The sequence below is a fragment of the Setaria viridis genome, chromosome 5, assembly GCF_005286985.2.
Source record: "Setaria viridis chromosome 5, Setaria_viridis_v4.0, whole genome shotgun sequence".
Classification (NCBI taxonomy): Eukaryota; Viridiplantae; Streptophyta; class Magnoliopsida; order Poales; family Poaceae; genus Setaria; species Setaria viridis.
In genome coordinates, this window is record NC_048267.2 from 14672656 (window position 1) to 14744744 (window position 72089).

At 47.5% G+C, this 72089-nt stretch overlaps 2 protein-coding genes and 1 pseudogene across 2 annotated transcripts; 2 read left to right on the plus strand and 1 right to left on the minus strand.

The window, feature by feature from the left end:
* Nucleotides 1-13631: 13631 nt before the first annotated feature.
* Nucleotides 13632-18535, minus strand: LOC140222802 (uncharacterized; annotated as a pseudogene).
* Nucleotides 18536-29204: 10669 nt separating this feature from the next.
* On the plus strand, nt 29205-33398 carry LOC117854999 (importin subunit alpha-1b). Its single transcript, XM_034737268.2, has 11 exons — nt 29205-29573; nt 29702-29801; nt 30072-30160; nt 30465-30578; nt 30683-30868; nt 30948-31111; nt 31197-31275; nt 31884-32012; nt 32246-32373; nt 32465-32852; nt 32946-33398. The coding sequence occupies exons 1-10, from the start codon at nt 29355-29357 to the stop codon at nt 32841-32843; spliced, it is 1587 nt and encodes a 528-aa protein (XP_034593159.1). The 5' UTR covers nt 29205-29354; the 3' UTR covers nt 32844-32852; nt 32946-33398.
* Nucleotides 33399-52140: 18742 nt separating this feature from the next.
* Nucleotides 52141-54625, plus strand: LOC117858960 (uncharacterized). Its single transcript, XM_034742121.2, has 3 exons — nt 52141-52387; nt 52478-52576; nt 53900-54625. Exons 1-3 carry the CDS (start codon nt 52364-52366, stop codon nt 54176-54178), a joined length of 402 nt encoding a protein of 133 aa, XP_034598012.1. The 5' UTR covers nt 52141-52363; the 3' UTR covers nt 54179-54625.
* Nucleotides 54626-72089: the final 17464 nt, after the last annotated feature.

A 72089-nucleotide genomic window follows, 5' to 3' on the forward strand; every position in this document is an offset into this window, starting at 1 on the left:
CAATTTTCATATAAAATTCGCCCCGATCCGAGATCGTACCGAAAAGTTACGGCTGATTTACCGAAGCATACGCATACGGCAAAAATCCCGACCCCGGTAGTAGATCTCATCTACTATTGCACATCTAATGTGCCTGGCGTATGACCCTGGATTTCGATTCGACCAATCATATTGATCTTCGCTCACTGCAACTGGATTTACGTGTATCACTTAACTCCGATGGCGGAAACCGACCGGTAGGAGTATGTTGTTACACTACCATTGCAGCAAGGGCACGAAACAAGGACATAGATCAAACGGAAAACTCGCATATCTCCATATGCACACATCCCGAATCCAAAACTAAGCAGCTACAGCTCTTGATACCACTGTTGGGATACGAGGTAGGCTACACTAGCGCAAATCAAAATTTCTACCACATAAAACCAGGAAGAACTGCCGTATAAGGATCACGGGATTACCACTCGACGCACTACTGGTGCGGAAGATGTAGATATGCGTTGATGCAGTGAAGACGATCACGTAGTCATACGTAGTCGATCAACGTAGTCATACGTAGTCGATCACGTCAACGTCCAGCAGCTCCTCAGCAGCTCGTCCACGTGCAGCACGATCGCCTCCGGTGCCGCGGCTCGTCGTTGGCTCGTCGTGGCTCGTCGGCGGCTCGTCGGCGGTTCGTCCAAGTGCTGCAGGCGCAACACCTCCAAGGTATCCACACGTGCAGGGAGGAAGCGTCGCAAGCCGGACTGCTAGATCCGCGAGTTGCAATAGGCGAGGGCGTGGGAGGCGCGGCAGGTGTGTTTCGCCAAAAAGGTGTAGAACCCTAGGGTGCCCCCACCCCTCTATTTATAGAGGTTCCTGACAGGCCTCTGGATCCGAGGCCCATTAGTACTTCTAAACCTAATCCAACTCGGATCTGATCCGAATTGGGCTTCCAGCCCCTTAAGTGTGTGACCCTATGGGTTCGGATACGTATAGACATGGCCCGAGTACTCCTACTCGGCCCAATAGTCGGTAGCGGCCTCTAGCAAGACGTGCCAACTCCTATATGCACACAAAGATCATATCAGACAAACCATCACAACATAATATACATGCTATTCCCTTTGCCTCACGATATTTGGTCTAGCTTCAAGCCGACCGCTCTTTCTTGATCCTGTGATTCGGAATTCCTTTGTAGGTTAACTCTTAACCGTACGTAGCATGGCCATGCATTTTCGGATTCGATCACTTGAGGGGCCCAGAGATATCACTCTTAATCAGAGAGGGGCAAATCCCATCTTGATTGACCATGTCTCATAGCATGCTTCTTGACAAACCCGAAAGCTACCTTTATAACTACCCTGTTACGGCGTAGCGTTTGATAGCCCCTAAGTAGGTCGATCCACATCTAGAATACATGCGACAATCTCAGGTCTAAGGACAAAGCGTATATGTTGTTTAAAGAGAGAACTACTTCTCGTGTTGGGTCAGTCCTAGCACATGTCTCCACATGTGTCCACATTATTAGTTCAACATCTCCATGTCCATGACTTGTGAAACATAGTCATCAACTAATACATGTGCTAGTCTAATATTCATGTGTGTCCTCACATGAACTCCGACTAGGGATAACTTTAGAATAACCATACAAGTAAAGAGTTTCACATACAATTCACATAATTGCAAATCAATTCAAGTAGCCTTCAAAGGATATTCAATGAACACAACATACAAATCATGGATACAAATGGAATATCATCATCTCTATGATTGCCTCTAGGGCATACCTCCAACACACGACATGGTGCTGCTCGCAGAGGAGAAGCTAGAGGTTGAGATGGAGCTCGCTGTTGCTAATGCGCACTTGGATGAGGACCACGCCGAGCTCAATGCCATCCATGCGCAGGAGCAGCAGGGGGAGAATGACCCCATGGAGGAGGAGGAGGAGGAGGAAGACCCCGAGGAGATAGAGGGAGTCTCGAGCATGGACTTTGAGGTGGTTCAGTCTCTACCCCGAGTTGGTGACGCCCCTTCTCCGACGCACAGTGTTTCCTCTATTGGCAACCTAGATGACTTTTAGATTGTGGATGTAGTGAGTTGGTCTTTTGTTGTACTCCTCGGCAACCTATATTTTGGATGGTGATGTAATTGGTTAGCCTCGAGTTGAGTACTCCTCTTGTGTTAAGAAACTTGTCATGAAATGAGTGTGGTGGCGATAATCCTAGCAGATTCAATTCCTGTTTTCATCTCACTGTTACACCCACTTCTGTCCACTTTTGAGATGCGCTTCGAATACCAAAGTTGTGCAAAAATTTGCGTCTAAACCGCCCGTAAAATTTCAACTCTTTTGGATCTGTCAAACTCGAGTTACAACCAGTCTTCCACTGACCAGTTGCTGAAAAACAGCCACTTAGCAACACGCTCATCTTGCGTTCGATCACAATCTCCTTCCTTTCGGTTAGCAAGACTAAAACGAAAGTTGGTGAGCACAGGAACAAGCTAAGTGCTGACTAAGATGGCAAAGAAGAGATGTGCATCTACCCGATGAAGGATAATACTGCTATCTTTCTCACTATTGGCAAGATAGATGCTTATAATTCTGCACATAACCTTGTCCTTATGACTGAGCAAGCTTTGGATTATGTGGCTAATGGAAAAGTATACTCTTGCAGATGGTGCGCCTTACCTGCTCCGGATCGGCCCCGAGTGGTAGTGGGGATAACCAGGCACCCCCACCACCACCGCCCCTTCCACCATCGCTCGTGGACATCCTGACTGCCCAAGCCGAACTTCTGCGACACTTGGTCTAGGGGCAGCAGTAGCAGCAGCAGCCATCACAGGGAGGATGAGGTCCCCCGCAGCCCTAGGTTGCTCAATATGAGGATTTCCTAGGCACGCAGCCCCCGATCTTCCACAAGTCGAATGATCCGCGGGATGCTGATGCGTGGATTCATACGATTGAATCCAAGTTTGAGCTCCTCACCGCCTCGTGCCCTGACCAGAATAAGGCCCGGTTCACAGCACAACAGCTGCATGGTTCCGCCCATCTTTGGTGGGACCACTATCACGCTATGCTGCTGGCCGATCACATCGTCGGCTTGGATGAGTTTAAGACTGCCTTCAGGGGCCATCATATCCCGGAAGGCCTACTGGAGTGTAAGCTCAATGAGTTCCTGGCTCTCACCCAGGGAAGCCGCGATGTCCTGCATTATGCGCAGGCCTTCAACTATCTGTGCCGCTATGCCGGCTATCATGCGGACACGGATGAGAAGAAGCAAGATAGGTTCCGCAGGGGCTTGAGTCTTGAGCTCAAGGAAAGGTTGAACCCTATCAAGGTAGATACCTACAATGAGCTGGTAAATCTGGCCATCTCCCAAGAAGATTGCATGAAGGCCCTCAAGGCCGACCTGAAGCAAAAAATTCCCATGGCACCACCGAGCCAGCCAGCTCGGAAGTTCAGAATGGTTCCCCCTCCAGCACCTCGCAGGCCCGCGCAGCCTGGAAGATGGGTTGCTCGCCCTCCACCACCGACAGCACCTCGTTTCCCTAGTTTCCAGCCGCAGGCGCCCCGGCCCATCCCACCGCCGCCGCGTCCTGCAAATGGAAACCGCTGCTTCACCTGCGGCAATGTAGGGCACTTCGCCAAGGACTGCCCCAGAAACAGAAATCAGCGCCCCGGTCAGAGTAATGCCATGGCCAACAAGGGAAAGAAGCCCAAGGTGCAGGTCCGACAAGGGAGACTAAACTTCACTAGTCTGACAGAACTCCCAGAAGGTGCGCCAGTGATGACGGGTACATTCCTTGTCCATAATCAACCTGTTCTTATTTTGTTTGATTCGGGAGCCTCCCATAGTTTCATTGGGAATAAGACTGGTGAGAGATGTGGGTTGAGCATTGGTCACACAAAAGGGTCATATATGATCTCAACCCCAGGAGGGAAAATAGCTTCAGACAAAATAATTAATCTTGTACCCATCCAATTAGACAAAAGCCTTCTTAAGGAAAACCTCATCATCCTTGACTTAGAAGGGATCGACATCATTTTGGGTATAGACTGGATGACCTAACATCAGGTGATTCTAGACATCTCAGCTCGAGCTGTCCACCTAAACTCACCCCTACACGACGACTCTATCATACACTTGTCCCACCCCGAGTACGTAAATCCTTGTGCGTATCCTGTGACAGAAACCCGGCTAGAAGAAATTCCTGTTGTCTGTGAGTACTCCGATGTATTTTCGGATGATCTGCCCGGCATACCACCAGATAGGGATATTGAATTTGCTATTGAGCTACAGCCAGGCACAACACCCATATCAAAAAGGCCCTATCGGATGCCACCCGCCGAGCTAGCAGAACTAAAAACCCAACTGCATGAACTCTTGGAAAAGGGATTTATTCATCCCAGTACTTCACCATGGGGTTGCCCAGCATTGTTCGTAAAGAAGAAGGATGAGAGTCTACGCATGTGTGTGGACTACCGACCTCTCAATGCGGTTACTATGAAAAATAAGTACCCTCTTCCCCGCATCGATGTGTTGTTTGATCAACTGATTGGAGCCAGAGTGTTTTCAAAAATAGACCTTCGCTCTGGTTATCATCAAATCAAGATCCGACCATGCGATATTCCCAAAATTGCCTTCTCCACACGATATGGACTCTATGAGTACCTAGTTATGTCTTTTGGGCTCACTAATGCACCCGCTTATTTCATGTACCTCATGAATTCGGTGTTCATGCCTGAGTTGGACAAGTTCGCCGTGGTATTCATTGATGATATCTTGGTGTACTCGAAGAATGAAGAAGAACATGCCGAGCATCTTCATGTGGTTCTTCAGCGTTTGAGGGATCATCAGCTTTATGCCAAATTCTCCAAGTGTGAGTTCTGGTTAGAAAGTGTTAAATTCTTGGGACACACGATCTCTCGAGATGGAATAGCAGTTCACCCTAGCAAAGTGCAAAGGGTCATGGACTGGAAGCCACCCACTTCGGTTCATCAGATCCGAAGTTTTCTTGGTCTAGCAGGCTATTATCGGCGATTCATCCTGGATTTCTCAAAAATAGCCAAGCCTATGACTGAACTGTTAAAGAAAGGAGCCAAGTTCATGTGGAGTGATAAATGTGAAGAAGCCTTCCACACCCTAAGAAGACTCTAGACTTCTGCCCCAGTTTTAGCTCAACCTGATACTACTAAGCCGTTTGACGTGTACTATAACGCCTCCGGCACCGAATTTGGATGTGTTCTTATGCAGGACAACCGAGTCATTGCCTATGCCTCACGAGTGTTACGGCCTCATGAACTGAACTACCCTACACATGATCTTGAATTAGCAGCAGTGATCCACGCTCTAAAGATATGGAGACACTATCTGATGGGCACTCACTGCAATGTCTACACCGATCACAAGAGCCTCAAGTACATCTTTACTCAAGCAGACCTTAATATGCACCAAAGAAGATGGTTAGAGCTGATCAAAGATTATGATTTGAAAGTGCATTATCACCCCAGTAAAGCCAACGTAGTAGCAGATGCTCTCAGCCGCAAGGTCCGTTGTAATTGTTTATCGACAACTAATTTCGCAGAAACCATATGTCATGAGATGGGAAAATGTAGTTTGAAAATTATTTCCCATGGCACCTTAGGTCATGTTTCCATTGAATCTACCTTAGAGGACCAAATTGGGCTGGCACAATTACAGGATGAGGAAATAAAGCTAATCAAAGAGAAAGTGGCATAGGGAAATGAGGGGTATAAGCATTTCTGACAAGATGAAAATGGGAGAGTGTACTATGAGAACCGACTCGTTGTTCCATCTAACCCCGATCTTAAGAAGAAAATCCTAGATGAAGCATATCTCTCCAAGTTCTGGATTCATCCTAGCAGCAATAAGATGTATCATGACCTCTGGCAAACATTTTGGTGGAGTGGAATGAAGCCGGAAATCATGCGCTATGTCTCGGAGTGCGACACATGTCAACGTGTCAAGGCAAGCCATTTGAAGGTAGCAGGTACCTTGCAACCGCTAACTATTCCATCTTGGAAATGGGAAGATATTAGCATGGATTTCATTGTGGGATTACCCATTACTTCTCAGCGCCATGCTTCTATTTGGGTTATAGTGGATCGCCTCACTAAGACAGCACACTTCCTTCCCGTTCACACTACCTATACAGCCCGGAAATATGCAGAGTTGTATCTTGACCGTATTGTCTCCTTACATGGTGTTCTGAAGATGATCATCTCCGATCGAGGTGCTCAGTTTGTGGCATGCTTTTGGGAACAACTGCAATCGTCACTTGGCACCAAGCTAATTCGTAGCTCAACTTACCACCCTCAGACTGATGGCCAAATAGAAAGGATAAATCAAATCCTAGAAGACATGCTATGCGCTTGCATCATACACTTTGACAAGAATTGGGATAAATGCTTACCCTTAGCAGAGTTTTGTTACAACAATAGCTACCAGTCTAGCTTAAAAATGGCACCATTTGAGGCCTTGTATGGCCGAAGGTGTCGAACACCATTGAGTTGGTCACAAGCAGGAGATAGAAGAGCCTACGGACCCGATCTGGTGATTGAAGCTGAAGAACAAGTAAAAGTGATTCAGGCACATCTCAAGGCCGCTTAATCATGGCAGAAAAGTTATACCGACAAAAGGAGGAGACCCTTGCAGTTTGACATTGGTGATCATGTATACCTCCGAGTCTCCCCAACTAAAGGTGTACAACGGTTTGGGGTAAAGGGGAAGTTGGCTCCCCGTTACATTGGCCCTTATGAGATTATGGAGATATACGGACCCGTTGCATACCGGATCCGACTACCTAAACAGCTCTCAGTTATTCACGACGTCTTCCATGTCTCCCAACTGAAGAAATGTGTCTGAGTCCTGACCGAAATCTTGGAGCAAGAGCAACTCGAAATTGAACCTGATTTATCCTATGTGGAGTACCCAGCCAGAGTCCTCGATTGTTAGGAGAGGTACACCCGACGGCAAGTTGTGAAGATGTATAAGATTCAATGGAGTAACCACACAGAAGATGAAGTAATATGGGAAACAGAGGAATCTCTGAATAAACATTTCCGCGGTTTTCTTTTCAGCCAAGGAGGTAAGACCCACAAACCACACTAGTTGTCCTTGCACTCAAATCTCGAGACGAGATTCTTTTTAAGGGGGGTAGGCTGTAACAACTGAGCTTAATTAAACGGTGTTTTAATCTTAAGACAAGTCCTTCATGCTTAAAGAAGAGCTTTGGCAACTTTCAGGCAAGTGGAAGTACCCTTTTTCCCCTCATAAGAAGCCCATCAAAAACCCGGTATACCAATCTGTGTTGTTTTGTCCAAAATCCAGGTCAAAGTCCTCTAGTTTGGTTAACTCAGCCTCCTTTAGCAATTCCGGCTAAGTCTAGAAATCAGCCCAACCTGGTGCCTTAGGGCGGGTTTATCTTTTAAAAGTTGAGCAGAACATCCGAAAATCCCTTCCTAAAAGTTGGAGAACTAAGATCCTACAACAACTTTTTTAATTCGACCTTGGTCCAATTCACCTCTGAAGCTTCCCAAATCTGCAACTCAAGTCAGCCTAGAACCCTGAAAACCAGTCAAAACCGCCGCTTTTTCTCTAATTCCTGAGAACCGGCGTTCCTCCAAACTTTGGAGCTTTGCATCTCCAAATCCACCATGTTTTTGAACTCGGTCAAATTACAAAAGTTGGACCTTGATCGTGTACTACAACTCTTGTAAAGGGAGTCAACGTGGCGCGGCCTGAAAACCGGGAGATCAAGAGGCTTGAAGATGGGCCCGGCAAAGGATCTCGCAGATTCGTCGGCCAGACAGCGCTAGAGTGCGTATGTGCCACGCTCCAGAGCACCGCCGCCGCGTAGCGTGACCTCGCTAGCGAAGCACCGCCTCACCCAGTCACCGGTCGCGACAAGATGGCTCCACACGCCTCACTCCCATGTCGTGCGCGATGACGACCCGCGGTCCTCCGCTCTGTCCCGTCTCGTCCCGCCCGAGGCCTCGCCGGCCGCGCCAGGCGCACTACCCGTGACCTCGCCGCCGCCCCGGCCACTCCGCGACTGAAGGCCAGCCGCTGCCGCGCCGGTACCGCCTCGCCTCCCACGCGCATCTGCCCCACCCGGATACCCGGCCGCGCGCCCCAACGCCTTCCGGCCCTCCCGTCACACCTAGACCGCGCTGCCCACGCACACGCCCCGCAACGCTGCCGTCTCCGCCAACCGTCGTGCAGGCAGTGACAGCTCCTTCCCCCGCCTCGCTAGTAGCGTGCCCCGGCAGAGCCGCTAGTCCCGCGCATGCTCGCGTCATACTGCTCGCCCTGTCACCTCGCCTGCAGTGCCCTCGCCTGCAGTGCCCTTCCGTCCCTCCTATTCGCCAATGGTGCCGCCGCCATTAATGGCCGCGACCACACACGCGCGCAGACCTAGCAGATCCGCATGCCCAGCAAACCCGCTTTGCCCCCAGCCCCAAATCCTTGGTACCCAACCAAGGCAAGATTGCGTCTGAGCTCACCAATGGAGGCGCCGACCAATCGCCGCCGCGACAGAGCACTTCCTTCTCCCTCGATCTTATCCTCTCGCCCGCTCGAGCTCCTTTTCCTTCCTCCGAACACTTCCTCGCATATATAAAAGGGTACCAAAGCCTCTTACCGGAGTTCCCTTTGCCACCACCGCCATTGCCACACTACCTGCTCTGTTTTTCTCCGCCGCACTTGGAGCTGCCACTCCGGCCAGCCCCACGCAACGACTCCTTCACCGTCAGCTTTGCCTTGGTCGCCTGGAGCTCGCCTACCCGTTCGAAGAGCTCGCCGACCTGCTCAAGGAGCCTCCGAGGGCCCTGCCCCGCCGGATCGCTGCCGCCCGAAGCTTACCGCCTTCCGCCGTTCCACCTCAGGTTGTTTCTTCTCGACCCCGAGACCCCGTCAGTAGGACCGGAGGTGAGCTGCCGACCCCTCTCCAGCTCTTCCCGACCCTGAATCATCCGCGAAAGCGACCAGACCCTGTCCACCTCGCCCAAGTGCTGTCCGCTCCGCCTGAGTGCTGTCCGCACCGTTGGAGTGCTGTCCGCCTTGCCCGAGTGTTGTCCGCCTTGCCTGAGGGCTCGGTTGTGTCTTTTTCTTTTGATCGAGGGTATCCGTGTTAAATTTTGAGGACTTCTCTGTGTTAAATCTGACAATCTCGATAAAGTTATTCCTTAAGTCTAAGGGTCAGATCGTAAGTTTTCCCCGATCCAACTCTTTTAACTCGAATAAAATTGACAGAAATTTGGAAATTACATCTTAAATCGAGGAAAAATTAGAAAAATATGAAATCACTTTGGTTGGAATCCTCATTCTGAGTAGAATCCAATAAAGTGGGTTTTGCACCTTTTCTTGTAGTTTTGCTATAGTTTTGGGTTTAAATCTTTGCAAATACTGTTGAAATCACCATCTAAGTGTCTTACCCTTGCATTGCATCTCGTGTAGAGTTGAACATCGTTGATGGCACGTGCGAGCTGTGCCCGGTGCCCGAAGAAGGAGCCGTAGCTGAGCCGCCGCCTGCAGGAGTCAAACCCATGCACGCCGAAGACCAGTTCGCTACTGCCCCGCTTGAAGGCAAACCCTAGGCGCAAGGGGTCGGGCGCGCCCAACCCCTCGAAGCAAGATTTCGCCTCGCTCAACCCTGCGCACAAGGGGTCGGACGCACCCGACCCCTCAAAGCAAGTTTCCGCCCCGCCTGAAGGCATGTGCAGGCCATCAAACGGAGGTACAGGTCTTGTGGGTCCCCCCGATCTCGCCAAAACATAACCGATGGGATGCGCATGCTCCAGGATATGTTTCTGACACATGGAGAGGCGCCCGCATTCTTCAACGTGACCTGTTGGAATGATGGGCTGCACATTGCTACCACGACAGCACGGGACTACGACTACACCGCCTTATCCCTCTGCGACACCTGTCAGAGGGCACTCATCGTCCATACCATCTAAACAAAGGAGGGCAAACCGCCTGGTTTCCTGCGCAGCCTGGCAAGAAGTGCACATCAACCGCACTCCCCTGTCAGAACATATGGCTACAGTGGTCGGTCGCCTCCTGCCACTTACACGGCTACAGTGGCCAGTCATCACACCAACTTGCGCGGCTATAGTGGTCAGCCGCCATATGCGACTCGCGTGCTTGGCTACAATGCCTGACCACCGAATCATTGATGGGACCCAACGGCGACCGCCCTTTCCCAGTAGCAGTACCAACAAGACACAGAGACAAGAAAGGAAGACGACCACCCTTTCCTAGTAGCAGTACCAACAAGACGCAGAGACAAGAAAGGAAGACGGCGTCTCCAGTAGCTACTCCCCCTCTCTTGTTTTACCTTTTTACCTTTCTTACTCTCGACTCATTTTGTAACCCCTGTGTCCTCCTTACATTATAAAAGGGGGACAAGGGAGCCCGAGGCAAGCCCCGGACAACAAAACAACACTGAGTGCACACAGCAGCTCTGGTAGAACCCTAGCACTCTAGACACTTTGAGCATCGGCAAACATCCACAGAGACCTAGGAACCAGCTTCCCTCTCTCGCCCGTTTGTAGCCCCTACTGCAAACTTGGTGTGAGTAACACGAGAAGCCACCCACACTGGACGTAGGGCTATTCCTGCTCGAACCAGTCTAATCCTCGTGTCCTCCCGTACAACCATCCGAACCTAACGCGCGGAGAAAACAAATTTACTAAGCCGGTAGTCTCGACCCATGATTCTTGACACCAACAAGGCTATTGCCGCCGGCTGGGCCGATGATAAGGCTTTAACACTGTCTCAGCCGGCAGTAAGGCGCTGACACCGCGGGCACGTGTCCTTACCATCGCCTGGGCTGGCGATTAATCCCTACTGCCACCGGGGCCGACGGTAAGGACCTGGCCTCCTGCACCACCGTGGTACGACCAGCGCGCGGGCGGTAAGGGTCCTTACCGCCGCCTGGGCCGGCGATAAGGCCCCTAACCACTGCTTGGGCCGGCGGGGGTTCCCCCTATAAAACACCCCCGCAGCCAGGCCTGAAGCCTCCCAACTCTTGAGCCAGACCTGTTGTTTTTGAGAGGAGAAACAGAGAGGGAGAGAAGGAAGGGAAGGAAGAAAGAAAGAGAGGAAAGAAGGGGAAGAAGCCTCCTAATCATCAGGTAAGTTTTTCAATCTAGCTTAGTTTGTACAGTAGATACGGTATTTAGTAGATCTAAAAATATCTTGTGCTTTTAGATGCTAAAAATCTAGCTTAGTTCGTATAATAGATTCGATATTTAGTTCATAGTTTAGTATTTAGATCTACAGATATGTTGTGCGCTTTTAGACCTTAAAAATGTAGCTTAGTTAGTATAGTAGATTCGGTTTTTAGTTCATAGTTTAGTATTTAGATCTAGAAGTATTTAGTAGTATAGTTTCATAAAATTTTAATATTTTTATTATACAACCGTAGGATGCCAAGGCGTGGAAAAGCTAGGAAACCAAGGTAATCTCAGTGCACGTTATTACGTTAACTGCTAGTCGTATGATTTAATCTTAGTTGCTTCCGGTTCTTACAACGAAAATGGTAAAGGTGGAGTGGTGTTTCGTTGACCGAAAATGCCTTCGACCCTTTGCCTCTGCCTAGTGGTGTTCTAGTGCCCATGTGCTTTTGCGGCGATCTTTGCAAGGTAGCCAAGTCCGATGAAGAGGACACGTATAGGCAGAGGTATTGGATGTGTTCCAACTTTCAATTTGAGCCTATGCTTCATCAGTGCTGGATCAACAAGCTGGTGAGTAATCGATGCTGTTTGTTAATTTTTTTACTGTCCTATGACATCCTGCATGTTTTTTTTGTTTTGTAACTATTCCATTTGTTGCAGACCCCTCCACCACTCTGTGATTTTGAGCAGTGGATTGACACTGAGATCAAGCCTGAGGACAAGGAGGAGATGCAGTACATGTTGCGTTGGGAGGCAGAGAACAAGGAGAGGATGGAGAAGAGGCTCAGAGAGGAGGCTGCAGAGAAGGAGCACAAGGAAGAGGAGGAAAGGAGGCGTCTTGCTGTGGAGAGGGAGAGGAAGTTTGAGCGTGCACGCCGAGCAAAAGCAGCGATCGAGGAGAACCCTGATGCCCTGAGGAAGGGAAAGTGGCCTCGTTGTACTCAGTATGCTCTGTTATTGGCTAGTACTCCATTGTGTGCGGTTGGACCTTTCGTTGTGTGTCCATGGTTTATTTATGGATAATGTTGTGTACCGTTGGACCTTTCATTGTGTTGTGCTTAGGTCATGTACTCCGTTATTTGCCGCACAATTTTCATTCGTAGTGATCGATTATTTTAATTGTGTGCTTTTTTTTCTTAATTGGGAAATGTTTAGACTTGTATAGTGAACGCACACGAACAATGAAAAGCATTTAACTTCTTATCTAGATAGAGCAGTCCTCGCACATAAAGATAATCGTACACATCATAATCCTACAAATGATAAAAAATAACAAGTCATCCTACGCACTAAATGCGTCCTTGCTTGAAACGAGGCTCGCTGGCACCACGACCACGCCTCGCTGCCCGCTGCGCTGCTCTGGTCTGCTACCGGTCGTACGTCCAAGACTCCGGCGGGTGAACGTCGCGAGTCGGATGTCCTCCCGCTCCCTCCGCAGGTGGTGTCGTGAGGTACTGGGTCGCACCCTGTGTAGGACCCTGTGGTGTCCCGAGGTACTGGGTCGCACCCTATGTACGACCCTGCGGGGCGTCTGCCAGCTGGGAGGGACCAAGCAGGTCGGGAACCACTCTCACAAGGTCATCGAAGCAAGCCTGGCCGCTGGACCTCACTGCCTCGTCGTGTGAGTCCTCCGAAAGCCATCCCTGGTCTGCGTAGCCTGTTATAATCACAAAGGAAATGGTTCTGTTAGTTTCGTTGCGTACTTAAAATGGAGTATAAAAAATGTATGCATCACGCACCTACTGGTCATATCTCTGGTGTAGCTAAAGATGGACAAGAGGATCATGCGGATTGCATCTGCGGCGCTGCTGTGGCGTGCCAAGACGGTGGTGGTGGTGGTGTGGCGTAGGACGTCCCAGCTGCTGGCGGATGCACGGGTGGGTGAGAGGATGTACCAGCCTCCTGAGTAGGAGCTGGAGAGGACACACGGGGGTAGGGAGCTTGTGGTGGAAGGAAGACGTCCCCGTGCCCGCCACGGCAGCTGACGGCACTGATGAACCTCCTGCAAACATCTCTGGCCCTCGTAAGCAATGAACGTTGCTGAACGAAATTCATCACGTGGAAGTGCACGATGTCGTACGTCAGCTGTCTGTCCAAATCCCCAATGATGTCGATCTGTTGGGGAGTGAAAAAATTTGAAGTTAGTCACACCAAATGATGCAAGTTTAGTAAAAACAAAAATTACAGTAGCTTACCGCGCAGTTGTAGTTGACGTCTCTTGCGCGAGGGTACATCTGCATGACTGGAGCGGTCTCTGTCAGTGGCTCAGCGGGAACAAACAGCACCCGTGTCCTGGTCCTCGGTAAGAACTAGCGAAGGTACGCTGCGAAAGCATCAGCATCGTGTGCCCGGGCCTCCTGGACCACCTCGTCTAGTGCGGTCGCCCACAGGGCGACCCAGGGAACCATCCTCGGAGCGCATAGCACTCCAAGCCCAGCACCACCACCACCCTGACGGCTAGCCCTAATGGAACCATCGTTACACAAGTTACATAAACAAAAAATTCTTAATGCCAGGAGAATGAAAATGCTGGATTGTACCTATGAACGGAAGCTGGAACGGCTGACGTTGTCGGAAGTGGGGAGTAGGCCGAACTACCTCATCACACGGTGAACCGCGTAGTCCTCGACGTGGATGTCGTAGACTACTGGTCTCCTCGTCCTCCAGTATGCCATGTCCCGATGGCATAGCAAAGACAGGCCATGCAGGGCACGAGCCTCCACCTCCTCGAAGTTGTAGGGTCTCCACCTCACGTCGGTGTCCACCAGAGCGTCGAACATACCGACGAAGTCCGGGTATGACTTCTTTGTTTGCACCCCCGTCCAAACCGCCTGCAACAAATATAATCACAATTTCTCAGTTAGGACCTCGAAAATTCCAAAGTGTAATATGAATCAAAAAATAGTAGTAGAAGAACTGTACCCTCCTTAGGCACCACAACGACCCCATCGTGGGCTTGTCGACGTCGTCCTCGTCAAAACCCCCAGGGTAGGGTGACATGTCGACACGAGGTCGCCCTATGGGGAACCACTCGTAGGCCCAAAGCTGAAGCAGTAACGGACAGCCAAGGAAGATTGGATCCACCGAAGTCACCTTCACACAACCCGCGCAGAGACCCATGTACGTGGCCGCCAACACAGCTGAACCCCAGCTGTACTGTGGAACCTCGGTGAGCGAGGCCTCCGCAATAGCCCTCGCGTAAGGAAGAAGGTGCTTAAGCACCGAGTTCCCCTGCGATGTATAGAAGAGGGTCTAGCCGAAGAGCCACAGCAGGTACGCCTCCAAGTGACGCGCTATTGTGGCCTCGTCTGCATCCTCTCTCATTTACTCGGCCTGCAAAACAATTTCAGACTTGTGTCAACAATAAGAAAAATTGACAAAAATTATTTAGACTTGCTGCTAATTAAATACTTACACTGAATTGCTGGAGCCATGCCTTCGTTGGGCCGTGGGAGCTGCTGAAAGTGTGGTACTACGGGGCACCGTCAACATGGGGAACATCCGCAAACCGACCCAGCAGCTCGTCGCGCCAGGCAGGTGGGACATCCATCGCGGCTACGGCGGCCCCTGCACAGGGAAGGCCCAGTAGCATCGAGACGTCCTCTAGTGTGGGGGTCAACTCACCGATCGGGAGGTGGAAGGTGTGCGTCTCCGGCCGCCACCGGTCCAGCAGAGCTGCTAGCAATGACATGTCGAACTGCAACCGTGTAGGTCTCTCGCGGCCACGTCGCACTGAATGGTCGACCATGTCGCCCTCCACAAGCCTAGCCACATGGAGAAGGCCCGCCGCACTCAACCTGTACCATGAAAAAATTAATTAGTTTACACAAATTAATCGTTGAACTTAACACACAAGTATTACTAAGTATGATGTACCTCGGGATCCAACATCGGTCGATCGCCATGGTCGCAAGCGGGATACGAGCCCGAAATGTGCCTAGGGTGGTACCAACTACGGCTGACTGGAATGACTTGTGCTGGCCGTCCAAGGCAGGGTCGAGCAACTTAGGAGTCTGCTACCCTTGTGGACCTAGGTGTGCCGCCATACCTGCAACACAAGTATTGAAAGAAATAAGGAACTGAACATGTGAAGGAAATATAACATTGAATTACATTACATTGCAAATAAACAGCATAACTTTACGGCACATACGAGTCATTACAAATAGAAGGGTCCACGATAAATATTAAAATACGTTATGTCCTTGTCCACAACGACAAATAAACATTACATTACATTACCTAAGGACGATAGCTCAAGTTACAATAACACAACTCAAGATAGACAGTACATTACATTACTAGTTATTAGATGCAGCTTGGGTGCTCGCACTTCCATACGTCATTGCCAGGTAGTTCTTGTAGGTGTGACCAGCTTCGTGGCACTTGGAGCATAGAAGGACATCAGGACTTGCTTCAGATTGATCCATGTTGTTACGGATACGTTTGTTCCCATGTCGCCCCACTCCTTGGCACATTTCTGGATCAGGATCAGGAATGTAGCGGGCGGCGTTCCCAGGATTATTGACAAAGTCTCCCAATATACGATATCCATAAACCTCGTTCCTCCAAGTTTGCCATATGGTTTCTTTGAGAAAATAGTCCGGCACGAAACGATGGGGTTGGAGGCCCCCTACCTCGAAGCATGCAGCAATGACATGGGTGCAATGCCTGTGAAGCAACCTGCCTTGTGGCAAGAGCAAACACACTCCTTCATTCCTGAGGATGCATTCATGTGTGTGTCTCTCGCGCCTCCCGCCCATTCGAACTTTGTCCCTGCAAACAACTTCAAACCGGCGTTCCACGGCTCCCACTTCTTTCACACGATGCAAATGAGCTTTCTTAATTGCTTCCTCCATGTACTCTGTCATCTTGTACCCAAATATTATGTGGTTGTCGCGCATTGAGTTATCAGCCAATTGGTACCTTTCCCTGAAATACTTCATGGTGCGATAAAGGTAAAATTCCACAAATACCAACAAGGGGTAGGCCACGAACACCGCGCAGGACCCAGTTGTAAACCTCAGCCAGGTTTGTCGTCATTATACCCCACCGTGCACCTCCGTCATCAAAAATTAATACCCACTTTTCCTTCGGTTCATTCTCAATCCACTGTGAGAAGGTCTTGATGGATCTTCCCCGTCTTCGCCTGACATTTGGACCGTCGAGCCCGATGTCCTCCAGAGATACAGGTTGGTCGGCCTCACCATTGACTGCCCTCTTCTCTAGTTCCTCGCATTGCTTCTTTATGAGGTCCTCAAGTTTCTTCCATAGCAGGTTGAACTTTGTCTCCTGATTCTGGCTACACAGGTGCTTGAACAATTTCGTAAGGGTCTTGTTCTTGAATTGGCTGTGAAAGTTCGCACCCATATGCCTCATGCACCACCTACTCTTCAAGTCCGGCCATATCGGTGCCCTGAAACACTCTTGACTTCCATTCTGTAGGTCGTCAATTGCTTGTATAATGCCTTTGTGCCGATCATGAATGAGACAGACCCCTTGGACGTCCAACACAATCATGTTTTTCACCCTCTCGAGGAACCAGTACCAGCTATCTCCAGACTCCTTCTCCACAAAAACAATCACAAGTGGCAACACCTGATTGTTACCATCGGTCCCAATAGCTGTCAATATTGTCCCTTTGTACCTTCCAGTCAGAAATGTGCCATCAATGCAAATGGCTGGTCAACAAAGTCGGAAAGCCTCAATGCAAGGACCCAACACAAGGAATGACCGCTATAGGACCTGTTTGCCTAGAAACTGAAGAACTGGATATGCTTTCAAGTCATAGAAGCTTCCAGGATTTCCCTGGCAAATGGTGTGCAACAAGGCAGGGAGGTTGTCGTAGGATGCTTCGAATGTACCCCACTTCATCTCAAGCGCCTTTTGCTTAGTACGGTAAGCTTTGTTGTAGCTGATCTTGTACTTGAACTTCTCCTCTATGGCACAGATAATGGACTTGGGCTCAAAGCTTGGATTCTCCACAATCTGAGGGTACATGTATAGAGCAGCAAATTCAGCAGTGAGGTTGCGGTGTGTTCCTTCCAATTCAGCTAGCAAGCATTGGTGCTCAACCACTTTAGTGACCTCCCAGTAATCCTTCCATTTGCCCTTGTATGCATACACCCTGAATGGGCAATCATTTCGCACACACCGGACATCGTACACCTTCAGACTACTCTTTTCCACCCTGAACTGACGCTGCAAACACAAAGTGGACCATCTCTTAATAGCCAACTTCATTTCATCCCCACTTTGGTACACAGCCCCCACGCGTACCTCATTCTCCCCGTACTTCCAAGGAACATTTTCCTCAGTATTCACCCATAGGGCGGAATGGTCATAATTTGACCAATTTCGCGGTACAGGATAACCATCTTCCTCATCAGAGGAGTCATTATCCACGGCACCATTGACCGTCTCTCCTTCCATCTCCATCTACTCTACTAACTCAGGAATTTCTTCCCCTCATCAGCCTCTCCATTTGGTTCCCAAGATGCTACATCATGTTCTGCATCTCCACCTTCTTGTTCTTCGTAATCGAGTTCTTCATTTCCACCCGCATTACTCTACACATTTTCTTCCGCTTCAACTTCATCACCTCCGACTTGTTCTTCAATATGAGTGCTACATCCACCCTTCATGAAAAATTGGACATACCATATGATAGGTAAACCTCTTCTCGTGAAACCATTTATGTCAGCCCGATAACTCGAAGTTCCTTCAAGCGGAACCAACTCCCAAAAGTTTATGTCCGGCCGTCTTTTCACTACAACCCTCACAGATGGCTGATACCATATGATTGGCTTCTTTGTTCATAATTTTTCACGTGATGGCTGATGTTACTTTTGAGCACATTATTTTGTATTATACACAAATGATCTGGATGGTAGCATACCAAATTTGCATGTAACGCAGTAATCAAGCACATCAAAATATCGTTTTGTTAACTTGAAAGTTCAAATCAGTACTTGTAAGTTCAAATCAATATATACGTGCCCACCTGTTATTTTCCCCTTCTTAATAGAGCTACTCCAAAAGCTCCTTAAAATTGCCCGAAAACCTTATTTAGGGGAAAATAAAAAAAATTACCTCCAACAGCTTCCTATCCTTCCTGTAAAAATGCGTGGTGCCAAAACCACCTCTGTCGCCCTACGTATTTGCGCGAGTCCGGTCCTTCCCTAATCCTCCCCTCCCTCCACCCCCCGAACTGAACCAGCGCATTGGTAGGCTCTCGTGAAGCTCGAAGCTCTACAGGCAGGTGGCCTCCGCCTCCTACACCATCGTGGCAAACACCGCCGCCATGGCCGCCCCCGCCAGATCACCCGCTCGCGCCACCTCAGGCCTCGCCATTGTCGGATCTGTTGGGATACGAGGTAGGCTACGCTAGCGCAAATCAAAATTTCTACCGCGTATAACCAGGAAGAACTGCCGTATAAGGATCACGGGATTACCACTCGACGCACTACTGGTGCGGAAGATGTAGATATGTGTCGGTGCAGTGAAGATGATCACGTAGTCGTACGTAGTCGATCAACGTAGTTGTACGTAGTCGATCACGTCCAGCAGCTCCTCAGCAGCTCGTCCACGTGCACAACAAGATCGCCTCCGATGCCGCGGCTCGTCGTCGGCTCGTCGTGGCTCGTCGGCGGCTCGTCGATGGCTCGTCCAAGTGCTGCAGGCGCAACACCTCCAAGGTATCCACACGTGCAGGGAGGAAGCGTCGCAAGCCGGACTGCTAGATCCGCGAGTTGCAACAGGCGAGGGCGTGGGAGGCGCGGCAAGTGTGTTTAGCCAAAAGGTGTAAACCCTAGGGCGCCCCCACCCCTCTATTTATAGAGGTTCCTGATGGGCCTCTGGATCCGAGGCCCATTAGCACTCCTAAACCTAATCCAACTCGGATCAAATCCGAATTGGGCTTCCAGCCCCTTAAGTGTGCGACCCTATGGGTTCGGATACGTATAGACATGGCCCGAGTACTCCTACTCGGCCCAATAGTCGGTAGCGGCCTCTAGCAAGACGTGCCAACTCCTATACGCATACGAAGATCATATCAGACGAACCATCACAACATAATATACATGCTATTCCCTTTGCCTCACGATATTTGGTCTAGCTTCAAGCTGACCGCTCTTTCTCGATCCTGTGATTCGGAATCCCTTTGTAGGTTAACTCTTAACCGTACGTAGCATGGCCATGCATTTTCGGATCCGATCACTCGAGGGGCCCAGAGATATCACTCTCAATCAGAGAGGGGGAAATCCCATCTTGATTGACCATGTCTCATAGCATGCTTCTTGACAAACCCGAAAGCTACCTTTATAACTACCCTGTTACGGTGTAGCGTTTGATAGCCCCTAAGTAGGTCAATCCACATCTAGAATACATGCGACAATCTCAGGTCTAAGGACAAAGCGTATATGTTGTTTAAAGAGAGAACTACTTCTCGTGTTGGGTCAGTCCTAACACATGTCTCAACATGTGTCCACATTATTAGTTCAACATCTCCATGTCCATGACTTGTGAAACATAGTCATCAACTAATACATGTGCTAGTCTAATATTCATGTGTGTCCTCACATAAACTCCGACTAGGGACAACTTTAGAATAACCATACAAGTAAAGAGTTTCACATACAATTCACATAATTGCAAATCAATTCAAGTAGCCTTTAATGGATTATTCAATGAACACAATATACAAATCATGGATACAAATGGAATATCATCATCTCTATGATTGCCTCTAGGGCATACCTCCAACAGTCTCCCACTTGCACTAGAGTCAATCTAGAAGGTACCTAATACCCATAGCTCTTACATGCGCATCATGCTTAGCCTGCGGGAGTGGTTTTGTCAACGGATCAGAAATGTTCAGATCCGTGTGTATTTTGCATATCTTGATCTCACCCCGGTTAACGAAGTCTCGAATGAGATGAAATCGCCGCATTACGTGTTTGTTCTTCTGGTGGTTCCTTGGCTCCTTTGCTTGCGCAATTGCCCCATTGTTATCACAGTAGAGATTCAATGGGCTGGACGCATTCGGGAACACACCAAGCTCAATCAGGAAATTCCTTATCCAAACACCTTCCTTCGCGGCTTCCGAAGCCGCGATGTACTCGGCTTCTGTCGTAGAATCGGCCACCGTCTCCTGCTTGGAACTCTTCCAACTAACAGCACCACCATTTAGCGTGAACACAAATCCTGATTGTGACTTTGAATCATCTCTGTCGGTTTGGAAGCTAGCATCGGTGTAACCTGTTACAACGAGCTCCTCCTGACCTCCATAGACGAGGAACATATCTTTAGTCCTTCTCAAGTACTTAAGAATGTTTTTCACCGCTGTCCAGTGACTCTCACCTGGATCAGATTGGTGTCTGTTTGTCATACTTAGCGCATATGAAACATCTGGGCGAGTACTTATCATTGCATACATGATAGATCCAATAGCCGAGGCATATGGCACTCTACTCATGCGATCCCGCTCATCAGCAGTCGAAGGACACTGAGTCTTGCTGAGATGTATGCCATGTGACATAGGCAAGAACCCTTTCTTTGCCTCTTCCATGCTGAACCGCTTCAACACTTTGTCAATGTAAGTATCTTGGCTTAAACCTATAAGCCTTCTCGATCTATCTCTATAGATCTTAATACCCAGAATATATGCCGCTTCTCCTAAGTCCTTCATCGAAAAACTATTTTTCAGTGAAGTCTTTACGGACTCAAGCATAGGAATGTTATTTCCAATCAGTAATATGTCATCCACATATAAGATTAGAAATACTACAGAGCTCCCACTAACCTTCTTGTAAACACAAGACTCTTCTTCGTTCTTGGTGAAGTCAAACCCTTTGACCACTTCATCAAAATGAATGTTCCAACTCCTAGATGCTTGCTTCAATCCATAAATGGATCTCTGAAGCTTGCATACCTTTCCAGCATTTTTCGGATCGACAAAACCCTCGGGCTGTATCATATACACGTCCTCAGCTAGGTTTCCATTCAGGAAAGCTGTCTTGACATCCATCTGCCATATCTCATAATCGAAATATGCAGCTATAGCTAGAATAATCCGAATGGACTTAAGCATCACTACGGGCGAGAAGGTCTCGTCGTAGTCAACTCCTTGAACTTGTCGAAAACCTTTTGCGACAAGTCGTGCTTTGTAGATGTGAACATTTCCATCCATGTCCTTTTTCTTCTTATAGATCCACTTGCACTCTATGGCTTTAACACCATCAGGCGGGTCAACCAAGTTCCAAACTTGATTGTCTCCCATGGACTCTATTTCGGATTGCATGGCACTCTGCCATTTTTCGGAGTCTGGGTCCATCATTGCTTCTGCATATGTCGCAGGCTCATCATTGTCCAACAATAATATTTCCCGCATTTCGCGGAGCCTTGCCGACCTTCGTGGTTGTGGCGGTGCTTCTCTTGCCATGGGTATCTCAACTTGTTCTGCTACGTTAGCATCACTCATTGATTCTTGCCCGATTGGCTCATCTTGAACTTCTTCAAGATGCACTGTCTTTCCACTCTTTTCTCCTTTGAGAAACTCTTTCTCTAGGAAAACCCCGTTCCGAGCGACAAACACTTTGCCTTCTGATCGGTTGTAGAAATAATATCCCAAAGTTTCCTTTGGATATCCCACGAAAATGCACTTATCCGACTTGGGTGTGATCTTGTCTGACTGAAGTCGCTTGACAAACACTTCACATCCCCAAATCTTTAGAAAAGACAAACTAGGAACCTTTCCAGTCCACATCTCATATGGTGTCTTAACTACGGATTTAGATGGTACCCTATTAAGTGTGAAAGCTGCTGTTTCTAGAGCGTATCCCCAAAATGACAACGGTAGGTCCGACTGGCTCATCATTGATCGAACCATGTCTAACAAAGTTCGATTACGTCGCTCGGACACACCATTTCTCTGAGGTGTTCCAGGCGGCGTAAGTTGTGGAACAATTCCGCAACTCTTTAGATGATTGCTAAACTCGTGGCTCAAATACTCGCCTCCACGATCAGATCGTAAGGCCTTAATTTTCTTGCCACGCTGATTTTCAACTTCATTCTGAAATTCTTTGAACTTTTCAAAGGTTTCAGACTTGTGCCTCATCAAGTAGACATAGCCGTATCTACTAAAATCATCAGTGAAAGTTATGAAGTATTGGAATCCTCCTCTAGCCGTTGTGCTCATTGGTCCGCATACATCACTATGTACGAGTTCCAACAAGTCTACTGCTCTCTCAGGAAATCCTGTGAAAGGCGTCTTGGTCATCTTGCCTAGCAAGCAAGCCTCGCATGTCTCGTATGATTCAAAATCAAACGAAGTTAGAAGTCCATCAGAATGGAGCTTCTTCATGCGCTTATCACTTATATGACCCAAACGACAATGCCACAAGTAGGTAGGACTCAAATCATTAGGCCGAGGCCTTTTAGCACTTACATTACAGACAGGTGAACCATCAAGATTTAAAACAAACAATCCATTCACAATGGGTGCAAAAGCCATAAACATATTATTCTTAGAGATCACACAACCATTGTTTTCACTCGCAAATGAATAACCATCCTTCATCAAACATGAAGGAGATAAAATGTTTCGACTTAAACTAGGAACAAAATAACAATTATTCAACTCCATAATAAATCCTGACGGGAGGTGGAGTTGCATCGTCCCGACGGTCAAAGCAGCAACTCTTGCATTATTGCCCACGCGGAAATCAACTTCTCTTCTTTCCACGCTTCTACTTCTTATCATTCCCTGCATCGAATTGCAAATATGAGCAACCGATCCGGTATCAAATACCCAAGAATTAATAACTGTATCAGCGAGAAATATGTTGTCTATAACATAAACAACAAGCGTACCTGAGGTAGAAGTACTCTTACTTCCGCCGTTCTTCAAGGAAGCTAGGTACTGCTTGCAGTTTCTCTTCCAGTGACCAAGTTCATGACAGTAAAAGCACTCTTTATCTGGAGCAGGTCCAGGTCCAGCTTTAACCTTGGGCGGTGGGTTTGGCTTGGACGTTCCAGCCTTGCCCTTCTTCTTCCAAGAATTGCCCTTCTTCTTAAAGCTGGGCTTGTTCTGTATCGCCATCACATGGCTGGTACTAGCGCTTTTCTTTATGTCAGCCTCTGCTGTCTTGAGCATACCACACAGCTCATTTAGACCCTTCTCCGTCCCATGCATATGGTAGTTCGAGATGAAGTTCCCATAGCTAGCCGGAAGAGATGAAAGAATGAAATCAGTGGCCAACTCTTGGCCCAGTGGGAAGCCTAGCTTCTCCAACCGTTGAGTGTAACCAACCATCTTGATTACGTGTGGTCCTACTGCTGCGCCTTCTGCTAGCTTGCTCTCAACAAAGGCCTTAGACACATTGAACCTTTCAGTCCTGGCCTGTGTTTGGAACATGTCTCTAAGCGCCACGATCATATCGTGCGCCTCATGGTTTGTTTCGAACTGCATCTGCAGCTCGGGTTCCATGCAAGCAAGCATAAGGCAGCTTACTTCGAGGTTAGCATCACATGCTTTCTTGTAAGCATTCTTAGCAGCAGCGGGTGCATCCTCAGCAGGTTCTTCTGGTAGTGGGTTGTCTAGAACATCTTCCTTTTTCTCAGCCCTGAGAACAATTCTCAGGTTGCGGATCCAATCCGAGTAGTTTGTTCCATTCAACTTGTCCTTCTCAAGGACCGAACGCAAAGCAAACGATGTGGTGGTGTTGCTAGGTGCCATTTAATCTACAACAAAAGTAATGCAAAATACACTAAGACAAACGTATCCATGATAGAGCAAATTACATTAAACTATTTTAACAGAATCTACTCCCACTAAAATCAATATCCCTCTATTGAAACTTAGTGATTCAGGATCCACAACTAACAAGTCTACTAGTGAGCTTTAGCATCACCGCTAGCAAACGAGGTAGATCGGTAAGCAACTTTTGCTAATCATATCACATATGACTCCTGTTGTTGGGTGACATCTCCATGTCTCGGCGCCCAACCTTTATGCCCCAAGGTCCTTAACCGTTAAGATGACCTTGTTAAGCAAACCAACCCTTATGCATGTAAGTGTCCGACACAAACCCGTCTAGTCAAGGAAAACTAGTGGCACCCTAATTTCATAGACCCACCACTAATTGTACAACACATGGGACGGTGCAAGTTCTAGTTGGGAGGGCATACTAACTTAAACTTTGTGAGGGATCGTTCTACTTCTAACATCACAGCATGCAGAAAGTAAAACATAAATCAGAATAGCATTCACACAGTTGTGACACAGTATGGCCCATTTTCATATGGTGATCTCCATCTCCATAGAAGCTGTTCACCATGGTGATCTCCATCTCCATGTTCCATGTGCGCCATCCTCCTGGTGATGAGTCCTCCAAGAACTAGAACATGCTATTACGCCTAATAGCTAGTAAAGAATCTAGTAATGAAGATTACATAGTTGCTTGGATCATCACAGATTGGTACGCAGACCATTAAATACAATAAAGTGACAACACATATGGCTCCTGCCGTGTTGCCGTACGCGCGACACGCAAGTCACGAATTAGTTACACACATGCATCACATACACAAGGGGGCCATACTGATCACAAGATACATACATACATCCTGCAAAACAGAGTTAGGCGTCCTAACGTTCCAAACTTGGGAGGCCCGAAACTCCATCTTCCAAGCCGAATTTGGGAAATCTAATCTCGCCGAAAACGGCGAAGCGGTTGAAATTCATGTGTAACTTTTTCTGTAGATCAATTTTCGTATAGAAATCGCCTCGATCCGAGATCGTACCGAAAAGTTACGGCTGATTTACCGAAGCATGCGCATACGGCAAAATCCCGACCCCGGCAGTAGATCCCATCTACCATTGCACATCTAATGCGCCTGGCGTATGACCCTGGATCTCGATTAGACCAATCATATTGATCTTCCCTCACTGCAACTGGGTTTACGTGTATCACTTAACTCCGATGGCGGAAACCGACCGGTAGGAGTATGTCGTTACACTACCATTACAGCAAGGGCACGAAATCAGGACATAGATCAAACAGAGAACTCGCATATCTCCATATGCACACATCCCGAATCCAAAACTAAGCAGCTACGGCTCTGATACCACTGTTGGGATACGAGGTAGGCTACGCTAGCGCAAATCAAAATTTCTACCGCGTATAACCAGGAAGAACTGCCGTATAAGGATCACGGGATTACCACTCGACGCACTACTGGTGCGGAAGATGTAGATATGCGTCGGTGCAGTGAAGACGATCACGTAGTCGTACGTAGTCGATCAACGTAGTTGTACGTAGTCGATCACGTCCAGCAGCTCCTCAGCAGCTCGTCCACGTGCACAATAAGATCGCCTCCGATGCCGCGGCTCGTCGTCGGCTCGTCGTGGCTCGTCGGCGGCTCGTCGATGGCTCGTCCAAGTGCTGCAGGCGCAACACCTCCAAGGTATCCACACGTGCAGGGAGGAAGCGTCGCAAGCCGGACTGCTAGATCCGCGAGTTGCAACAGGCGAGGGCGTGGGAGGCGCGGCAAGTGTGTTTAGCCAAAAGGTGTAAACCCTAGGGCGCCCCCACCCCTCTATTTATAGAGGTTCCTGATGGGCCTCTGGATCCGAGGCCCATTAGCACTCCTAAACCTAATCCAACTCGGATCAAATCCAAATTGGGCTTCCAGCCCCTTAAGTGTGCGACCCTATGGGTTCGGATACGTATAGACATGGCCCGAGTACTCCTACTCGGCCCAATAGTCGGTAGCGGCCTCTAGCAAGACGTGCCAACTCCTATACGCATACGAAGATCATATCAGACGAACCATCACAACATAATATACATGCTATTCCCTTTGCCTCACGATATTTGGTCTAGCTTCAAGCTGACCGCTCTTTCTCGATCCTGTGATTCGGAATCCCTTTGTAGGTTAACTCTTAACCGTACGTAGCATGGCCATGCATTTTCGGATCCGATCACTCGAGGGGCCCAGAGATATCACTCTCAATCAGAGAGGGGAAAATCCCATCTTGATTGACCATGTCTCATAGCATGCTTCTTGACAAACCTGAAAGCTACCTTTATAACTACCCTGTTACGGTGTAGCGTTTGATAGCCCCTAAGTAGGTCAATCCACATCTAGAATACATGCGACAATCTCAGGTCTAAGGACAAAGCGTATATGTTGTTTAAAGAGAGAACTACTTCTCGTGTTGGGTCAGTCCTAACACATGTCTCAACATGTGTCCACATTATTAGTTCAACATCTCCATGTCCATGACTTGTGAAACATAGTCATCAACTAATACATGTGCTAGTCTAATATTCATGTGTGTCCTCACATAAACTCCGACTAGGGACAACTTTAGAATAACCATACAAGTAAAGAGTTTCACATACAATTCACATAATTGCAAATCAATTCAAGTAGCCTTTAATGGATTATTCAATGAACACAATATACAAATCATGGATACAAATGGAATATCATCATCTCTATGATTGCCTCTAGGGCATACCTCCAACAGGATCCCTGCCGCATTGCCCCTAGACGGAACACTAAATCCCCCGACGACAGCTTGAGGTAGAGCATTCCCCGCAGCGCCCCTGGTGAATCACAGCAGCTCCTGTGCCAGCTCTGAACCCCCACGCATCCGCAACAATGCCTTGAGGCCAAAGATCCAGGCCTCGAACCGACGGTGGAGGAGGGGGTGGCACCGGCGTGGCAAGGAGGCAAGCATCAGCAGCAAACTGGGCGAGTGAGGCGGCGGAGGATGACAACAGTGAGAAGGGGGAAGGAGATACGGCGGGCGCCGAAGATGGGCTGCGCGTCAGCGTCGGCCTCGTCGGGCGCGGGCGTAGATGAGCGCCCCAAGGAGGACGGCAAGTAGAGGAAACTAGTGGTGCCCGCGGGGGCGCAGGGGTAGCCGGCGGTGGCAGGGAAGAATCACGGGCTTAATGTGGGGGACAAGGAGCAGAAACCGGTTGAAATGCCTGTTGCAGAACCGTGTGTTGGAGGTATGCCCTAGAGGCAATCATAGAGATGATGATATTCCATTTGTATCCATGATTTGTATGTTGTGTTCATTGAATATCCATTGAAGGCTACTTGAATTGATTTGCAATTATGTGAATTGTATGTGAAACTCTTTACTTGTATGGTTATTCTAAAGTTGTCCCTAGTCGGAGTTCATGTGAGGACACACATGAATATTAGACTAGCACATGTATTAGTTGATGACTATGTTTCACAAGTCATGGACATGGAGATGTTGAACTAATAATGTGGACACATGTGGAGACATGTGCTAGGACTGACCCAACACGAGAAGTAGTTCTCTCTTTAAACAACATATACGCTTTGTCCTTAGACCTGAGACTGTCGCATGTATTCTAGATGTGGATCGACCTACTTAGGGGCTATCAAACGCTACGCCGTAACAGGGTAGTTATAAAGGTAGCTTTCGGGTTTGTCAAGAAGCATGCTATGAGACATGGTCAGTCAAGATGGGATTTGCCCCTCTCTGATTGAGAGTGATATCTCTGGGCCCCTCGAGTGATCGGATCCGAAAATGCATGGCCATGCTACGTACGGTTAAGAGTTAACCTACAAAGGGATTCCGAATCACAGGATCGAGAAAGAGCGGTCAGCTTGAAGCTAGACCAAATATCGTGAGGCAAAGGGAATAGCATGTATATTATGTTGTGATGGTTCGTCTGATATGATCTTCGTATGCGTATAGGAGTTGGCACGTCTTGCTAGAGGCCGCTACCGACTATTGGGCCGAGTAGGAGTACTCGGGCCATGTCTATACGTATCCGAACCCATAGGGTCACACACTTAAGGGGCTGGAAGCCCAATTCGGATTTGATCCGAGTTGGATTAGGTTTAGGAGTACTAATGGGCCTCGGATCCAGAGGCCCATCAGGAACCTCTATAAATAGACGGGTAGGGGCGCCCTAGGGTTTACACCTTTTTGGCGAAACACACCTGCCGCGCCTCCCACGCCCTCGCCTGTTGCAACTCGCGGATCTAGCAGTCCGGCTTGCGACGCTTCCTCCCTGCACGTGTGGATACCTTGGAGGTGTTGCGCCTGCAGCACTTGGACGAACCGCCGACGAGCTGCCGACGAGCCACGACGAGCCGACGACGAGCCGCGGTACCGGAGGCGATCTTGCTGCACGTGGACGAGCTGTTGAGGAGCTGCTGGACGTGATCGACTACGTGATCGTCTTCACTGCATCGACGCATATCTACATCTTCCGCACCAGTAGTGCGTCGAGTGGTAATCCCGTGATCCTTATACGGCAGTTCTTCCTGGTTATACGCGGTAGAAATTTTGAATTGCGCTAGTGTAGCCTACCTCGTATCCCAACACCGTGTCTAGGCGCAGCAGGCGCGCGAGCGGAAGAAGGTGTACCTGACGGAGCTGCGGCCGGCGGCTATTGAACGGGGATGGCCGAAGTCTGGCGAATTTGGCCGGCTGCTGGACCTTGTTTCGGTGGAAATGGAGGGGAGCGGTGTGGGGAAGAAGAGGAGGCATGGAACGTGGTTAACCAGGAGGCCGCCCAACTGAGGGTCCATCGTGCTGACGTGGCTTGATTTAAAATATGGGGAAGTTAGTATTGGTGAACTCCTGTGGGATGATATGATTTTGAGGAAAAAAAATTTTAGAAGAACCCTTAATAGTTTGGGGAAGAATTTTTGGAGAGATGCTCCAAAACATGCCCCGCAAAAAAGTCAATTTGGAAGCCACCAACATTGCGTGCCACGAATAAAAAGTCAGAAAAGCCAAGCTGTAACGGAATAGGAAATTTCGCGGCGCCAGGATATTATTTTGTCTTCGCGTGGGCGCGGCATGATTTCTCCTTGGGCTTTTGCCGAGCGTTATTGGGCTTTGAAGTTCAATACATTCCGGTAGCTGAGCCCCCAAGCAGTATGCGGTGACCGGTGAAAATGTGAAATATAAAAGTCTCCGCGGGCCCACCATGTCAACGGCAGAAGCACCGGCGCCCGCCTGCCTCTCTCCTGGCTCGCTTCTCCTCCTTCCTTCTTGCGTCCGTTTCGGGAATCAAAACGGCGCGCTTCTGCTCCCCTCCTCATTTCGCCGGGTTGCGCAGTTCGCGCCCACCGGTTTCTTCCGCTAGGGTTCCGGCGAGAGGCAATGTCGCTGCGACCGAGCGAGCGGGCGGAGCTGCGCCGGAGCAGCTTCAAGCCGTCGGCGGACTTGGACGAGAGGCGGCGGCGGCGCGTGGGCTTCACGGTCGACATCCGCAAGAGAAGCCGCGACAGCGCGCTCCAGAAGACCCGCCGCGCCGCCGCGGGCGGGGAGGCGGCCCCGCTCGCGCGGTCTCAGCAGCCGTCGCCGGTCCCCGAGACGAGGGTGAGTGGGTTTCTCGTTGGGGGCTGTTCCTGTCTTCCTGATCCTGTGATCTGGCGGTTCTGCAATTTGGATTTTCCCCTTTCTGTCTCATGATTGTTCCTCATTCCGTGTTCGTTTCCTTGGTGTAGTTGGGGAGTATCCCGGCGCAGTTGGCAGAAGGGTTGCTCTCGGGAGACATCAGCGTGCAGGTGGAGGCCGTCAGGGAGTTCAGGAAGCTGCTCTCGATCGGTTCGTTGCTATTTTCCCATTCGGTTTTCCTGCCCCTGCCGTTTGCTCTCTTGAAATGAAATTTTTGGGCGTCCTTGCGATGCTATAACATTATTGATCATCTGGTTCTAATGAATTTGCTTCCTATTTTTGTTGCTTCGTGTAACTGTCCAAATCCAAATTGCATCGTAACAACCCACCCCCAATAAAAAATGCATATGTACATTTTGCAATTGATGTATATGCTTAGCTGCTCTGATCGTTAGCAATGTATTCATGTAACACTAACAGAGAACCCCCCGACCGAAGAGGTGGTCAGCTCTGGACTGGTGCCTGTCTTTATACAGTTGCTTTCTAGGGAGGGCTGCCCTGAGCTCCAGGTCAGAATAACATGATGTGGCTTCGATTGGCACCATGTTTTAAGATTTCTTTACTGGCCTTTTAAAATTGCATTTGCACATTCCAGAAAATGGGAGTTACTCTGTGTTCAACTGAGAATTATGTTTGAAACTTCCAATAGGTTGTACTGTTGTTGCTTTGCAAGCCTAAGAATGTGGATTTACTTACTTGTTGATCACAATGTTATCTGGTCTATTTCACATTAAATTCTGTTTTGTGGTGTTAATTGGAAACCACTTTGAGACAATTTTTTAACCTTTTATTTTGGTTTTCTTGTGGCTGCAGTTTGAGGTAGAGCAGGTTCTCACCACTATTGCTTTGCGCACAGCAGATGATACTATTGCCATGCTTATCTTTGTGAAGCTTCTCAGCTCACCAAGTGAGGATGTCCGTGAACAGGCACGTAAAGAATCAAACTATTGAAGTTTGTAATGTGCATACTTTTCATATTATTAGTAGCAGTTGGAATTCTTATAAATGGATTATTTCTTTTGATTTTGCAGGTGGTGTGGGCCCTGGGAAAAATGGCTAGTAACACCACAATATGCCGTGGCCTGATACTTGCACATGGTGCACTCTTCCCTGTGCTTCAGCAGTTCTGCGGACATGCCAAACTCTCAATGCTGCACAAGGCCAGCTGGGCCCTCTTAAACATCTGCCATGGCTTGTCACAGGCCGACTTTGAGCATGTATGGTGGTTCTCTGATATCACAGTGGCCATATATGCTATTTTATTCTACTTTGGTTGATTGGTTTGTGATTGAGCAGGTGAAGCCAGCACTCCCAGTATTGCGACAACTCATTCACTCTCAAGATGTTGAGGTCCTAAGTAATGCATGCAGGGCCCTTTCTTACTTGTCTGATGGTGGTAATGACAATATCCAAGCTGTGATTGAAGCTGGAGCATGCCCTCAGCTTGTTGAGCTCCTTAAGTAAGTTTTTCCCTTTTTTCTTTTTTTGCTTTGAGCATTAACAAAAAGAAAAACTGTTTCTCAAGCTACTAATTTTTTTTATTAGCCATTCTTCACCTTCGGTGCTCATTCCTGTGCTGCATGTGATTGGTAACATTGTCAGTAGGGATGATGCCCAGATTCAGGTATTCATTATTTTCTAACAGATATTTTCCTGTTGTATGTGCCAGTAACATTGAATTGCTAACTTATATATTCTGATATTATTGATATAATGGTATTACATGCATTCAAAAACGTCTAGAAACCGGTCATTCCTGTGTTATTACTATCTGCAACTTATTAGTAATGTTCACCATCGTTTACTGTTATGACATTAATATTTTGTGTTGTATATGTTATGGTAACAGTTCAAATTTAAAGTTTAAATAATCACCTCTACTTGATTTATTCACTGTTATGTACTTATCTTAACCTCCTTCACGTTAAAGAAGTAGGGTTCTGATCATTATGAGAACTTTCCCATATTTTCTTGTGCTAGAACAAAATTGTTTTAGCAATCACATGTGCATCTGTTTCCATTTGACCATTTCCTCCTAATGTTCATATTATGTTCATCCAACTTCTATCTGTAATTCTAAAATTGGAAGATTACTTATGTGTACGTATACCTCCCGAATATAATGATAGTGTTGCTATTTGTAATCTGCTGATTTGTTTTTTCCTTTTGTTTTCCCTTGATTAACCTAGGTTGTGTTTTTTCCCCGCTTATTAATGGTTCACCTTGCTGCAGTGTATCATTGATCTTCAAGCACTTCCCTATCTTTTGAATCTTCTGACAACAAATAGAAATAAAGGCATAAAACCTGAAGTTTGTCGAATCATCTCCAATATCATGGCTGGAAACAAGGAGCAGATTCAGGTTGTAAACTTTGAGCCAACATATTGCTATACTGCGAATGGATAGGGGCGGGGGTAGATCATATAGATTCAAACGCTGATATCCTTTTTGTTGTGTAGTATAACTTCCTAGTGGGAATAAACCTTTTATATTAGTTCTTATTTTGTTGGATGTGAACATGTTATTTTTGAAGTGATCTCCTGTTCGCTGCTTATATTATTCCTGAGGTTTAATACATATTCTTTTGCTTGTAGAGTGTGATCAATGGGAACATGGTTGGTCCTTTGGTACATCTGATGCATACCGCTGAGTTTGGTGTCAGGTATGAAGCTGCTTGGGCAATCGCTAATGCAGCATCTGGTGGGACACATGATCAGAAAAGGTATGCTAGTTGTTCTCCATCATATTTTGTGCTTCTGTGCGTTAATGCAAGCAATTACCATTCCTTTACTAACACTTTCTTTGTTTGCTAGGTATCTTGTGAGCCAGGGTTGCATCAAGGCATTTTGTGATTTGCTTAGCTATTCTGACACTAGTATATTAATGGTTTGTTTGGAGGGCCTTGATGATATCTTGAAGGCTGGGGAGGCCGACAAGTCCCCATGGGGTTGCAATGTCAACATGTATGTGCAAATGATTGAAGATAATGAATGGCTGGACAAGATTGAGAATCTCCAGAACCATGACAACAGCAGGATAGTTGAGATGGCGGCTTGTTTGCTCGAGTCGTACTGGTCAAATGAAGATAAAGCCATGCCCATGCCCTGGGATGATCCCGCGTCATGGTTAGCGGAAGATAACACTCCTAATTTCAGTTTCTTTGATGGACCAGGGGATTGCGACTTTGGCTGAAACCTGAAGGTATGCTCCTAATCACTAGTAGTTTGAACTGAAGGTATGCCTATCTTGCTATGTTTTCACTAAAGTGATGTTTTTTACTGTTCTTGTACACAGATGGTCACATGATTACTCGGAAAATGTGCCCTAGATATCTGGATTGGAGCTTCAGGTTGGGGAAGAATCATGTTACTCAGTCACGTTTGGGTCCTGTCAGCCTGAATTCAGTCAGTCTGTAATGGTTGGCCGGTGGTCACAATGAAAGTAGAGCCAAAATTTTCCTGAATTAGCTGCACCTCTATTTTGCGCCTTGGTGTCTATGTCCTGCAGTTGACTCATCTGGCTTTTATGGCTCTCTAGATGAGGAGCTGGAGAGAACTGTGTGTTGTTGATGTTAAAACTCCTTGTGACCTCTAGCCTGTAGCATGAGCTATGGTTATACATTCCATGTTGTGAAGACAAGAGGAAGGTTGGTTTGCTTCTGTAAAAGATTATGTTCACTAGCTGAAGTCATTGATCGAAAAAATGCCAGTGGGTTTTGTGAGCCCGATCACCTATGGCAGTCTATTATTTTCCTTAGCACATGTGATTCCAGTTCCAGGCAGTTTCTGGCTCTCGTCTGGCGATCTACCGTGGCTGCAGGCTGGAGCAAAACAGTTCATGTCGAAGTGTAACCTGGTTGTATGGTAAACATGTTCTAATCTTCATATGAGTGTCGGACTTGGGTCACAGACACAGAGTGACCGCTTTCTCGGTTGCTTCAACGATACCTGTTAAAGTACTGATGGTGATGGTGATAGAATAATGTATTAGTAGTACCCGTGTGCGCTTAGTGCCTGTGAGCACTAGTATCCATGGGTGGTTCATGCATACATGTACCTTATCACCAATTACTGCTTTAGATGCTCTTGAGATGATTTGCTTAGCTTCTAAGCCACCTACCCATGGTTGGCCTATATGTACCCCAAAGCTGCCTTTTATGGGTGTGTGGAATGGAAAGTGATCTATTGGGCCAATAATTGATATTCAGAGCCTAATTCCTTCCCATCTACCCCTCTCCTCTCTCCCCGTACCTGAGCTCCCTTCTCTCCTATGCTCCCCATTACGCGCTCGGCGTGGGCCCACCCTGGCGGCGGCGGCGCGTGGGTGTAGGCGGCGCGTGGCGGCCAGGAGCAGCAGCGCGCGCGGGCGGCAGGCGGCAGCGCGCGGGTGCCCGCGGCGGGTCCCTCCCCTTCTTCTCTTGGCTGTTTCCTTCACCTCTCCTTCACCTTCCCCATGGCTAGCTCCAGGAGAGCATCGGCTGCGGGTGGCGCGGGCGGTGCCGGCATGTAGGGCGCAGGCAGTGCGAGGCCCGCGGATGCCGCGGCTTTGGTGGTCGGTGCGCCACTGCCGGCCGGCGTGGTGCTGGCACTCCCGGCTAGCTCTAGGGGCTCCTTCCGTACCTCCTCCTACCGCTCGGCCACGAGCGGTGCGCGGCCGCAGGGCGGCGGCCGAGGAGGAGGAGCGGCGTGAGGAGGAGGAGAAGGTGGCGCGGCGCATTGCGGCTGAGGAGGCAGCAGCAGAGCGGCGCCCAGCACGACGTGCGACTGTAGCGCGCAAAGAGGAGGAGGAGTCGCGGGCGGAGGCCGCGAGGCGAGAGGACCAGTGGCGTGCGATGACGTTGTGCGACGCCGAGTGGCGGGAGGTGGCTTCAACTCGAAGTCGATTCCCGTGCGGACTCCACAACGCAGCCGAGGTCCACCAAGGTTTCCTCACTCGAACCCAACCCGAACTCGGGGCAGTCAAGGACTGCGACTACGACTCGAACTACATCCAAGAAATTCCTTTATTAGGCCAAGCTCAAAGTTTGGTAGTTACTTCAACCCCGCAAGGCAGATTCGTTTATTGGCCTGGGATGAAGCCATCCTTCCTCGCTCAAGATTATGAGTCACGCCTTGTCGCTCACATAGACAACCTTCCCTATCAAGAAGGCGTCCCACTTACTTCAAACCACGAAAAAAGCACTACAGAATTTGCAACATCAAGCTCTGGAAGCTACTACCTAGACAGGGATTTTTTGTCATCACGACACCAAACGATAACGTGGGTACCAGTTTTTAGAGAACCCCTAGACAAATTATACAACCCGATAATATTTCGGACGGCGAGTCATCAGCTAACGCCCCGCAAGATGAAACCTCTAAACAAAGGAATCGACGAAGAGCACGTAATGCTGTCCGAGTGGATCGTCGCCGACTACTAGCTATAAACATCCCTATCATGAACCTCGAAAGAGCATTCGACACAGTGCAAGCTAGAGAACACAACACTCCACTCGCAGCAATTGCCTCAATCAATCTTATATCAACTCTCATACCTCATGACAGAGACAACGAATTAACAGCTCAACTCGCGCAGCGAGGCAACGGGTTAATTGCGCAACTCGCAGAGCAAGCTTACAACCTACTCGATAAAGAATCCTCAATCCCATCTATTCCTCGCAACTCAGCCCATCAAGACGGCAGCAGAGACGTCGCGGTCCATGGTGGCCATCGTGAAGCTCAAAGAAAAAGCAACGAAGTAGTCAACCAGCCAAGGCAAGATGAACGCGAGGCCCCAAGACGAAATAAGGACGCTGGAGACGCTAGCTGCACCAATTCCACGAAAAGCCCTCGCTATCGCAGAAACGATCACGAAGCGTCAATTTTCAGTGATCTAAGGGAAGTAATCAATAGTCGCCGCGAACGCGAATGTGAAGTCGACAAGTATAACCATTTTCCTGCTTTCACCGCACGGGTAATGAAGACTAGATTACCCAAGAAGTTCAAGCCAACAGGGATCACCAAGTACGATGGCAAGCAAGACTCAGTTCAATGGTTACGGTGCTACTTACTGGCAGTTCAAGCAGTCGGAGGAAACGACGACACAAAGGTCATTCATTTTCCTATATGCATGGAACCCGCACCATTAACATGGCTTGAGTCACTCAAGCGCAGAACCATTGACTCTTGGGAGGATTTGACAAAAGCTTTTACCAATAACTACGCGGGCTCCATGTCTCGACCACGCTCCATGTCTCGACCAGGCAATAAAATCGATCTAAGCCAAGTTAAATAGAAAGAAGGTGAGACACTCCATGACTATGTGCACCATTTCTTCGAAAAGAAGGCTACAATAGTCGACATCTCAGAAACAGACGTCATTGAGTGCTTTCAAAATGGCCTCTACGATCGTCGAAAATACCAAGACTTTGGCAGATGTCGTCCAGCCACCGTCAAAGATCTCAAAGTCATGGTACAACAATGGGTAGATGAAGAAGATAAAGAGCGTGAGTGATTCGGCTCCCATCGCAACCGCGGTCGCGACAACAATAACAATAGTCATGAACAAGATAGGAACCGAAATACTGATATTCAAAATAACTACTCGGGTAATCCAAACCGCAAGCGCAAACCCGACAACACTGTTGCTACTATGACAAACTCAGGGAACAAAGGGTCCCGCAAACGCGATAAAGGGCCCACGTTCACCGAGTTACTCAAGAAACAATGCCCATGGCATCCAAACAGCAAACACTCAGCGATAGATTGCTACAGCATGCACCGAGTAATGCAAGACCTACCCGCACGACCACCTCCCGAAGAATTTGGTCAGAGAAAAGACAAGGGTAAAGGCAAAATCAATAAGGATGAAGAAGGCGAAGGAGAATTCCAGACGGCCTCTAAGATAGTTAATGACATTTTTGGTTGCATCCAAGCGGTCCAACAAGCTAGTACTCAGAGAAATCATGGCTATCAAGCCAGTTGCTCCCACACCGCTTAGATGGTCTGAGGTACCCATAACTTTTGGCAGAAAGGATCAATGGACAAGTTTTTCAGAACCAGGTTGATTCCCTCTGGTACTCAACCCTGTTGTTGCAGGCTCAAGATTGACCAAAGTACTCGTTGACGACGGAAGCGGACTCAACATTATTTTCACCAAAAAAATTAAGGAAAATGTGCCTCGACATCATAGACATGCTCACCCCAACGGTCTCACCATTTTACGGGATTGTCCTAGGAAATGCAGCCATACTGCTAGGTCAAGTTGTCCTACCAGTAACTTTCGGCACCATGGAACATTACTGAACCGAGTATATCAGATTTGAAGTCGCCGACTTCGAAACCTCTTACCATGCCATACTCGGGAGGCCAGCCCTGGCCAAGTTTATGGCAATACCACACTACGTTTACCTGGTACTCAAGGTGCTAGGACCCAAAGGCGAGTTAACGCTACGGGGAGACTTAAGGCGATCATACAAGTGCGACACCAAAGCTGTGAAAATCGCAGCAACTTCTCAAGCACCCAGCCCCATGCAACAAGTCTTCTCGGCTTCAAAGAAACTCAATCCCATAGAACTCGAAATCCCAGAAAACAAGTCGGGATCAACAAAAGTCAAACCAGCAAGTGAGAAAGACTTCAAAACCGTTGATCTCAAGACTGGTGACCCATCCAAGACAGCTCTAATTGGAACAGGGTTAGACCCCAAATAGAAAAGCGCACTCATCCGTTTTCTTCGGGCTAACCAAGATATCTTTGCTTGGAAGCCAGCTGACATGCCTAGTGTGCCCAAGGAACTGATTGGGCATTCATTAAATGTTGATCCCAAAGCCACCCTAAAAAGATAACGCCTACAAAGGTTTGCCCAAGACAGAAGAGATGCTATAAAAAAAGAGCTAGCCAAGCTACTCGCAGCAGGGTTCATCAAAGAAGTTTTTCACCTTGATTGGTTAGCCAACCTTGTACTCATTCACAAGAAAAACAACAAATGGAGGATGTGCGTTGACTACATAGATCTCAACAAACATTGCCCAAAGGATCCCTTTGGAGTACCCAGGATCGACCAAGTAGTCGACTCCACAGCTGGGTGTGAGTTGCTTTGTTTCCTCAACTGCAACTCAAGCTATCATCAAATAAACCTCAAAGAAGAAGATCAAACCAAAACAGCTTTCATCACCCCGTTTGGAGCATTTTGCTACAAAACAATGTCATTTGGGCTAAAAAATGCGGGTGCGACCTATCAGCGTGCCATCTAGATGTGTTTCGAGAAGCAACTACACCGTAACATAGAAGCTTATGTAGACGACGTAGTCGTCAAAACAAGAGACCGAGATGATCTAATCACCGATTTAGAAGAAACTTTCTCGACTCTACGAGCATTTCGGTGGAAACTTAACCCTACCAAATGCGTTTTCGGTGTACCTTCCGGAAAACTACTCGGGTTCATCATTAGCCACCGTGGCATCGAGGCCAACCCGGAGAAAATATCTGCCATCACAAATATGCAAGCTCCAGCTGATATCAAGGATGTGGAGAAGCTCACAGGCTGCATGGCAGCCCTCAATCGATTCATCTCAAGACTTGGAGAGCGCGGACTACCCTTCTTCAAGCTACTCAAACGCCAGGACAAGTTTCAATGGACAAAGGAGGCAGACAAAGCCCTGACACAACTCAAGGACTTCCTGTGAAAACCACCAATCCTCACCGCTCCATCTCCAAACGAAGACTTGCTCCTATACATAGCTGCTACCACTCATGTTGTCAGCACCGCATTAGTAGTCGAACGGTCTGAACCAGGCCACGTTTACAAAGTCCAGAGACCTGTGTACTTTATCAGTGAAGTACTCTCGGACTCCAAAACTCGGTACCCATCAGTATAAAAGCTACTCTACGCAATCCTACTTACTTCACAGAAGCTGCGATACTACTTTCAAGAACACAGCATATCCGTCATCACTGACTTCTCGCTCGGCGAAATCCTTCACAACAGAGATGCAATGGGTAGAATCTCCAAGTGGGCAGTAGAACTCGGAGCTCTATCTCTAGACTTCAAACCAAGAACAGCTATCAAATCTCAAGCTCTGGTCGACTTCATGGCCGAATGGAGGGAAAATCAAGTACCAACACCAGTCGAAAGGCCAGAACACTGGGTCATGTACTTCGACGGTTCCCTCAAGCTTGAAGGAGCTGGTGTGGGAGTACTCTTGATTTCCCCAAAAGGTGAACAACTCAATACGTTCTCCAAATCTTTTGGGAAGTCTCAAACAACGAAATCGAGTACGAAGCACTACTACATGGTTTTCGTCTCGCAATCTCACTCAGAATCAAACGACTAGTAGTATATGGTGACTCGCTGGTCGTCATTAAACAAGTCAATGATGAAATGGATCGCAACAAGGAAAACATGTACGCCTACTGTAAGGAGGTCTGCAAGCTAGAAAACAAATTCTCAGGCTTGGAATTTCATCATATCATCCGCGACAACAATGTAGCTACTGATGTATTGTCAAAAATGGGCTCAACTCGTGCAGAAGTTCCAGCAGAAATTTTTGTACACGAGCTCTACAAGCCATCCATATCAGAACAAGTCACTCCAGCAACTACCAAACCTCCAGAACCCAATCGAAAGATCATGATGATTGAAGTTGACTGGAGATCACCATTCATCGACTACATCAAAGAACAAAAGTTACCATCTGAGAAAAACCAAGCTGAGCAAATTTCACCATGAGGAAAAAGCTATGTTCTAGTCAGAGATAAGCTCTATAGAAGGAGCGCATCTTCAGGGGTACTCATGAAATGTGTCACCCGAGAAGAAGGCCAAGAAATCTTAGAAGAAATACACAAAGGAATCTATGGTAACCACGCCTCTTCACGGACAATCGTTGGCAAAGCCTTCAGAGTAGGTTTTTACTGGCCCATGGCACTGGCCGATGCAAAATAACTAGTTCGCAGATGCCAAGGTTGTCAGTTCCTCACTAAGGAACAGCATGTCCCCGCCTACAAGCTCATCACGATACCTCCAACATGGCCTTTCGCTTGTTGGGGGCTTGATATGATAGGACCACTACCAACTACGCCAGGAGGGTGCAATCGAGTACTCGTAGCCATCGACAAATTCTCCAAATGGATTGAAGTTAAACCTGTTACTTGCCCCAAGCAGACCGATTCCTCGACTTCCTAGACGAAATTGTACATCGCTACGGCTTCCCCAACAGGATCATCACCGACCTAGGATCCAAATTCATCAATCACGACTTCTGGGAATACTACGAGAACAGCGGAATTGACGTACGATACGTCTCTATCGCTTATACAAGGGCCAACGGCCAAGTCGAGCGTGCCAACGGCATGTTACTTGAAGCTCTCAAGAAAAGGTTGCACGACAGCGGTAACACAAAGACGTCGTGTGGCAGTCTCTTGCAGTCGAATAATATAACGAAGGAGTATCAGAAGAAACAAGATGCCTAGACCTCGACAGTTTGGAAGAAACAAGATGTCTGGACGGACTACGATGCTATCACGACCGCAATGTCAAAGAGCGTTCCTTCAACTTGGGAGACATGGTCCTTAAACGCATTCAAGACACAACAGGGCTACACAAGCTCAACTCGCCATGGGAAGGTCCCTACATCATATCCAAGGTCACATGACCTAGATCGTATCAACTACAAGACCTCGCAGGAGAAGAAATATCAAACTCTTGGAATATAGAACAACTGTGTCGCTATTATCCATAGCAGACTACAAGATATACACTCGGGCTTTCATACCAGTTAATTAAAAATAACAAATTTCTTTGGCAAAACTCCCACCTTTGCCTCTGTTTGGCTATCCAAAGCCACTCGAGCTCTTTAGTTCTCCGAGCCTCAGCACTCCGTTTGACTTGATTTCATCAAGTCTCTTCGAGTTATCACAACTCATCAGCTATTCACAGTCACTCGAGCTCTCCAGCTCTTCGAGCCCTCGTGCTCCACTCTCCGCTCTCGACTTGACTTCATCAAGTATCTCCGAGTTATCACAACTCGTCAGCTGCCCATAGCCACTGAAGCTCCAGTTCTAGAGTTTCCAACTCGTCTCCACAAGACTAAAGCGGCTTCACAAAGCCACGACCACATCATTCAATCATTTTTTTCTCAAAAAAGCACAAGACTTGCAATTATCGAACAAATACTCAAGCTTAATCGCATCCTTTATGTTAACAAAACTCCAGAGAGTTACATTTGACTACCCAATGAAATTAGGGTATACAAAATACAACACAATGGCACAACAACGACTACAAGCAACTGCCTACTGGTAGTCTGCACAGAAGTCCCAGGCTTTTACTATATCACAAGGATACACAGGCCTGGCGACTACTAGATCACCAAGGTGCAAGCAGTGTCAAAAGGCAGGACCTGCACACGAGGAAGCTGCGCAATACGCAGCCATATCCTGGTCCTCCTCCTTGACAACCCTAGGAACTCCTTCACCGCCGCTCCCTCGACAGCGGCAACGATGAATCCTCGACACAGCGTAAGGGAGAAAAATACCAAGATGATGGAGCACACTACCCGAGCTGCTCCCTTGATAGCTTCAGTGCATAGATCCACACTGCATGTCACACCTCCACCTCTAATCAGAGAGTCGGATAAAGATCACGACACTCATCACACATCACTCGCGAGTTCTAGCATGAACTCAACTGGATCACGAGCTGCAAGATGAGGCATGCGGCAAACCCTCCTATGAGGATTCTTCTAGTATCGCGGCTATCCCTACGAGCACAAGAGTATGTGGAGGGAAGGTGGCTCTAATCTACGAGGAATCTTCTAGCACCAGGGCATTCATTGAAAACTTTCTACTATCAAACAACAGCAACCTAAAGCAATCCATCTCTGCACCAGAGAAGCATGACCTTGGTCGAGCCCCCAGGGGCCTATTTATAGCCAAATGCCACAACCACCAACTACTTAGAAGTTACTGCTCGCTCATCACGATCAGCTTGAAACGCTGACAAGGGTCAACCAGGTGCTTTTCTGACTCCACTCACATGAAGGCACTCAACCACAACGGACAAAAGTGAACAGTTCGCCCGTGCACTCCTCTCAAAGTACAAAGAAAGGTCAGAGTACCTTCAACAGCAACACCAATAATTGACGACCGCAATAGATACTATGACTACTCGATTACTTGGACTTGTTCTTCCCGACTACAAAGATCAGCCAAGATAAGAGATCGTCGATCACAATTCGGACTTCAATAAAATTTACAGAGAATTGTTCGAGTACTCCCATGAGTACTCGACAAATTACAACTCCAACTATGGCTCCTCCAAAGATACAAACTCAGACATCTTTGAAGCAATTGGCTCAGCCTCCTCAAGATACTGCACATAGGCATCCTCTGTGCAGTTTCGGGCAACTGCATCACTAGCCGCTGACAAATCCGCCCTCGGGCAATACGACTTGACCACCACAAGGACTTGTTTGTAGACAGCCTTACCGAGTCCAGCAACTTTACCCGGGGCAGCTCTTAGTCTCTCGAGCAGCGAGCGAGGTCCAGCGTCATCTTCAAGCGGAGCGATGGCATTGACTACGTCCTGCGCAGCACTAGTCAACTCTTGGAGCTCGCCTTGCAGTCTCCCTATAGTTATACCGTGATCCCTACACGCCACCATTACCATAGCAAGCATTACTCCATTCTGATTCTTCCTGCTCCTCTCATGCTCATAGTCAGCCTGAGCCTCAGCTAGTGATGCCCTGAGATGGGCAGCCTTATCAGCTATCGGGTCATGGGTGTTTCTCCAATCAAGCAGTTGGCTACTCGCAGTAGCCTCTTTTCTTTTGAGCTCTACGCCAAGCATCACAGATCAGAACCTACCATTACAGTCAAACATATGCAAAAGATCATGAGTATTCACCCTGATATTTCTTGTTCAAAGATTTATAGCGATTCTCCAATTGCTCCTGGAGCACTTCATGATTATTCCACTCAATTGCAAAAGACTTTGCAGCCTCCTCATGAACTCTCAAGGACTCTATAAGGCGGCTACATTCTTGCTCCAGTTGCACCACCCGTTGCACAATTTCATTGCGCTTCTGGAGAGCCCGAGGATTTCTTTGGGCTCTGTCATACAGGTCTTGCAAGCAACACAAAAAAAGTCATAAAAACTTGTCAAAACACAATTAAATCAAAGAAAATAGCTCATACACACCTGAAAGTTCTGGATAGCTCTTCGAAACTCCAACTCTGATGGCAGCTCGAGTATCAGACCCCCATTATTCTTAGCAACTTGAGGCTCCAGATTTTCACCCACAACAACCCCTGACAACAAAAACTCATGGGTAATTAATGGATACAAAGGATTTCCCCTTCAAAAGTGTTCATACTCCAGCAACATACCTGATGCGCCAACTTCACCCACTTTAGTCGCATCAACCAAAGCCAAGGAAGCAGTTGTCGAAGATGGCACACCTCCAGAACTTGAGGGAACCGTTGGGCCCTCCACTGAGCGAATAACCTCTTGCAGCATGGATATAGTGGCACCAAGTTGACTTGTGTCTTCAACCTTAGGTGCATCATCCATCGACAAATCGACTAAGGGGCCAGAGAGCGTAGTCGAGATACCATCCTCCACCCCTATCTCCACGGGAATAGTATCTTCAGCATCCCTGGATCAAAACATGAGATCATCATCCATTTTTTAGAGTTCGAAAACAATGAAAAGGAAAGATTACATAAAAACTCACCGGGATGATCGCAGCGGCAACTGAACACGTTTCTTCTCAACTACCACAGGTTGGATACTCGGCTCCAAAGGGGCCATGGGAGGAACGACCTCCACTCCTTCGTCGAGTCCTGAAAAAACCAAGATTGAGATTACGTATGCACGACTACCAGAATAAATGGAGTACTCACCACTAGCGATAACATCAGACAACAAGGCACCAGCAGCCACCACCGGTGTCTTCATGGCATCTGTCAGTTCAGAAGACGTAACCTTATCAACTGATGACTCGGTAACCTGCTCGGGGCCTACCGACGCCGATGCTATCTGCTCGGAGGCTGTTGTTTCCGAGTTCAAAAGTGGCACCCCCACTGGCAGCTCTTCAACAGCAGCAACACTGACAGCTGCATCTTTGGCAAACGCGACTACTTCATCAGAAGTAGCCTCGTCACCGTCGATGGTCAAGTTGTCGGCCTTTTCAACCGATTAATATCATCAGTATTTCTGCAAAGAAAGGACTTTCCAAAAAGTAATCGAATACAACATACGACTATGTACCTTGGTACTCTATGACCCCTCGGGGATCAAACTCGACAAAGATGAAATAGGCTGAGCAGCAGCCTTTTTTCGAACTACTCACCGTTTCTTGGCAGGAAAAGAAGGATCATCGTCAGTATCAACCACAACAATCTCTCTGCCCTCAGTCGATGACAAGAAGCCGAAAAGCACCTGGGATTGCAAGCCAACAATTGTTACTGGAAAAAGTGTTACCATGCCCTCGACTACACAAATTAAGCAAAGAAAGGAGCATAACTCTATTGGTCCATACCAACCATCAAACTGACGAAGAACTCCCGGAAGTACCGGTACCCCTTGATAGTTCTTGAACAACTTGCCCAACAACGCCTCCACATCATCATCAGATACGTCTTCAGGGGACATTCGCGACGGGTCATCAAAACCCGAGTACTCGGAGCCTGAGTGAGCTCGTTGCTGCACCCTCCGCTTGAGAAAACTGGTGGCCACATTGATGCCAGTTAAACCCAATGACCTCAATTTGGCAATCTGAGTTAGCAGGTCAGTAATCTCAGGGGTGTCCTCGGGCTCGCTCACCCAATTGTTCGCATACTTTGGAGCATGGCCGGTGACTACTGGCAAGACAGAATCATGGTTACCAATATAAAACCATCTCTTCTTCCAGCCACCATGGGAGTCTGGCAGGTCATACTCAAGATAAGCACTCGAGTTCCTCAGCTAAAACCCAGCCCCTCCAAACACCTCTATCCTAGTTGCACTGGGTTGTGGCTTACAACGAAACAACATTCTAAAAAGATCAAGACTAGACGGAACACCCAGGTACACTTCAAACAAGTGTACAAAGATAGCCATATGAAGCACACCATTCGGATTCAAGTGAACTAACTGAAGGTTGTAGTACCCGAGGATACCTCTGAAGAAGTCAGAAGTTGGCACTGCTAGTCCTCTCTTGACGAAATGAGCAAGCATGACTGTTTCTTTTGGGTGCTCTTCAAACTACCACACATTCCCAAATGCAGGCCTCCACTCAAGTTCAACCTTTGGTTGAAGAAGCTTCGTGTCGACCAAAGCCTGGACCGTCAGCTCCTTCATCACGGAGTGCTTCCAGGTGATCCCAGGGGGCGGCGGTGCAGTCTGGTTTGTTGGACCACACTTTGGTGCCGGCAGTGCAAGCTCTTTGCCCTTCTTGGATCTAGATCTCAACTTACTGGTGGCCGCAGCTTCCCCCCTGGGTCTTCTCCGGTTTCTTCCCCATCTTTTTGACGCGTATCAGTCGATCTCGAGAAAGATGGAGGAGCGTAGGAGCTGCAGCAAATCTCTCTCAAAGGCCAGGCAAATGCAACAATGGTGGCAGTGGTGCAAGGAAGAGCAGCGGCACTGGATGCACAGAAAAGGGGCGCAAATTATAGATCTGCTAAAAATGACGTACCGCTAATCACCACTAGGCCCCCCTATTATATCTGTGGCATCTCCGGATTCCAAGCGTCAATCAAGCAATGGTTAGATATAAATTAGATTTACCACCATAATTTCCAACGGATACTCTAGCCAAAAGGTTTGACCCCTTCACCGACTACAAGTAATCGCCCAAGTGCTCGGGGGCTACGGGTACCATACCCGTTGGATAAAGTTTTATTTTTTCTAAAGACTACAAAGTCAGAGCAAAATCACAAATTTGACCCTCAGCCTGATTCTTCGATTCAACCTAAGGCTCGGGGGCTACTCCATATGGAGTGCGATTGTCATCGCACTATCATATAAAAAAGTTTCAAGGTGAAGGTTACTTGAAGCAAACATCGGGGGCTGTTGGGAGTACCTTCCAGTCATGGGGGCTGTTGGGAGTACCTTCCAGTCATGGGACAACACCAGTACTCGAGGGATTGACCGCACCTACAACTCAGAAAGCACCAAGGGGAACTCGGGCGGCGTCTTTAAGTACTCGGAGCTGTTCCTCTCGACTACAAAGTACTCGGGGGCTTGTCGGGCACACATCCCCGGGCCCACGAGTAGGCCTTGTACGGCCCACCTAAGGATGTACTCAGACGTGATCAGGATATGGAGATTACGTCATAGGGTAACGTAGCCTGCATGGACTCCTGAAGACTAGTCAGAATGCACAAGGAAACTACTCTATCGATTAGGAGTAGAACTCTAACCATGTTCGACTAGGACTCTACCCTGTAACCCTGCTCCCCCAACTATATAAAGGTGGGTAGGGACCTCCTCTAGACAACAACAAAGAAGTTCAATACAACTAACACATAGGACGTAGGGTATTACGCGATCTAGTGGCCTGAACCTGTCTAAATCGTGTTCCTTGCATCACCATTGACTCCTTGATTCTCGACGACACCCGCCACACAAAAAACCACCTAGGGTACCCCCTAGGCAGGTTGCTGGTCTAAAACACTGACAGCTTGCGCAGCGCGCGTAGCGGCCATGGAGACCGCGGCGGCGCACGCAGCCGAGGCAGCCTGCCTTGCCGCAGCAGAGGCACAGGCGGCAGCGGCGGCCGCTACCTAGTGGCGCCTTAAGGTGGACCGGCTGCACGAGGAGGCGGAGGTGACACGTGAGATGGCGCGACGCGACAATATGGAGCTGAGGCGTGTGGCATAGGGTGACCGTCCCGAGCTAGAGGAGGTGGACTGGCAACGAAAAGCGGGGGTAGACCGGTGGGTCCAGGACCTGCATCGAGGCATGGACGATGGGTGTCCTTGGAGCAGGAGGAGCTCCGTCCACGAGTCTGGCCTCAACTCCAACTCCGACTCTGACCCCGACTCCAGGCACCGACCCCTGAGGGTCGTGAATACCATCATCCGGGAGTCCGTCAGCAGCACGTAGTGGTAGATGTTGACGAAGACCAACTACATGGAGTGGTCCTCGGTGATGAAGGTGAAGCTCTCGGTGCAAGAGATGTGGGACGTGGTACAGTACGGTGACATCAACAGCCACAAGGACTGGCCAGCGCTCGAGGCGTTGCTCGATGTGGTCCTGATGGAGATGGCGGCGAACCTCTTGGGGAAGACAACTTCCAAGGCCACCCGGGACGCTATCACTACAGCCCGAGTTGGCAGCGACCGCACCTGCAAGTCCACTCTACAGAAGTTTCGGCAGGAGTGGGATCATTTGGCTATCAAGCCGAGCAAGGACGTCGACGACTTCACTCTCCACCTCTCCAGTCTGATGCAGCGGCTGGAGCGGTATGATGATGATGAGATCAATGAGGAGAAAGTCATTGCAAAGTTCCACACGTTGTTCCGAAGAAGTTCTTATAGCTCGCTATCTCCATCGAGACGTTGCTCGACCTCTCATCGTTGTCGATCGAGGAGCTGACGGGGCGGCTCAAGGTGATCGATGATTGCGATGAGGCTTCTTCTGGTGGGGAGATCAACATCGGTGGTTAGCTCCACCTCATCGAGGAGAGTTGGCTCACCCGCCAAAAGGAGCAAAAGAAGGGGGAGTCTTCATCCTCGACAGGCGACCACAAGCGCGGCAAGCCGTGCAAGGCGCCCAAGGCGCAAGGAGGCGCATGAGGAGGCACCCAGGGTGGTGCCGCTGGCGAGCGTGCGGCCGCACGAGATGAAACCTGCCACAACTGTGGCAGAACTAGCCACTGGGCCAGGGAGTGGTACCAGCCGAGGCACGACTAGGTCCACATTGCGCAAGCTGCGGAGGAGGAGGAGGAGCCGGTTCTATTCCTGGCTCACAGGACCATCGAACTTCTTCCCGCGGCACTGGCCGCGATGGCTCTTCTCCACCTCGACGAGCCGTGTGTACACGTCTCCCTCGGTGACGGTACCGATGACAACAAGATCGACGGCTGGTTTTTGGATAGTGGTGCCACACACCACATGACCGGGCGCCGGGAGTACTTCTCTGACTTGAACGTCGATGTGCATGGCTCCGTCAAGTTCGGCGACTCTTCGGCCATGGAGATGAAGGGTGTCGGCTCCATTGTCCTCGTCGCCAAGATTAGCGAGCACCGGCTCCTCACCGGTGTCTACTACATTCCCGCACTAAGGAACTCGATCATCAGCCTCGGGCAGTTTGATGAGAACGGATTGTGAGTGGAGATCGACAGCGGAGTGCTCCGTATTTGGGATCGACGTTGCCGCCTTCTTGACCTCTACGTCCTCTATGCGGAGGTGGCACAGCTTGGCACCAAGGAGATGGTGCGGGGCAAAATGGTGGATGGCGGCTCAACTTCGACATACAGCGACTACGTCCACTTCGAGGGCTCCACCGACTCCGGCGAGTACTACTCCGGCTGCGACGAGCTCTCCACCATCACCACCACAGCTAGCCACGCCACACGCCCCTGCACCGACAACTACTTCTCCAGGCACACCTGCACCAGCACCAGCTCACGACGAGCACAACCCGGTGGAGTTTGCCACTCTGCTCCCTCACGACAAGGACCGCGTCGACGCGTAGGACGATGGCAAGCCACTGCAATACCGCACCATGGTGGACATTCTCGGCAACCAGCCGGTGTCGTGACGGGTGCCTCACGACCTCAAGGTCGTGCTTCACCTAACGCACAATGACAGCAAGTCTCGCTGGCTGAGGCTGAGGGACACACGGCCTGGCGCGCCGCGATGCAGATGGATGCTGGATAGCAGGTCCACTCAAGCCCTGGCGAAGAACCTTGTCTTCCATGAAGCGGCTGCTTAGAGGAAGGGAGCGTCAAGGTAGTCACATCAACACTCAGGAAGAGTCAAGTTCCAAGATCTCCAAACCAGGCTTAGGATGGTCATTTGCCATTCAGGACTCAGGGGGAGAATGTTAGAGTTAAGTCCTGATGGTGATAGAATAATGTATTAGTAGTGACTTAGTGCACTTAGTGCCTGTGAGCACTAGTATCCGTGGGTGGTTCATGCCTACATGCACCTTATCACCAATTACTACTTTATATGCTCTTATTTACTTAGATGCTCTTTAGATGCTTTGCTTAGTTTCTAAGCCATGTACCCTAAAACTGCCCTTTGTGGGTGTGTGAAATAGAAAGTGCAATAAGTTTCTAAGCCATGTACCCTAAAACTGCCCTTTGTGGGTGTGTGAAATGGAAAGTGCAATACCCAGGCTGATTATCACTTGTCAGGCTAAGAAAGTCACCTTCTGAACAGAATAACACGATGCATCTTTCCAGCGTGATCCCAATCATGGGGGATGTTCCTGTTTCTCAGAAGATTCTTGTGCTCCAGAGGTGCTAATCACATCATGCGCTCCAGGAGGAAGGAGGTGAAGTGTTATATGTGCCCTGGCTTGCCCTACTGCGTTTGGTATGGTGCCCATTATTGACCTGCATCTCCCATCTCTTATCTCCTTTCTTCCTGCCCAATCATCACCGGAATTTAGAAAACTCTGAGACCCGTGCTGGGATGATTGGCGCGCATATGGGCCGCTGACAGTTGGGAGCTTTGTACGTTGCGATGGCTTTTCTTTGCTTTACTCTTCGAAGTACAAACGGCTGGGTCATCACTATACCTGTGTTTATTAATGGAAAGAGTTTCTCAACATGTCATTTTAATTTTATACACCTGAAAGGTGAGAGTGGTGGACCTGGTGGTCCTATGGAGGGTCCAGCTGTAGCGTTTGCTCAGTTTGTTGGTTAAGCTTCGTGTCTTAATGGATGATGATGGCTATCCTATCCTCTTATCCTTTGGATTCTGCCGCCGTATCAAATCTCTTGGCTGAGGGCTCTTGCTCAAGCCTTGTTTGGTTTAGAGTTGATCTGGTCTTTGGGGAAGGGGTGGGGTCTGATGGATAGATGAATCGCCAACGCGCGATGCTCCATAGTTCAGATTTCGAAAAAGTTTGGATGCTCCATTTGCCGGTGCATAACGCTATCAGGTGTCATGGAAGAATTTGATGGGTCCTGTTAAAACGGCACCATGTTTCTCCTTTGGTGGATTTGTTGTCGCCACAAAGATACTGTTTGCAAACGCTGTTGTAGGCAGCTATTCTCCCCCACCCCACTTAGTTCCTAATATATTAGGGCGTGTTTCTTTCCCTCCTAGATTATATAAGCAGGATTACGATCTAAGGGTAGATGGTAAAAGATCATCATGGATCACTAGGGACCACAAATAATTTGAAATAAGCTAGTTTTGGGTAGCTTATTTCAGATTATACGTGATCTCAAAGTGATACTTTACTATAGTACCCATAACCTATAATCCAACTTATATAATCTACCCATAGTACACCTGGCAATAATTCAGAGGACAAACATACTTTGCAATTAGGGCCTTTGCTAGGAAAATATGTGCTGAAAATCAAAGAGAATATGTCCTGGGGGAAGAGGAGATACTCACACTGGTAGAGGCTCTAGTGGTTTCCATGGAGCAATCAACACAGAGAACTGCTGGGAGTTGACTAAATAGTACATCATGCTGATCCAAAAGCGAAGAAGCACGCCCAAGTGGACGGTGAGATTCCTTCACAGGCTCTCGTGTTCCTCATGGAAGAATGAGAAATTAGCAAGAACCTCGAATTAGCAAGGACTTCGAAAAAAAGAAACTGGTTCTCTGAAACTGATACAGATTCCTTCAAATATCATGCTTGCACAAAGTAACTTGAAACCTCGCTTAATTTGCAGCTATTGATGCTAATAATTCTGAGTTTTTAGCCACTCAGATAAACTTGAAGTTTCCAAACAAACTTTATCCTAGAGTTGAACATTTTTGTGCGAAAATTTCTCAAGCTGATTGTTATTTATGTTTAAGTGACCTTTTAATTTTTATCTTTTCTGTTTCATGCTCTATTGGATATCCCATTGGTTCATGAAAGTGCTACACGCAAGTTAAAGCAAATTAAAGCTCTACAAAAATGAGAGCACCAGACCAGCATGCCAACATAAAAAATATATGTTAGCATCTTTCTGTTTTGTAAATGAGATAGTGACCGTCTATGGAACATATAAAATCTACTAGCTCGTGATAGCGTAAGCCCCAAGCTTATGTGATGACCGGTAAGCCATGACGTCATCTTACTATCATCCTTCTAGTGGTTTTACCAGTCATGGCTACTGCTGGCCTACTCTGTTGGTCCTGCGCCTTGTAGTTGCTTCGGTTTTTTAAGCTGATTAACTGGATAACTGCAACAAAAACGACAAGGTACTTGGTGCCTTTTCTTTGCTTTTTGAAACTAAGATTTTCTGGTGTTCCATGGATGAGTTAACAGATTAGTTCCTCCAATTAAATTTGTGTCATTAAAGCAAAACATTCTTTTATGGTGATATCGAATTTGGCTCTCGAGTTAATGTTTTTTCGAGTTAATGTTGTTGAAATGATTTTTGCACATAGGAAATTATTTCGTGGTGGCTGGCTGGCAAGGTTAACAAAACATATTAGTAACTACTTATAAAGGCGGATATCGATGTTTTCCTTTTTGATCCAGATCAATCCCAAAATTGAGGCTGCTTTTAATGTATGGCCTGTTGACTTCAGGACACTAGATATACCTTGTTCATACACATTATCTATAATGTCTAACGAAACTTTAATTTGGCTGTAAGGCCTGTAATTTTTTAAGAACCACCAACTCGATAGATGTCAAAAAGTGCCGTCAAACAAATCAATGGAATAAAAAGGTTTAACAATGTACAGTACCATTTCATTTATATATTATCATCTATGTTTCTTCCTCTATGTACAATACCATCAAGCACGCATGTTTGTTCTCTTGAAAATTGTATACTTTCTGGTGCGTCATCAAATTCTTGAGTTATGATATTTGAAACTTTGATAGAGAAAGTTGAATGGATGTCGAATTCTTTTAGTCGAAAGTTCTAAATTTGGTTATGAGTTTTGAAGTTACATTAAAACCTAAAAATCTTACTTAAAGTTGCAATATTTGTTAACCTGAAATATTCACTCTTGCTCCGTTGAAAGCTTGGTAAAGTGTTGCACGAAAGGTGATCGAGCGAGACAATCACCACACGATATTGATGCTGACATTCCCCAAATAGGAGTTATAATTTACTTTAAGGAGGTTAAAGATGTGACTCTAGCAGTCATATTTTTTTTTTGTCGATCCTTTAACCCTCACAGGCAGCGGGGCCTGTGGAAGAAGCACACTACGGTGCTATCCCCAGCCACCATTTTTTGCTGAAAATCGCAGGATGCTGGCCTCTGCAGCCGGATCCTGCTTTTCAAACACGACCGGACAAAATTCACAAGCAAAATCTTTCCCTGGCCAGCCGCAAAAGCCACGTCACCTCCCCTGCTTATCTCCCGCTCGCATACGTGATACTTGCGTATGCAGGCCTCCTCCTCCCCCATCCCCAACCCACAGAATTCATTCATTTCTCTATCCCCCCTTCCCTTCCCCGCAACTACTCTCTGCTCTCTACTACACGCTTCCAAGAAACAGAGCAACCCACGCAGACCAGACCGAAAGCCAAAATTCTCCAAGTGATCCGGTCGCCAATCCGGCCACGGATCGAGGCTGCCGTCTGTTCCCGCCGCCGCCGCCGCCGCTGCCGATGGGCTCCGCCGATCGCAGTGAGGTACATCCATCCGGCTCCCTTATCTCTTCTCTTTGGCGGCATGTTCTGCGATCGTTTGGCTGACCTCGCCTCCGCGTCCTGCTGTCGCAGATCGATGGGGTCGTGGTGGCGGAGAAAGGCGCGAGGAGCTGCGTCGAATGCCGCGCCACCACCACGCCCATGTGGCGCAGCGGCCCGACGGGGCCCAGGGTGAGTTCATCAGCATCATCATCATAGGCTCCCTGTTCTTGTTTTGCGCTGTTCGGCACTGTTCGTCAGGATAAGGTTCGATCGGATTGGGGATTCGGATTCCTAGTTGCTGAATTCGGTGCTGATCTTGACCAACGCTGCTGTAGATACGAGACTCGCTTCTCCTGCAAATACTACTTGTCTTATTTTTCGTTATAGGATATACATGATCATCTACTGAAGCTTCTTATTATGGATTTTTTGCCCTGTCAAACGCGCCAGTTTAGTGATACATTTGATATTCTCGTATGTGTTTACGAACTGCTTCTTTTTTATGAATGCGATCTAATCAATAAAACCATGTGTTACTCTCAACAACTTGGTACAAGTATGGATGGGATTTTGTGTTTCTTAAAAGCTGGATGCATGATATCTCTTGTAGTGCATGCGGAACTGAAATTCGATCTAGAACAGTACGATGAGATCAAGGCAATAGCTGCAAGGACCTAGTCAACGTGGTGCGCTCTTAGCAGCATGTTTAATCAAAGACAGCTAATGATCGAGCCACATTCCACCAAATCTAACCTGTGCGCCCCAGGTCTTCCAGGTTTTTTGAATTCCTTACGCAAGAGGTTGACAGTACCATCATCGAGAGTCTGAGACAAGCTTTGCTTTTGGAATTCTATTCCACGAAGTTTCCTCTTATTCGTATAGCCTTATCCCTTATTTTTGAATTAGACCTGTCATAATTGAGGGTGCTAGTACGCAATTCAGATGCATGGCACAAGATCTTTTAGTTTGTCATGGAAATATTAATTTAGTTACATAATTTTAAAATGTAAGAAAGCATAAGATTATACAATTATGAAAGTATTTTATAAAAAAGATAGGGATTACAAAAAAAAAGTTCTTCACGGTCTGTAGTTACAAAGACGTTTTGCAGGATTTAGGACAGGAGATGGTGAGTTGGGTTTTGGTCTATTGTGCTAATATGACTTGCCTTGTTGACATTTCTCTCTATTCAATTGGGTTGCAACTTGTTCGTTAGGTGAGCTGTTCCTTGCAACAGTGCTAACCACCAAGCCAATGGCTTGCCGGGAGAAAGATACTTTATCCACTTTGATTCTCATAGCTTTGATTATTCTTCATTTCTATCCTCCACCTTTTCAACATTTTGTTTCCGGTGACCGAATTGCGCACAAAGACAATACTTAAAACTTTTGAGGCCAACCGATCTAAGATTAACTTTTCGGTTTTGGATAAAAAGAAGCATGCTATGCTTAATTCCACCAATCTGCAAATAAATCGAATTCGGCCTTTTAACTCTTTCAATTATCTACGCAGTCACTTTGCAATGCTTGCGGGATCCGGTATAGAAAGAAGAGGAGGCAAGAGCTTGGCCTAGACCACAAGCAGCAGCAGCAGCAGAATCAGCAACAGCGACAGCAACATAATGGTGAGGCAAAAACTGAAGTAAAAGACAGTAGTAGCAACAGCAGTAGCAGTGGGAGCAGCAACTTGCAGGCGGTGCAGAAACGGAGGCTCCTAATGGGTGTGGAGGAGGCTGCGTTGTTGCTCATGACCCTGTCTTCCTCACCCACATCCACATTGCTACATGGCTAAGAACCCTACAACTCCAAATCAACGATGTACATACACACATACACTAGCCAACGATTCCAATCCAACCATACAAAGTTTCTCAGTTTATCTTCACCAGGATAAGATAGGGAGGCGAGGGGCCCTATCTCAAGATTCTGTGATCCTGTGATGGGGTTGGATTAGTGCCTACCTAATGACTCCATCCTCTTTGTTCTCCTCTGTTTCGCCGTACCGTAGATCCTGGTCATGTCAGAAGCATATCTGTTCTGTGATTTGTGGTAGGCTCCATGATCTGTTGATCTCACTCCCCCACATATCTTTTTCTCTATCCTTTTCTTTTTTTTCTTTTGTTTTTTGTATGTACTTTGATGTTGCCCCTTTGTGAGGGATTGACGATCGAAAGGAGATGTCATCCCTCTTCTGAAATAAAAAGGTGAAAATAATAATAAAAGGCTTTTTATTGTTTCATTTCAGTTGGTTTGAGTAACTTTGTCTTGATCTACTTGTGTAAGAAAATGCAGACAATTTCTTTGGCCATAAGTTCCAGCGCCGCAAGAGGAAGGATTCAGCCGATCGTGGCTGAGCATATCTAGTTAGTTTGTTGATTTTCTTAAGAAATATGTTAGAGATTGAGTTTGCTAGAGATAAGATTGGTTAGTTGTTGGCACCCGGCTCTTATATAAAGCACGGCTGTTATCTGCAAAAGGGCACTCCTGCGTGAGGGCGAGATCTCCATTTGCCTTAATCTACCCGTTCTATATATCTCAATAATCTAGCCATGTCATCATTGGTATCAGCTAGGAATTTCCTCGGCACCATCTTTCTCCTCTCCGCATCCTTGCCCTTGTCGCGGCTAAACCCCACCGCACTACACGCACACTATCGGCAACGAGTTCGTCACCAAGGGCACCTTTGATGAAGTAGTTGACAGGATAGCTAAGGCCATCAGGGACTGTCAGTATTTAAATCCGGCAACCTACTGAGAGGGATGCCCGAGGTAGTGTTTTGGTTAGTGGGGCTCATCGAGATCAGGAACTCGAAGGTAAATGCAGACACACGATTTAGACAGGTTTGGGCTGCTGAACAGCGCAATACCCTACGTCCTGTGTATTGGTTGGATTGAATTGCTTTGGAGGAGGTCCCTACCTCACCTTATATTGCTGGGGGTAGGGTTACAGGTCGGTTGGTTTACAAGAATACTAGTTGGATTCGAATAGATGAGTTCTACTCTTATTACTACGAGTACTTTTTCTAATTCTTGACTAGTTCCTGCCTTCCATGTAGACTACGCCATCCTGCACCATAGTCTCCATGTCAGATATGCTCGGTATCTAGCTCCATATTTAGGACTGTCCAAACCTTCTGGTGGGCCCATAGATGTATGTACGGCAGGGACCTCGTCTCCAAGCTTGAGTGCGAGGTCGCGTCAGTCCGGACGGAGACTAGCTCCATGAACGCCGCCATCAACAATCTTCAGACGCAAATTCTCACGAACAAGGGCCGCTTTGACGCATCTTCCTCTGACCACAACTTCGCGCCGCCGCCGCATGCTGTGCACAAGCTTCGCTTTCCCAAGTATGACGGTAATGGTCGACGATTACCAGGATCAATTCTAGAAGCTCCAAGCCCGATGTGATGGCATGAACGAGCAGTAGCAGATCAACATATTCACGACGGGCTTCGGCAATCCCATGCGCACGGATGTCGAGATGATGAAGCCTGAGACCTTCGAGGATGCCATGTCCCTCACCCGAGCTTATGAGCATCGTGCTCAGGTCGAGGACTACTCATGTGCCTTGGCCCGGCCATTTCCCCGCACCTTGGCCCACCCAGCGCCGTTCCCAATTACCCCCAAGACGTCATCCTTGAACGCCACCGGCTCTAGACCAACAACGCTAGGGGCGCCAATTAAGGCCAGCTCGCATCAGCCGGGATTCACACGCTTAAAACCGGAAGAGATGGCCCAGCACCACCTCGAGGGAGGGTGCTTCAACTGTCCAGAGAAATTAACCCCTGACCACACCAAGACGTGCTCGATGCATGGTGGCATCTACTTGCTGGAGCTTGTGGACGACGAGGATGGTGATGAATTTGACCTCGATAATTTACGCGTCTCCCTCCATGCCATCGCTAGCATCCGGACGGGGGGCACGATCCAGCTAGAAACCAAGATCACGACCGGCTCCGTGTGGGCGCTGGTGGATTCTAGGTCCACACATTGCTTCGTGGCCACCGCGACGGCGGCCCACTTAGGCTTGACACCAACATCGCGCCCCGGGCTGACTGTGGGCGTGGCCAACAGCGAATGCGTGCCTTCGTTTGGCGTGTGCTCGGCCGTCCCATCATCATCGGGCAAGAGCATTTCTACATCGACATCTTCGTCACCCCCTCAACGGCTATGAGATGGTTCTGGGTTGCTAATGGCTCCGCACCCTAGGACTAATTCTATAGGAGTTCAATGCCAAATCCATGTCCTTTTGGCTGCTGGATCATCACGTCAAGTGGTTCGGCATGGGCGCACCGTCGCCGCCATGGCTCTCCCTTGTCATCGCCCACGACCTTCTATCGCTGTTGCTGGAGGAATTTCATGACATTTTTGAGCTGCCAGTGGGGCTACCTTCGGTCAGATGCCTGGATCATCACATCCACCCACTACCAGACGTGCTGCCAGTAGTGGTCCGGTCATACCGGTATCCGCAGCTGCTCAAGGATGAAATTGAGAAGCAATGCGAGGAGATGCTGCGCCAAGGAATCATTCGACACAACACCTCCGTGTTCTCATCTTTGGTCCTCTTTGTGCGCAAGAAAGATGGTTCTTGGCATTTTTGTGTGGACTACCGGGCCCTCAACTCCAAGACGGTGCACGACATCTTTCCCATACCCATATTGACGAGTTGCTGATGAGCTCCGCGGTGCCGAGTTCTTCTCCAAGCTCGACCTGTGCAATGGATACTACCAAAGTACGCATGCATGTAGATGACATCACCAAGATGGCGTTCCGAACGCACCATGGTCACTTTGAGTTCATGGTGATGCCGTTCGACCTCACCAATGCCCTATCCATGCTCTAGGCGCTCATGAACGAAGTGCTCCAGCCATACCTTCATTGCTTCGTCCTCTTGTTCTTCGATGACATCTTGATCTACAGCTCGACATTGGTGGAGCATTTGCAGCACATTCGGTCCATTCTGACTACACTGCAGCTTGGAATGTGTCTTTGGCGAGCGCCAGGTGGGCTACTTGGGTCACGAGATCAGCGAGGATGGTGTCACCATGTATCAGGAGAAGATCACTGCGGTGCAGGACTGGCTGCTACCACGGACACTTCGGGCGCTTAGAGGTTTTCTTAGCTTGATTGGTTACTATTGTAAGTTTATTCATAACTACGGCATAATTGCGGCACCGCTCACTACTCTCCTTAAAAAGGAGGGTTTCCACTAGATGCAGGCAGCCACCGACGCCTTCAATGACCTCAAGACGACGCTCACATCAGGGCCGGTCTTCTAGCTCCCTGATTTCGACAAGGAGTTCGTGGTCAATTGCAAGGCATCAGGCACCAGGTTTGGCGCCATCCTGCATCAGGGACATGGTCTAGTTGCATTCTTAAGCATGCCCATCGTGCCCTAGCATGCTAAGCTTGCGGCTTATGAGCGGGAGCTCATCAGGCTCGTCCAGGCAGTTCGCCACTGGTAGCCATACCTCTGGATGCGCGATTTCAAGGTCCAAACAGATCATTGTGTTGGAGATCACCAAAACCCCTGTAACCCTCGAAAGTCGATCTAAGACCTTAGCTTAACCTTGCAAGTTTGAGGTGGAATGGGGTAAAATGAGAGTTGCTTAACCTTGCAAGTTAGAGGCAGAATGAGGTAGAATGATAGCTGCTTACCCTCGCATGATCTTAACTCCAATAATGTTCTGAGGGTTATGATTGCTGATCAAGAGTTTCACCACACACTAACCCTTGGAAGTTTTGAATTTGCACCAACTGTTAGTTTGGTTTCCTTTGTCCTGTGTGCAGAGAATAAGGCGGCGCGGGACTCTCCGAGGGTAGCTAAGGGGATAATATCCTCAAGGCAGAGCGAAAGAGATACCTCAAGGGTCCGGGTTCGCTGCAAGCCTCAGAGGATCGAATCGCCAGGCAGTGGAAGGACCGCAGGTGGACCCTCGAAGGTGCCGTTGCAGGAAGGGGTGACATCATGGATGTCGTGTGGAGGAATTCATACGCAAAGTCTTAAGGGTACCTGGCGGATGGCGTGAGAAATGTGACCATGTGGAGATGTTCAATTTGAACACATGTACTCCAGTGACCTTTATGTACGGCATATTTCAGGAATGTAGTAGTTGAGTAAGGGTATTTTTGGAATGTAAAGTAGGCCATTGGGCACTATAAAAGGGTAACCCTACCCTGTTGTAAAGGGAGATTACTTTTCAATAGAAAAGAACATTGTTTCCACTTAAATATGTTTGGTATCAAATTCATTTGAGACCAACAGTGGCACTCATTGTGTTCTTAGCTATAAAATAACCCACGATGCCACAACCAAAGAGAAAGAAAACTGTACCCTAGGGAACCGTGGAGGGTGAGAAAGAGAACCCCATGGTTCAGGAAATGAGCCTTGTCACTATTGAGAAAGAGAACAAAATGATAGAGAAAAGTTGAAATGAGTCGAGGCTAACCTCAGAACTAGAAGTGAGAAAAATAGAGCAGACGCCAGGGCAGCAAACCAAGAGCAACTCGAGACTAGCATTAGAAATGATGTAATCGGAGCAGCTAAAAAGGAGTTGGCCATGGTACTGAGGCAACTCAAAGAAATGAAACAAACAAAAGAAAACCTTGCTGAAGCAGCCCAAAAAATAGCGAGGTTGAATCAAGCAAAACAACAGCTAGCAGAATTACAAGAAGAGCTGGATGAACTCCAATATTTGCAAAGTCAATTGCCACAACCACAACAACAATCCTCGAGGCAACAAAACATAGCCAACCTAACAAAACAATGCACTGGTAAACCCAAGCTTCATCGGGTGCAATGTGCCAGTAATGATAGGGGCTTATGTAGCAACTGACACAAAGTCTCCACTTTCCATAGGATTGCAAATAGCTCTATAGCCTCCAAATTACAAGACAGTCACGCGACCAAAATTCAGCGGGTAAACTGACCCTCGCCAGTTCCTCATGAGTCACGAAGCCTCTATAGCCTTGGCAGGAGGATACAATGTGGTCTGAGCCAAATCTTTGAACTTGTATTCTTTACTCCTACCACCATCAATGTACAGCTGAGTGGACCTCAAAATAAAGGTAATTCCAAATTTCTAAGGTTTCCACAGATTAACAACAGATGAGGGAGATTTGTTTAATTGTATCCACAGAGATAAAGAGCTTCTAGAGAGCTATGTCAAAAGATTCGTTCAGCTAAACTCCCAAACCCCATATGTGGAAGGGGCTAAACCTAGGACAAACAACCTCGCATCTATCAAGGGAGAAACCCAAGACCATGGAAGCTTTATTTATTGAGCTAGAAAAATACTGCAGGTCAGATGAAGACCACAAGAGAAGGGTCATGGAGAGAAATCACCTTACGCAAACTCAAAGAGATCAGAACTGGCCACCACCAAAGTGTAATTTTGTGCAACACCAGCAACCATTTTCAGCTCAACATGTGCTACCAATCGAGGGTGCTCCACTCCCACAATAGCAAAATCAAAACCCAAACAATCAACCACCACCACCACAACAAACAAATTATGGCAACGGGAAGAGAGGAGGCCACACTGGCAGGGGAAGAGGCCGAGGTACAGGACCTCGGAGGCCAAACAATCAAAACAATCAACCTCAAATATTTTATTGCACTTTCCATGGCAAGCAAACAAATCACGGGATAGACTTTTGTTCGGAGACCAAAAGGACCTTCAAGATAATAGCTGAATAAAAAAAGAGCAGCCGCAGCAGCAACAACACCGAACACCATTAACCATACTTCATTTTGGCCACAACAACCATACTGCTCAGTGTACCCATAGACAAACTCCAATACTGCTCATGCGTCTACCCTGGCCAATTCATTTGTGAACCCTTCATTCAATTATCAGCCCATTATGATGTGGCAACCTTCACCACAGTTTCATTCCCAAAGCAGAACACCCTCACAAATTGCAAGTTTCGCACCACCACAGCCCTTGCAAGAAATTCCGCTACCACCACCAAACCTGCCAAATCAAATACCTAAGGTCGAGCCTAACAATAGCCAAAACAACAATCCCAAAGCTCCACCCACCTACGGCATGATCATGCCAATAGTAAGAGGATCATCGCTAGAGTTTGAAAACAAGAGGCAAAAGCGCAATTACTTCAAGCAAGTCCACTCAATCATCCCCGATGGACCCACCAGCTAAGCCAGAATGGGCCCATATGCCAATATCCTTCACCGAGGAAGACTTCAAGTTGAACACAGCCTCGCATAATGATGTGATGGTGATCGAGGCTATTATTGTAGGCTGGAGAATTGGAAAAGTATGAGTTGATAATGGAAGCTCAGCGGATATCATTTTCACGAACACATTCAGAGAAATGGAAATTGACCCTCATCTGTTGCAACCAGCAGAGGTTCCATTGCTTGGCTTCAGAGGTAAACCAATGTGAGCCTTGGGAAAGATTTTGCTGCCAATATCATTTGGAAACCTTGAAAACGCTAGAATGGAACACATAATGTTCGATGTTGTGGAAATATATTACCCATACTTTGCCATCCTTGGTAGAGGATTCATCAACATATTCGATGCTGCAATTAGACAACTATTCTTGTGTATGAAGATCCCAGCATTGAAAGGGGTCATCACAGTCTATGGTAATCAACAGACGCCCCGAGACATTGAAAAGGGTGCTGCCCCAGGGTAGAAAAATGTTCACCACTTAGCAAATTCCAGCGAGGGTGAACCCTTGGAGAAAAAACTACCATATGTAGAACCAAAGAGAGACAAGGAGAAAATAAAAATGAGTGCTAACGGTGAAACCAGAAGAGTATTGCTAGATGAACATCTCCTCGGTAGAGCAGTTATCATCGGCGCTAACCTCGAGCTTGACGAGGAAAAGTAGTTGATCGAATTCTTGAACAATAACAATGATGTTTTTGCCTGGTCTGCCAGTGACTTATACAGGGTCGGTAGAGATGTCATTGAGCACAAGCTAGAAATCAAAGACGGTGCAAGACCAAAAAGCAGAAGCTTCACAAAATGTCAGAAGGCAAAGTGCAAGCTATTAAAGCAAAGGTGCAAAGGTTGTATGATGCCCATGTCATTCGCGAGGTTCAATACCCACAATGGTTAGAAAATGCGATGCTGGTCAAGAAGAAAAATTGCAAATGGAAAATGTGCATAGATTTCACTAACCTTAATAAGGCATGCCCAAAAGATGATTTTCCATTAGAAAGAGTAGATAAGGTTGTAGTGTTGGGATATGAGGTAGGCTACACTAGCGCAATTCAAAAAATCTACCGCGTATAACCAGGAAGAACTACCGTATAAGGATCACGGGATTACCACTCGACGCACTACTAGTGCGGAAGATGTAGATATGCGTCGATGCAGTGAAGACGATCACGTAGTCGTACGTAGTCGATCAACGTAGTCGTACGTAGTCGATCACGTCCAGCAGCTCCTCAGCAACTCGTCCACGTGCAGCAAGATCGCCTCCGGTACCGCGGCTCGTTGTCGGCTCGTCGGCGGCTCGTCCAAGTGCTGCAGGCGCAACACCTCCAAGGTATCCACACGTGCAGGGAGGAAGCATCGCAAACCGGACTGCTAGATCCGCGAGTTGCAACAGGCGAGGGCGTGAAAGGCGCAGCAGGTGTGTTTTTCCAAAAGGTGTAAACCCTAGGGCGCCCCCACCCCTCTATTTATAGAGGTTCCTGATGGGCCTCTGGATCTGAGGCCCATTAGTACTTCTAAACCTAATCCAACTCGGATCAGATCCGAATTGGGCTTCCAGCCCCTTAAGTGTGTGACCCTATGGGTTCGGATACGTATAGACATGGCCCGGGTACTCCTGCTCGGCCCAATAGTCGGTAGCGGCCTCTAGCAAGACGTGCCAACTCCTATACGCACACGAAGATCATATCAGACGAACCATCACAACATAATATACATGCTATTCTCTTTGCCTCACGATATTTGGTCTAGCTTCAAGCCGACCGCTCTTTCTCGATCCTATGATTCGGAATCCCTTTGTAGGTTAACTCTTAACCGTACGTAGCATGGCCATGCATTTTTGGATCCGATCACTCGAGGGGCCCAAAGATATCACTCTCAATCAGAGAGGGGCAAATCCCATCTTGACTGACCATGTCTCATAGCATGCTTCTTGACAAACCCGAAAGCTACCTTTATAACTACCCTGTTACAGCGTAGCGTTTGATAGCCCCTAAGTAGGTCGATCCACATCTAGAATACATGCGACAGTCTCAGGTCTAAGGACAAAGCGTATATGTTGTTTAAAGAGAGAACTACTTCTCGTGTTGGGTCAGTCCTAGCACATGTCTCCACATGTGTCCACATTATTAGTTCAACATCTCCATGTCCATGACTTGTGAAACATAGTCATCAACTAATACATGTGCTAGTCTAATATTCATGTGTGTCCTCACATGAACTCCGACTAGGGACAACATTAGAATAACCATACAAGTAAAGAGTTTCACATACAATTCACATAATTGCAAATCAATTCAAGTAGCCTTCAATGGATATTCAATGAACACAACATACAAATCATGGATACAAATGGAATATCATCATCTCTATGATTGCCTCTAGGGCATACCTCCAACAGTCTCCCACTTGCACTAGAGTCAATCTAGAAGGTACCTAATACCCATAGCTCTTACATGCGCATCATGCTTAGCCTGCGGGAGTGGTTTTGTCAACGGATTAGAAATGTTCAGATCCGTGTGTATTTTGCATATCTTGATCTCACCCCGGTTAACGAAGTCTCGAATGAGATGAAATCGCCGCATTACGTGTTTGTTCTTCTGGTGGTTCCTTGGCTCCTTTGCTTGCGCAATTGCCCCATTGTTATCACAGTAGAGATTCAATGGGCTGAACGCATTCGGGAACACACCAAGCTCAATGAGGAAATTCCTTATCCAAACACCTTCCTTCGCGGCTTCCGAAGCCGCGATGTACTCGGCTTCTGTCGTAGAATCGGCCACCGTCTCCTGTTTGGAACTCTTCCAACTAACAGCACCACCATTTAGCGTGAACACAAATCCTGATTGTGACTTTGAATCATCTCTGTCGGTTTGGAAACTAGCATCGGTGTAACCTGTTACAACGAGCTCCTCCTCACCTCCATAGATGAGGAACATATCTTTAGTCCTTCTCAAGTACTTAAGAATGTTTTTTACCGCTGTCCAGTGACTCTCACCTGGATCAGATTGGTGTCTGCTTGTCATACTTAGCGCATATGAAACATCTGGGCGAGTACTTATCATTGCATACATGATAGATCCAATAGCCGAGGCGTATGGCACTCTACTCATGCGATCCCGCTCATCAGCAGTCGAAGGACACTGAGTCTTGCTGAGATGTATGCCATGTGACATAGGCAAGAACCCTTTCTTTGCCTCTTCCATGCTGAACCGCTTCAACACTTTGTCAATGTAAGTATCTTGGCTTAAACCTATAAGCCTTCTCGATCTATCTCTATAGATCTTAATGCCCAGAATATATGCCGCTTTCCCTAAGTCCTTCATCGAAAAACTATTTTTCAGTGAAGTCTTTACGGACTCAAGCATAGGAATGTTATTTCCAATCAGTAATATGTCATCCACATATAAGATTAGAAATACTACAGAGCTCCCACTAACCTTCTTGTAAACACAAGACTCTTCTTCGTTCTTGGTGAAGTCAAACCCTTTGACCACTTCATCAAAACGAATGTTCCAACTCCTAGATGCTTGCTTCAATCCATAAATGGATCTCTGAAGCTTGCATACCTTTCCAGCATTTTTCGGATCGACAAAACCCTCGGGCTGTATCATATACACGTCCTCAGTTAGGTTTCCATTCAGGAAAGCTGTCTTGACATCCATCTGCCATATCTCATAATCGAAATATGCAGCTATAGCTAGAATAATCCGAATGGACTTAAGCATCACTACGGGCGAGAAGGTCTCGTCGTAGTCAACTCCTTGAACTTGTCAAAAACCTTTTGCGACAAGTCGTGCTTTATAGATGTGAATATTTCCATCCATGTCCTTTTTCTTCTTATAGATCCACTTGCACTCTATGGCTTTAACACCATCAGGCGGGTCAACCAAGTTCCAAACTTGATTGTCTCCCATGGACTCTATTTCGGATTGCATGGCGCTCTGCCATTTTTCGGAGTCTGGGTCCATCATTGCTTCTGCATATGTCGCAGGCTCATCATTGTCCAACAATAATATTTCCCGCATTTCGCGGAGCCTTGCCGACCTTCATGGTTGTGGCGGTGCTTCTCTTGCCATGGTTATCTCAACTTGTTCTGCTACGTTAGCATCACTCATTGATTCTTGCCCGATCGGCTCATCTTGAACTTCTTCAAGATGCACTGTCTTTCCACTCTTTTCTCCTTTGAGAAACTCTTTCTCTAGGAAAACCCCGTTCCGAGCGACAAACACTTTGCCTTCTGATCGGTTGTAGAAATAATATCCCAAAGTTTCCTTTGGATATCCCACGAAAATGCACTTATCCGTCTTGGGTGTGATCTTGTCCGACTGAAGTCGCTTGACAAACACTTCACATCCCCAAATCTTTAGAAAAGACAAACTAGGAACCTTTCCAGTCCATATCTCATATGGTGTCTTAACTACGGATTTAGATGGTACCCTATTTAGTGTGAAAGCTGCTATTTCTAGAGCGTATCCCCAAAATGACAACGGTAGGTCCGACTGGCTCATCATTGATCGAACCATGTCTAACAAAGTTCGATTACGTCGCTCGGACACACCGTTTCTCTGAGGTGTTCCAGGCGGCGTAAGTTGTGGAACAATTCCACAACTCTTTAGATGATTGCTAAACTCGTGGCTCAAATACTCGCCTCCATGATCAGATCGTAAGGCCTTAATTTTCTTGCCACGCTGATTTTCAGCTTCATTCTGAAATTCCTTGAACTTTTCAAAGGTTTCAGACTTGTGCCTCATCAAGTAGACATAGCCATATCTACTAAAATCATCAGTGAAAGTTATGAAGTATTGGAATCCTCCTCTAGCCGTCGTGCTCATTGGTCCGCATACATCACTATGTACGAGTTCCAACAAGTCTACTGCTCTCTCAGGAAATCCTGTGAAAGGCATCTTGGTCATCTTGCCTAGCAAGCAAGCCTCGCATGTCTCGTATGATTCAAAATCAAACGAAGTTAGAAGTCCATCAGAATGAAGCTTCTTCATGCGCTTTTCACTTATATGACCCAAACGACAATGCCACAAGTAGGTAGGACTCAAATCATTAGGCCGAGGCCTTTTAGCACTTACATTACAGACAAGTGAACCATCAAGATTTAAAACAAATAATCCATTCACAATGGGTGCAAAAGCCATAAACATATTATTCTTAGAGATCACACAACCATTGTTTTCACTCGCAAATGAATAACCATCCTTCATCAAACATGAAGGAGACAAAATGTTTCGACTTAAACTAGGAACAAAATAACAATTATTCAACTCCATAATAAATCCTGACGGGAGGTGGAGTTGCATCGTCCCGACGGTCAACGCAGCAACTCTTGCATTATTGCCCACGCGGAAATCAACTTCTCCTCTTTCCACGCTTCTACTTCTTATCATTCCTTGCATCGAATTGCAAATATGAGCAACCGATCCGGTATCAAATACCCAAGAATTAATAATTGTATCAGCGAGAAATATGTTGTCTATAACATTAACAACAAGCGTACCTGAGGTAGAAGTACTCTTACTTCCGCCATTCTTCAAGGAAGCTAGGTACTGCTTGCAGTTTCTCTTCCAGTGACCAAGTTCATGACAGTAAAAGCACTCTTTGTCTGGAGCAGGTCCAGCTTTAACCTTGGGCAGTGGGTTTGGCTTGGACGTTCCAGCCTTGCCCTTCTTCTTCCAAGAATTGCCCTTCTTCTTAAAGCTGGGCTTGTTCTGTACAGACATCACATGGCTGGTACTAGCGCTTTTCTTGATGTCTACTTCTGCTGTCTTGAGCATACCACACAGTTCATTCAAACCCTTCTCCGTCCCATGCATATGGTAGTTCGAGATGAAGTTCCCATAGCTAGGCGGAAGAGATGAAAGAATGAAGTCAGTGGCCAACTCTTTGCCCATTGGGAAGCCCAGCTTCTCCAATCGCTGAGTGTAACCAACCATCTTGATTACATGTGGTCCTACTACTGCGCCTTCTGCTAACTTGCACTCCAAAAAGGCTTTGGACACATTGAACCTTTCGGTCCTAGCCTGTGTCTGGAACATGTCCTTGAGCGCCACGATCATATCGTGTGCCTCATAATTTTTTTCGAACTGCATCTGCAGCTCGGGTTCCATGTAAGCAAGCATAAGGCAGCTTACCTCAAGATTAGCATCAAATGCCTTCTTGTAAGCAGCCTTAACGGCAGCAGATGCATCATCAGCAGGTACTGGTGGTAGTGGGGTGTCTAGAACATCTTCCTTTTTCTCAGCCCTGAGAACAATTCTCAGGTTACGGATCCAATCCGAGTAGTTTGTTCCATTCAACTTGTCCTTCTCAAGGACCGAACGCAAAGCAAACGATGCGGTGGTGTTGCTAGGTGCCATTTAATCTACAACAAAAGTAATGCAAAATACACTAAGACAAACGTATCCATGATAGAGCAAATTACATTAAACTATTTTAATAGAATCTACTCCCACTAAAATCAATATCCCTCTATTGAAACTTAGTGATTCAGGATCCACAACTAACAAGTCCACTAGTGAGCTTTAGCATCACCGCTAGCAAACGAGGTAGATCGGTAAGCAACTTTTGCTAATCATATCACATATGACTCCTGTTATTGGGTGACATCTCTATGTCTCGGCGCCCAACCTTTATGCCCCAAGGTCCTTAACCGTTAAGATAACCTTGTTAAGCAAACCAACCCTTATGCGTGTAAGTGTCCGACACAAACCTGTCTAGTCAAGGAAAACTAGTGGCACCCTAATTTCATAGACCCACCACTAATTGTACAAGACATGGGACGGTGCAAGTTTTAGTTGGGAGGGCATACTAACTTAAACTTTGTGAGGGATCGTTCTACTTCTAACATCACAGCATGCAGAAAGTAAAACATAAACAGAATAGCATTCACACAGTTGTGACACAGTATGGCCCGTTTTCATATGGTGATCTCCATCTCCATAGAACCTGTTCACCATGGTGATCTCCATCTCCATGTTCCATGTGCGCCATCCTCCTGGTGATGAGTCCTCCAAGAACTAGAGCATGCTATTACGCCTAATAGCTAGTAAAGAATCTAGTAATGAAGATTACATAGTTGCTTGGATCATCACAGATTGGTACGCAGACCATTAAATACAATAAAGTGACAACACATATGGCTCCTGCCGAGTTGTCGTACGCGCGACACGCAGGTCACGAATGAGTTACACACATGCATCACATACACAAGGGGGCCATACTGATCACAAGATACATACATACATCCTGCAAAACAGAGTTAGGCGTCCTAACGTTCCAAACTTGGGAGGCCCGAAACTCCATCTTCCAAGCCGAATTTGGGAAATCTAATTTCGCCGAAAACAGCAAAGCCTTGAATTTCATGTGTAACTTTTTCTGTAGATCAATTTTCATATAAAAATCGCCCCGATCCGAGATCGTACCGAAAAGTTACGGCTGATTTACCGAAGCATACGCATACGGCAAAATCCCGACCCCGGCAGTAGATCACATCTACTATTGCACATCTAATGCACCTGGCGTATGACCCTGGATCTCGATTCGACCAATCATATTGATCTTCGCTCACTGCAACTGGATTTACGTGTATCACTTAACTCCGATGGCGGAAACCGACCGGTAGGAGTATGTCGTTACACTACCATTGCAGCAAGGGCACGAAACCAGGACATAGATCAAACAGAAAACTCGCATATCTCCATATGCACACATCCCGAATCCAAAACTAAGCAGCTACGGCTCTTGATACCACTGTTGGGATACGAGGTAGGCTACACTAGCGCAATTCAAAAAATCTACCGCATATAACCAGGAAGAACTGCCGTATAAGGATCACGGGATTACCACTCGACGCACTACTGGTGCGGAAGATGTAGATATGCATCGATGCAGTGAAGACAATCACGTAGTCGTACGTAGTCGATCAACGTAGTCGTACGTAGTCGATCACGTCCAGCAGCTCCTCAGCAGCTCGTCCACGTGCAGCAAGATCGCCTCCGGTACCGCGGCTCGTCGTCGGCTCGTCGTGGCTCGGCGGCGGCTCGTCCAAGTGCTGCAGGCGCAACACCTCCAAGGTATCCACATGTGCAGGGAGGAAGCGTCGCAAACCGGACTGCTAGATCCGCGAGTTGCAACAGGCGAGGGCGTGGGAGGCGCGGCAGGTGTATTTTTCCAAAAGGTGTAAACCCTAGGGCGCCCCCACCCCTCTATTTATAGAGGTTCCTGATGGACCTCTGGATCCGAGGCCCATTAGTACTTCTAAACCTAATCCAACTCGGATCAGATCCGAATTGGGCTTCCAGCCCCTTAAGTGTGTGACCCTATGGGTTCGGATACGTATAGACATGGCCCGAGTACTCCTGCTCGGCCCAATAGTCGGTAGCGGCCTCTAGCAAGACGTGCCAACTCCTATACGCACACGAAGATCATATCAGACGAACCATCACAACATAATATACATGCTATTCCCTTTGCCTCACGATATTTGGTCTAGCTTCAAGCTGACCGCTCTTTCTCGATCCTATGATTCGGAATCCCTTTGTAGGTTAACTCTTAACCGTACGTAGCATGGCCATGCATTTTTGGATCCGATCACTCGAGGGGCCCAGAGATATCACTCTCAATCAGAGAGGGGCAAATCCCATCTTGACTGACCATGTCTCATAGCATGCTTCTTGACAAACCCGAAAGCTACCTTTATAACTACCCTGTTACGGCGTAGCGTTTGATAGCCCCTAAGTAGGTCGATCCACATCTAGAATACATGCGACAGTCTCAGGTCTAAGGACAAAGCGTATATGTTGTTTAAAGAGAGAACTACTTCTCGTGTTGGGTCAGTCCTAGCACATGTCTCCACATGTGTCCACATTATTAGTTCAACATCTCCATGTCCATGACTTGTGAAACATAGTCATCAACTAATACATGTGCTAGTCTAATATTCATGTGTGTCCTCACATGAACTCCGACTAGGGACAACTTTAGAATGACCATACAAGTAAAGAGTTTCACATACAATTCACATAATTGCAAATCAATTCAAGTAGCCTTCAATGGATATTCAATGAACACAACATACAAATCATGGATACAAATGGAATATCATCATCTCTATGATTGCCTCTAGGGCATACCTCCAACATGTAGATGATGCCACGAATAGTGAAATGTTGTCATTATTGGACATGTGCTTGGGTTATCAATGTGAATGAAGAAGGAGGGTGAGAAGAAGACAAGTTTTATCACCCCATTTGGGACTTTCTGTTTCATGAGAATGCCCAAGGGTCTAAAGAATGCATGACCTACTTTCACAATAATGATCACCTTGGTGTTAAGAACTCAGCTTCGAAGGAACATTTTAGCCTATATGGATGATATAATGGTGAAGAGCAACAACAGAAAAGATCACACTGCTGATCTTGTGGAAACTTTCGCCAACCAAGCTGCAAACTTGAAGCTAAATCCAAAAAAATGTGTGTTTGGCATTCCGCGAGGGAAGGTGCCAGGTTGCCTAGTTTCAACCAAAGGCATCAAGGCTAACCTCAAAAAAATTCAAGCTCTAATTGACATGAAAGAGCCAGTATCAGCAAAGGATGTACAAAAGTTGACAGGAAGAATAGCAGCACTAAACAGGTTCATTCCAAAAGGAGCCGAGAGAAGTTTTCCTTTCTTCCAAGTCCTGCGAAGCTCCAAGAAGTTTGAATGGGGAGAAAAACAAAGCCAAGCATTCACAAAATTGAAAGATTACTTAACAAATATGACAAAGCTATGTCCACCTGAGCAAAAATCTCCATTGTTATTGTACTTGTTAGCCTTGAACTCCGTAGTCAGCGCTACCTTAGTACAAGAGAAACACATCGAGGGAAAGCCAAGGCAAATTCTAGTGTATTTTGTGTCAGAAGCACTGTCAGGCTCAAAAATCTTCTATTCGGATCTAGAAAAAATTGCTTATGTTGTAGTGATGGTAGCATGTAAGCTAAGGCATTATTTCATGGGCCACAGATTAGTGGTGGTCACAAATCAGCCACTCCATGACCTCTTCACCAATAGGGAAGCCTCGGGGAGAATCACCAAATGGGTGTCGGAGCTGTCTGAGTATGTAGTGTTGTACATACATTTATGGGCCCACCAGAAGGTTTGGATAGTCCTAAATACAGGGCTGGACACAGAGATGTATCTGACATGGAGGCTATGGTGCAGGACAGTGTAGTCTACGTGGCAAGATAGGAACTAGTCGAGGATTAGAAAAAGTACTCGTAGCAATCAGAGTAGGACTCGTCTAGTCGAATCTGACTAGTATTCTTGTAAATCAGCCGACCTGTAACCCTGCCCTTGGCAATATAAGGCAAGGTAGGGACCCCCTCCAAAGCAATTCAATTCAACCAACACGCACGATGTAGGGTATTACGCAATCTAGCGGTCTGAACCTATCTGAATCGTGTGTCTGTGTTCACCTTCGAGTTCCTGATCTCTGCGAGCCCCACTAACCAAAAAACTACCTCGGGCACCCCCCTTGATAGTTTGCCGGGTGTAAACACCAATAGCTGGTGCGCCAGGTAAGGGCTCTCGCCGAGAATCCACTGGCGAACTCGATGGCACAAGTCATCATAAAACCAATCATCGCGTTTGAAGCAAGCGCAGCATTCATCTTTGACTCCTGGGTTTGCGTCGCAGACAGCGCTGGAAATTTCCACTGCCACAATTCGTCAACCTCGAAGAAGCAGCAAACCATGAAGCTCCAGCGTCAAGCTCTTGAGGATCTTGTCGAGAATTTCAACGAATTTTCAATTTCTGACTTAGTTAGAGGCTGGGAAGACAAGTCCGAGTACAACTTGACTTCTCTCGCTAGGCGAATTGACTTCCACGAGCTGACACATAAGCCATCGTGCAAGTCGGACCACTACCCGAGTTGATTCCCGTTCGTACTCTGCAACCTGGCTACTATTTATTAGGTTGCCCTATCCAAATCACAATCCGATACGGACATGATTGAGGACTTCGACTACTACTAGAACCCGGACGAGGAGACCCCTTTATCAGGTCTACAATAGGGCCCGGTGAATACATCAACTCCCCAAGGTAGATTGGTGTACTAGGCCGACATGAAGCCACCTGATCTCGCCAAGGACGATGATTCACACCTTATCGCCTACCTCGACACCCTCCCATACCAGGAGGGCGCTCTTCTATCGCCCATCTACAAAGAAGGAGGCACCATGGAGGTCATCACTTAAAGCTCGAGAAGCTACTCCTCTGGAACAAGAACTCTTCGCTCTTGTCGCTGGACAAGAGGACGTTGAAGAAGAGCCATAGGATAAAAACCCATGGCATGAACCTCACCTGGATGATGTCTCGCAAGATGAACTCATAGCCAACATTGCTAGAGAAGAGACCGAAGCTCAAAGAACTCGACGGTGAGCAAGAAACGCCGCAAGAGCAGAGCGCCACCGCCGCCTTGTAGCAAACCAACCAATCATGAACCTAGATAATGCATTTGAAGCAGTTC

Bases quoted from the DNA above. Each gene is read 5' to 3' on its own strand.
- LOC117854999 (XM_034737268.2), top strand. From the start codon at position 29,355: ATGTCGCTGCGACCGAGCGAGCGGGCGGAGCTGCGCCGGAGCAGCTTC. The intron at 31,276-31,883 runs GTATTCATTATT...ACCTTGCTGCAG, and splicing joins GGGATGATGCCCAGATTCAG to TGTATCATTGATCTTCAAGC. The intron at 32,013-32,245 runs GTTGTAAACTTT...TTTTGCTTGTAG, and splicing joins GAAACAAGGAGCAGATTCAG to AGTGTGATCAATGGGAACAT.
- LOC117858960 (XM_034742121.2), top strand. From the start codon at position 52,364: ATGGGCTCCGCCGATCGCAGTGAG. The intron at 52,388-52,477 runs GTACATCCATCC...CTGCTGTCGCAG, and splicing joins GCTCCGCCGATCGCAGTGAG to ATCGATGGGGTCGTGGTGGC. The intron at 52,577-53,899 runs GTGAGTTCATCA...TTATCTACGCAG, and splicing joins GCGGCCCGACGGGGCCCAGG to TCACTTTGCAATGCTTGCGG.